The 70,449-nt window shown below is 37.2% G+C and overlaps 6 protein-coding genes and 1 long non-coding RNA gene across 14 annotated transcripts; 4 read left to right on the top strand and 3 right to left on the bottom strand.

The window, feature by feature from the left end:
- The first annotated feature begins 4,271 nt into the window (after positions 1–4,271).
- LOC109008099 lies at positions 4,272–5,249 on the top strand. Its single transcript, XM_018988076.2, has one exon. It carries the CDS (start codon positions 4,303–4,305, stop codon positions 4,867–4,869), a length of 567 nt encoding a protein of 188 aa, XP_018843621.2. The 5' UTR covers positions 4,272–4,302; the 3' UTR covers positions 4,870–5,249.
- A 10,522-nt stretch (positions 5,250–15,771) lies between these two features.
- LOC108979702 (protein EMSY-LIKE 1-like) lies at positions 15,772–24,930 on the top strand. Of its 2 annotated transcripts, none has more exons than XM_035688048.1 (10): positions 15,772–16,146; positions 17,091–17,293; positions 17,390–17,499; positions 17,604–17,724; positions 17,915–18,142; positions 22,817–22,885; positions 23,370–23,615; positions 23,694–23,762; positions 23,863–23,926; positions 24,508–24,930. In XM_035688048.1, exons 1-10 carry the CDS (start codon positions 16,119–16,121, stop codon positions 24,549–24,551), a joined length of 1,182 nt encoding a protein of 393 aa, XP_035543941.1. In that variant the 5' UTR covers positions 15,772–16,118; the 3' UTR covers positions 24,552–24,930. The 2 variants fall into 2 exon arrangements, with proteins under 2 accessions (XP_035543941.1, XP_035543942.1); XM_035688049.1 differs by having other exon boundaries at positions 15,773–16,146; positions 24,511–24,930.
- Positions 21,991–28,418, bottom strand: LOC109014790. Of its 3 annotated transcripts, none has more exons than XR_004801065.1 (4): positions 27,711–28,418; positions 25,793–25,976; positions 25,200–25,529; positions 21,991–22,339 (listed from the first exon to the last, which is right to left on the bottom strand). It is a non-coding gene; the product is annotated as an uncharacterized LOC109014790 (long non-coding RNA). The 3 variants fall into 3 exon arrangements; XR_004801063.1 differs by lacking the exon at positions 21,991–22,339 and adding an exon at positions 25,000–25,066; XR_004801064.1 differs by lacking the exon at positions 21,991–22,339 and having other exon boundaries at positions 25,121–25,529.
- Positions 28,419–28,694: 276 nt separating this feature from the next.
- LOC108979703 lies at positions 28,695–30,368 on the bottom strand. The gene has a single exon (XM_018950425.2). It carries the CDS (start codon positions 30,023–30,025, stop codon positions 29,009–29,011), a length of 1,017 nt encoding a protein of 338 aa, XP_018805970.1. The 5' UTR covers positions 30,026–30,368; the 3' UTR covers positions 28,695–29,008.
- A 6,644-nt stretch (positions 30,369–37,012) lies between these two features.
- On the top strand, positions 37,013–59,430 carry LOC108979699 (protein PHOTOPERIOD-INDEPENDENT EARLY FLOWERING 1-like). 5 transcript variants are annotated; one of them, XM_035688970.1, is made up of 21 exons: positions 37,013–37,304; positions 38,257–38,364; positions 39,652–39,732; positions 39,897–40,004; positions 40,136–40,216; positions 40,307–40,395; positions 40,538–40,668; positions 40,758–40,819; positions 41,784–41,919; positions 42,402–42,524; positions 42,606–42,679; positions 42,764–42,898; positions 43,346–43,384; positions 51,578–51,646; positions 51,820–51,882; positions 51,964–55,045; positions 55,344–55,408; positions 55,485–55,555; positions 56,406–57,192; positions 57,514–58,037; positions 58,585–59,430. In XM_035688970.1, exons 2-21 carry the CDS (start codon positions 38,305–38,307, stop codon positions 59,030–59,032), a joined length of 6,228 nt encoding a protein of 2,075 aa, XP_035544863.1. In that variant the 5' UTR covers positions 37,013–37,304; positions 38,257–38,304; the 3' UTR covers positions 59,033–59,430. The 5 variants fall into 5 exon arrangements, with proteins under 5 accessions (XP_035544863.1, XP_035544864.1, XP_018805964.2 ...); XM_035688971.1 differs by having other exon boundaries at positions 38,250–38,364; positions 40,779–40,819; XM_018950419.2 differs by having other exon boundaries at positions 38,250–38,364; positions 51,967–55,045.
- A 1,113-nt stretch (positions 59,431–60,543) lies between these two features.
- LOC108979701 (zinc finger CCCH domain-containing protein 14-like) lies at positions 60,544–64,944 on the top strand. Its single transcript, XM_018950422.2, has 4 exons — positions 60,544–60,669; positions 60,768–60,864; positions 61,955–62,009; positions 63,950–64,944. The coding sequence occupies exons 2-4, from the start codon at positions 60,792–60,794 to the stop codon at positions 64,695–64,697; spliced, it is 876 nt and encodes a 291-aa protein (XP_018805967.1). The 5' UTR covers positions 60,544–60,669; positions 60,768–60,791; the 3' UTR covers positions 64,698–64,944.
- Positions 64,945–65,860: 916 nt separating this feature from the next.
- On the bottom strand, positions 65,861–67,251 carry LOC108979697 (11 kDa late embryogenesis abundant protein). Its single transcript, XM_018950418.2, has 2 exons — positions 67,059–67,251; positions 65,861–66,495 (listed from the first exon to the last, which is right to left on the bottom strand). Exons 1-2 carry the CDS (start codon positions 67,164–67,166, stop codon positions 66,202–66,204), a joined length of 402 nt encoding a protein of 133 aa, XP_018805963.1. The 5' UTR covers positions 67,167–67,251; the 3' UTR covers positions 65,861–66,201.
- Between the last annotated feature and the right edge of the window lie 3,198 nt (positions 67,252–70,449).

Below are 70,449 nucleotides of genomic sequence, written 5' to 3'. Positions count from 1 at the left end.
CTCTTTTAAAATATGCTTGAGGCCATCCAACACAAGTCTAATATGACATATATATAGTGAGTGGCGTTGGAAATTCTGATCTAATAAAACTGCGTACTTCGCTCGAGCAGCATGTTGAACGCGCCTTGAGCGAACAGCCAAATGAACATTAACTCGAGCGGAGTGTCGAGCGATAGTCAAATGAACACTAGGGTTTGTGTATTGCTCGAGCGGAGTGTTGAGCGAGACTCGAGCGAACTCTCTCTGACTTGCCTTTGCTCGAGCGGTCTATTGAGCGATGTCAAGCGAAACTTGGCTCGAGCCAACTGTCAAGTCAACTTTCAGCAAATACTTTTTCAGTTCTAAAACCAGTCTCCACATATATCCCAACAGAAGTTTTCAATCATCTATTGTCACATCATAGGATGATGAGAAAATAGATGATTACTCATTAATAAAACCACAAGTACTTCTTTAGTCTGAGAACAGGTCTTTTGGGTAGTCTGTACGTAATATCTTCTGGGTACACATCTAATGATAATTTAATTTGTTGTTCTAAATTAATTAATGTTGTTGGTTTGCTGGCTCACGAAATATATCTCATATATGCTGATGCAACGGAAATGATCATCACTCCAACCACATATTTATATATATGCATGAGACTACGTACCAAATCCCGTAGATGAAAATGATGTCCGATTTGGATTATGTCATGCATGATTTCTCCTTAACTTTCCCATGTGATCAAATTGATATATAGTTGAAGGTGGATTCAAAAGATCGTCAGCTAGAGCTATATATATATTGATGATTATGGTGATCTTTTTCTATCTTAAGTAAAGTTTTCCCGAACACACAAAAAGGGTGAACATGAACTCATGAGTAGTACTCCATATATAATTAATATCTTGCATTGCAAAGAAGAAAAGGCTCGCATCTTCAATGTATCATGACTCACTAGCTAGCAGAAGAAAAAGTTTTGGCCTTGTTTGCAGCTGGCTGTCCGATCGAGTACATGATATTGTAACCAATTTCTTTGAGTGCACGTATGTGTTAATGCATGAGGTCGTAATTAATTCTTTACTAAAAAGGCTTAATAATTTTTTTTTTTTTTAAAGATGCATGCTTTTGGGTGAATTAATTCGGGTGGAAGAAAAAATATATATATATATATATATATAGCTCCGATCCAACATTTGATTTTCTCCTTAATTTCTATATATGAGCTCAAGAAACGGGAAGGAAAGTGGCACCTAATAAATATATATAGTACCGAGTTTCAAAAGAGAAATTGAACATGGAAAAGATAAAGAGTCTATATATGATAACTGGGCCATGCATGCAGTACCCTGTATATATATATATATATATATATATATATATATTTATATTTATATGGAGCATATCTGAATTCTGATTCAATAGAAAAGAAAAGAAAAAATGTACACCAAGGTTTTGTATATACATACATACATATTAGTAGTACTGTATGTTTAGTACTTAATACGGCCCGTTGATCTAGTACTAATTAGTTAATTAATGTCTGATCTTTCACTCCCCTAGCTAGCTAGCTAGCTTGTTTAAACTTGAAGTAATCATGCATCAAGCTGCTGTTACAATTTAAAAGTGAAACAACAATAGCATGGAAATTGTGTTGATAATTTTCAAAATAGTTTACGGGACCCCCACATGCTGCAGGTTGAACCAAGGTGATGATCTACTGATAGCTTATAGATTCAGCCTTTCTATTGACATTTTTTAAAATATTCATAGATAAATGTCTCGCCCAAAGAAAATGATCAAATTGTAAGCTGCTTAATTTCTATGGAAGCGTGTACCTAGCAACTAGCTATTTCTTATATATATCAGGAGCCTGATCAGAAAGATCAGTGTTTATATTTTATATATATATATATTGAAATCAATTAAAGAGGACTTTAGAATTGCTCAGAACATGGAAAGTCGAGGCATTGAATTACATGGTACTTTCCCTCATGACGAAAGTGACAAATGATTCCGCAGAGGGAATATATATATTAAAGGGCCGGAATTCCAATCTTCCAATGTGATTGAATGTATCTTTAATTCGGTACACAGACTAAAGTTGGCCAAGGGTTTTACCAACTGTTCCCACTGCATTCGCTTTATTTCCCCCCCCTTTTTTTTTTTAATTTTCATGATCATCAGCAGATTCTCTCCACATGAATTACTGCTAGCTAGTGTCAGGAGAGGGGAAGCACACAACTCATCCATCTTTTTCCCTTTGTACATGTAACGCTTCAGAAAAATCAGCAGGAATATTTTAATTCTCTTTTTTTTTTTTTTCAGATTTTTACTACGCGATTATTCATATATAGCTACGTCCATGCATATTAATTAGTTGAATTAATATTTTATTTTCCCGATGGACAGAATTTAGCTAAAAAAGTATATATGGCTTAAATATTAATCATGTAACTAGTACTGATCAACAGGCTGCAGGCACTTAATTTGATCAAGCATGCACTGATCATGATCTTAATGCGAATTCTGATGATGATCGATCGAGATTCGAGGAGATCATCCCTGGCCATAATAATATTGTTGCTGCATGCGGAATTAATCATTCCCTAAAATTTATTCTGCGCATCATGAATTAACTCGCATATATACTGAATAAAAAGCCTGGCCAAATTAACAATATGAAATTAACTTTAGGAAACATAATTCTCTTTTATTAGTATATTACTTACAAGTAAAGCAGCTTAAGCTCTTGATCTAAAAAGACAAAAGCAGTTTAATTAAAGCGGCCTCATTGATTAAGGAGCTAGCGCATTAATTGATCAAGTCATTTATTTCTAGTACGTCTCATTCCAGTGCCATTAATATTCTTGAATGTGAAAATCAGGCCATCTAGATCTAGATTAATGTGGACATCAACGACCATAACTCATATATAGGATCGGGAAAGCATTTGAAATTTTCTCAGAAAACGACATATCATTTAAGCTCAAGTCAGTTATCAGTTATTTATGTTTTTGTGTCATGTTTATTGACGCGTCTTCATCGATCTTTAATTTGTTTGTTTTTCATGATCCGAATAGTCAAGTAATGCATGTTTTTTAACCAAAAGTTGTCAACACCACACCCTCCATTTTAATTTCTTTTTTTCCATTTAAATATTAGGAATTTTGGAGGATAGAGTTGCAGTACTACTCATGCATATATGGCTAGCTATATATGTTTATAATTAGCTAGCAGCTCATTGTTTTCTTCTTCTTCTTCTTCTTTATCTTGGTGTATTACATACGTTTCTTCCTTATCGTCTTTGGTTTTTCATACTGTACGTATACGTATGTACCGCGTTCAAGCAGTCAATTGTGCTTTCCTAAAGTCTGAAATGCAGAAACCTGGCCTACTTTGGTATTGGGATTAATCTAGAGTTGACTGATTTATTGATTTATTTTTTTTTTCATTTTTTGTAGAGTCGTCTGAACTCGTTTCTCAAACAAAGCGCGCAGCCATTTGAGTACTTGAAAATATTGGCAGATTCATGGTCATGTATTCATTATTTTTCTTGAGATAGGTCATGTTATACGTACGTATAAGCAGCTATATAGCTAGCAAATTCTGACGAAACTTCTGGGGCTTAATTTTAATTGGATTGTTTACACAAAGTTTGGTGTCTGATCCGATCGAGTACATTTAGATATGTTTAACAAAATGCCTGGTTATAAATTAATGCCATTTGTAGGTAGTGCATGGCCGTCGAGCAGATATTAGTTATAAGCTTCTAATTACTAGGTATATATTATATATTAATGATTAGATATATATATATATATATATTTAAATGATCCTAGTTGTAGTATATATGAATATCACCAGTACGACCAATTTGAAAGTCCTTGGGCTTGTAATTTTGTCCAAAATTAAGCCTTAAATCGCCGTTCTCGGGTCGATTCATTTCAGCTAATTTAAAAGTCCCCTGGTCTTGGCGACAGACAACATCCACATATATGTCATAGTGGAATTTCCATCGTACTTTACGTCTTATTCCAAAAACAGCCTTCATTTTACACTAATAACAGGACTGCCACGAAATTCAAATAATATAAGCAGGTCAGTCTTACAATTGCAAGTCATCGAAAAAAACCAAATTCCAGAGACTCCGGGAAAAAAAAAAAAAAGGGTGGGGGGACCTCATAAATTATTGTTGGTTCGACCTCAAATAACCCAAAAGTCTAGGGGCGAATTGGTAATCGAGGCTGTTTATAAATCCATTTCAACAAAGGCCCAAAGATATCGTCCCGCACACAGACGGAGTACTCTCACACAAAGATGGGTGGCCCTCTTCCAGTTTTCTCAATCAAATCGCCATCTTCTACCTTAAGCTTCACGAAGATCAAAACCCTAATCCACACCCTCATATTTTCACACGTGTGCCGCATCATTCGAGCTCTATCCAAAGCCAAAACCATCCTCATCGAGATTGTTAAGGAAATCAGCCAGCCCAAGCAATTCACATACCCCACCAACAGGATCAAGAACAAGAAGTTATTTTTGGGGTCATTTAGGCTGCACTATAACTGGTGCTCTTCGCATGTGGTTCCTGTACCAGCGCCTGTTTTCAACGGAATTCCCGATACCCATTTGTACTATGATTCGACGTGGAATTCCGTTCTTTCAACGGAGCAAGGTGAGGTCGACGGCGGGGAGGCTCAGCTTTCCGGTTACCTCCAATGGCTTGAAGAAAAGGTTCAAGATGATTCTACCGGTGACAAGGATATCATTAACGACGTCGATAAGCTAGCCGAGATGTTCATAGCAGACTGCCACGAGAAGTTTAGGCTGGAGAAGGCGGAATCATACAGGATGTTCCAAGAAATGATGGCCCGAAGCATGTGATCATCATCCATAACATCAATGCTATATAGTAGCATCTGATTCCAAGAGTCACGCCAGCTGGCTTACCTGGAAGCATGTCAGATATGGTGTGATCTGTTGTTGTACTTTTTTCTACTTTCCCATTCTTTTATGTTAAATTTGTAGGGGTGGGAAAGTACAGTGCATGATTGGAGGGATTCAGGTTTAAAGCTAGGTTTAATTTCTTCTTTTCGTAGGTCCCGGTCCTTTCTTTTACTTGGTTTTATGTGTTTCGGGTCTGGAGAATTGTACATGAATGATGGTGTTCTGGGAATTTGTGCAATTTTCTACTGAATTTTATATGATTGTGACACGATCGACTTGCAAGGTTAGATATATATATTGGTGACGAAGTCCTTTCAACGAAATTTTCCAGGAAATTATTTCTCATGCATTTTTCGCTGTCGAGAGCAACAGTGTATGCATCCAATTAAACTGCATAATCTATTAATATCTACTTACTATACTTACAAACATATATAGTACGTACACGTCACACGGACACAATCAATTTCAATTAAGTTGGAAAGAGCCATAGGCTGAAGGGTAGCAGCATTAATTATCTTAGTTTTCGGCTTTTTACTATAATAGTTGTATATACCCATTTCAAGCTGGGAGATTGTCATAAAACTGTCGACTGGTTGGATCAAAATGTCATTTTAAGTTTGAGGATTGATAAGAGAAAACAAAGTACCATATAGATATATATGTATATCATATACGTCTTTTATTCAGATTTATGTGCATAATTAATTGGATCCCCCAATATTAATGTTCGGTCCCGTACTTATTATATTCTCTCGGCCAATATAATTGAAGTTTCTAAAGTTACGGAATCTTGGTTTCAAGATATATATACATGAGCTAGCTAGCTAGCTCATTGCTGATTGTATACATCTTTAGCACATGTCACCTTTGTGAACTTATATACATGATTTGCCAAAGCAAGCTGCTCATGATTATAAGTTTGGTGATTATAATTTGATCGGTGTCCTAAGCCTGGAAGCGACCGAGCGTCGACTGCGTCAATATATACGCAGCTCCTCTCTCTCTCTCTCTCTCTCTCTCATTGTTAGTTGGAAATCACAGCTTGGTCGATCCAAATTTGGAGTAGGTCGGTCCGGGGTCTCTCTAGCTTTTTGTTAGCTGCTGTCGTATAGTGGTAGCAGTCATGTGGAGCCCAACTTGATTTGTCATCTTTGAACTTAAAATCCGTTCATACTGGGACAAACTCGGAATTTAAGTTATTGATCATATTTTTAATAAAATAAAAAAAAGAAAAAAAATCCCTCAGTTTTTGTTTTTTTGGGTTAGCTAGGCCGGGGACTGCCATGGTCCACCCTCTTTATTGGCCTCTTTACCTGGCACCCACCTTATATATATGCCATAAAAAAGTTTAAAATAGGGAAGTGATCATGATATTTTAGAAGGCTGTAAAAACCATATTATTTAGAAGGCCAGGAAGTTCAGAAGATTTGAAGGGCGAACGCATGAAAGGCCCCCCGGCCACTACTTAAACTTCATCGCGATCGGTGTTTATAACAGCCATAATTAAATTACTCTTGTGAAATGATTTGAGGTTCATTTCAAGAACTCCATGCAATTTTTCAATCATTACCATAATCGATCATTATTTTTCAACTATAATAAGTTCACGGGATCCAACCCTTTTCAACCGAACTTAAAGCAGCTTATAGTCTTATCCTGATCATAACCCCCTTGATCATCCGTATAAGTACAGTCATGGTACGCACGTAGATCAATTATCATGTGGCGGAAAAGATAATTATAAGTAAACCAGCATCAATTGGCCTAGAGAGTCAATAGAATATTGTTCTTAGTTTGAATTCCGAGACAAGCTGAAAGTGACTTTTAAAAGCTTATTTTTCGACCGAGACACTTACCTCTACATATATATCTTTACAATATCCTAATTATTATATTGCGAAACAATATTAATTTCTCCAATCTATTTCACGAAGTCATGCAAATGAGCAGAGTGGCATATTCTTCCAAGCAAAACACGCTCCTGGTATTGCATAAAAAAGGACCAAGACGTTATAGGGTATGATCTATTATATATATATATATATGTATATATATATATATATATATATAGAGAGAGAGAGAGAGAGAGAGAGAGTAGACCAATTTATAAAAAGATCAAAAATATTGATGAACTATATATCATGCCAACTACAAGCACATGCACTTGACGGATGCGTAGATTTAAAATCAAATGATGGCAACTCTCAACGCACATAATCTCACAAAGGCATACTTTTGCCGTATCTGGACATTCATCAATTATTTACTGACCGCGCTCCCTGGTCGGCAAGCACTGGCTAGGGTGATCACTTAAGGATTTGACTTTTCTTTGTGTGTATGCTTAGCTACCTTCTTTTATTGGTTGTGGAATATATTTTCATGAACCCCACCAAATTGTATTAGATTCTGGACCTGGCAATATTACTTGCACTACTTAAAAATTCAAATTTCAATCCCTGTAATGAGCTAGCTGTAAATCATTTATTAGTTCCCTCCATTGAAATTGACAGTTGATGCTGTTTAGGGACCTTTACTTTTCCATTTCACCTTATAATATAATAAACTGAATGTGAAAGAGTTACACCTGGTCTGTATTATGTCCTTAGATCAGAAAACTCAAGCTTATCTGATGATCATCTGGTATATTGCAGCCACGTCATAATATTTTAGAAGAATTTCTAACAAGATGGCGACTGATTGATCACCTAATAAGATATTACGTACCTAACTGCTGCTCGAGTTTACCTATCAAAAAAGAAAAACTGCTGCTCGAGTAATAAGATGTCAACTCGCTAGCTAGGCCTCGGACTTAATTAGGTTGCAAATTTTGGAAGAATCTGTAGATCATGATATAGTCTTGAAAGAGTAGTAGATCAAGGGGATCATGAGGCACGTTAAAAGGTGGAGGGTACTTAAAGCATCATGCATCAATTGATGCTTCTTTTTTCTTTTTATGCGTTTCTTTATTCCAAAATTTCTTTAGCTGCCTTTTATTTCATTGAGAAAGAGACGAAGATAGCTTTAGCAGAGCAATTATATTGGTTCCTTTGGTCTCCTTGTTTCCTTATATATAGACAGAGGGCCTTTAATTTACGTACATGAATTAAAGCGGATATATATTAACATATATACCGGCAGGAACTTGATGTTGGGATTTTATTCTCGTATTGGGATAAGCAGCTTGCACGGCGGGCTACCTCTTAGCCGTACTGTTTCTACGACTAGCTGTTTGTCGTTTCAAACTCGGTCATTAATACTTGGCCGGCCTTTACACTATAACTGGTCTACATATTCAGCCCATCGGTTTTCCTTTTATGCATATGGTACTGCATAAAAGCAGAACCGTCCACGGGCTGACAGTGTCATCATATGCAATAGGCTTCTTTCACCAAAATATGGGCTTTGTCACTGCAATAATGAATCCTGTAGTCTATTTCAGCCACAGGCCCATAACATACCATTTTCTTTTCGGTTCCGTAGGTGATTATGGATTTGTCCGATTGTCCCTCTCTCTCGGGGCTCGCGAAATTTCTCACACCGAGTTATTGAGTATATGTGTGAAATAAAAATGATTCTTACGTACAAGTCACAAAGATATATTTCGAGCAGATTTTTGTTAAAAAGTAGATCATATCTTAAAAAATATAAAAAAAAATTATTCCTTTTAATGGAATCCACATTTTAAGGATTTACGGGAGACTTGAGAGACTCTATTTAGATAGTGAAATCTTCTAAAAATATTTTTTTATTATTTATTATTTTTTTATTATTTTTTACATATATTTTATTTCTTTTTATTACTATTTAATATTTTATCATTACTTTTTTATTATTATTTTATTATTATTCACAGAATATTTGAGATCACTTCACTACCAAAATACAATCTAAGTGAAATAGTGTGATTGTCTGAGACATGCCAACCCCAATATCAATTTCAGTTTTGCTGGGTACAAGCAGGACGTGCAAGCGGCAGGTAATTGACATCCAACGTGGAATAAAAAAATAAAATAAAAAGTCTAAAAAGAACTTTTTTTATGGACTACAAATCAATAATATTATATAGAACGATGTCTAGCTCTGCCCCCTCTTCTTCTCTCTTTTTTTTTTTCTTTTTCTTTCTTTTCTCCCTGCTTCTTTCTCCTCTGCCCGTAACCCCTCCTTTCTTCATTTTTTTCTCTTCTACGTCTGCCGCCTAGCATCAGGTTTCCCTCTGTGTCCGTCGAGTTTCCCTCTCGCCCAACACCGGTTTCACCCACCACACTGAAGCTCTATCCACCACCAGGTGGCCCACCCTTTCAGCGGCATAAGCATGGGCTTTACTGTCCCTTTGGCCCAGCACCAGACCCATTGCATGAGCACCTGCCCACTGAAGCTCTGTCGTCCACCACCAAGTGGCCCATCCATCCAGTCGCATGAGCATCGGTCATAGTCCATACCGGCGTGCGTGCTCCCTGGACCACTGCTCATCAAGGGTCAAAGAGAAGATCTGTGGGTTTGTGGGTTGGGTCCAGGGCCAAGGAACAACAAATGCTCCTAAAAGATGTAGAAGAAGAAACAGAAACAAATGTAATGTTGATAATGGATCATCGGAGAAACACCGCTGACTAGTAGGGATCCACGGGGAGAGACTAGAGAGGGATTGTTTCCTTAATCCAGTCTTTTAGTTACTCTGTGTGCAAATGCAAACAAAGAAACACAGAAAAAGAAAGAAAAAAAATAGTAATTGAAGTTAAGAGAGAAGGAAAAATGAAAATGCTGGCGTGGCTACGCCGATTGCAAGCCGTTTACACCGTGCACTTGCAAGTAGCATTTTTCTATCAATTTAGGCCTCAGCATTCGGCTTCATTAGCCCAAATTATAATATTACAATTATTTTATAACTCTACATGAAATGGAGGATAATTTTATAATATTAAATTTTATTTTTAATGGAATAGCATAACTGCATTAGTTGTTTGAAAAATAGTTGTAAAAAAATTATAGATATATCGTTATTCTTTAAAAATAATTATTGTTTTATAAGAGAAAAGAAAAATGATTAGCTTACAACTATTTTACAACTCTATTCCGAATAAAATGAAGGATAATTTTGTAATATTTAAATTTATTTTTTATGGAGTGGTATGATTGTATTGGTTTATTAAAAATAAATTATAAAATGGTTATATAGAAATTATAAACATGTCATTACCCGAAAAGAAAATGTGTACACTGTAATTGCTTAATTGGTAGTTTAGGAGAAATGGTAAACATTAATACAGAATTGAAAGTTTCGGAAACCATTTTTTTATATTTTCAATGGAAGATAGGATCCAAAAAAAAGGTCCCACCCAAAGTACTTCCGCCCAAATAAAACATTATATAGGGGCATCAAACTGGATCTGGCAATGGCCCTTGAACTCGTGCAGTTTCGGCAAGAACTCAGAAACAATCTCTTGCACTCAACAGGCCGGGTATTGTTAGAATATTGCTATTATATATTCATACCCAGTTATTACTTTTTTTTTGGTGTTTCAGCACTTGATCAGGGTTAGAATAATTAACTAATTTTGGGCTGGAACGATCGAGGAACTTTGTACCTAAAAGGTCCCATGACTAACAATACAACAAAGCTGCTACATGACAACCCAACGTGCAGCCAGTTTACCCCTCTCTACTTTCCATCTGTATTATTATGTCTTTAGCACCAAAAGCTATTTATCTCTTCCCTTTAATTTTCAGCATGCATCGGACAACATGCATGCATATATATATATATATATAGCTCAATAATTGCATTATTAAATTATATTAATAGCCCTACCGGCCAACTCATGGATCGTGTGTTGCTACCTGCTCGCCCACACTGTCTTACAAATCTTCGACCATCCTTGAGCTAATAATTCAAGGTTAAATATCAAGTAATTGACGCTAAATTAGTATATATAGTCTCGACTTAAATTAACCAACAACAGATCATCGACTTTATGTGCACGCAACCTTAACGTACCATGCAGTCCAGCTTCAATCCCAGCAGTACTATCGGCCCACCAAAACAATCCTCATGTTTACAGGGAAAAATATATATTTTTCACGGTTTTATGTTTCTGATCTAGCCAGCTTGGCCATATTTGAAGTGATGATCAGTAGTGACCCTTTACAGGAGTGATTGAAAAACATATAGGAGTACTACGATTCATATCCAGATTGGAATAGTTGAAAGCTTCTGGGTTTTCTTTAATTTATAGTCGGTAACAAAAGGAAGAAAATGAAGTTAATATCGAGATTGAAAAACATTCGATTGAATTGCAAATTTGCAACAAAATTGAATCTTTGGCATTTGCTTGGTCAAAATTCTGCTCTCAACTCCATCGATCCATTACACGTACGTACAAGATCAAATCTTCCAAAATCATGTCTAGTTATCTGCTAGCTGTAGTACTTATGTAGTTATGTACACTTTACCTACATTCAACTCATAAGGCCTCCTGTATTAATGGGCTGAAACTTATACAATACATAACAAGCACAATATATATATATATATATATATATATAAGAACTAGGTAGGTACGTAGTTTAAGTACTCTAGCTGAAGGGGATAATATATATAGAAACTGATCAAGACGTGGACTGAGGAAAGTACTGCTAGCTAGCTCTTGCATAGACTGTTGAGGTACTTCCCTGATCATCATACGCCTCCAACGCTAGCTACTTATTCTGTGTAGGATTTGGGACGCTTGGCGGCGCTTTCCTCAAGCTTGGCTCCACAGCTTTCTTGGGCTCTTTCATAGCGCCATTGATTTTGCTTTGACTTGTTGATATAGAAGCCGTAGAAACTATCAGTTTCCTTGATTGGATTGATATTCTTTCTGATCTTGGGAGGCTTTCATGGCATTGACACAGCGAAGAGCACATAAGGATTTCAATTAGAAGCAAAGCGAAAAGAGCAACCTGCAAAGGTCTGCAACAGATCTTCATGAGGCTGCAGGCAGCTCAAATACTCACGACAATAAGATCTTGCAACATTGATGGCTTAAAATGTACATGGAAGAGACTAAGAGAGGAAGTGGGTTAATATATATTATATTATATTATATTATATTATATTATATTAAGTGGGTTTTAAGACGTACCATGGGCCTACTCCACGTGGTCTGTGAAAATTAAACTTAGCCATGTGTATACTAAATAAAAATTTCATCGAGCGAAACGTTGGTTTTATTTTCAGGCAGATGGAGGATGCATGCAGGCTGTGTTGGGTTCTCTAGAAGTTATAAAAAGAATAATATCAAAGACGCGGCTTGAGTTATAATTTACTTGTTTGATTTACAAGTGAGCTAGTCAGAAAACTGATTGATCTTTTTGGAATAACTTACTGGCCAGCCGGGTCAATGAGAGTAGCTAATTGCTAGAGAGATCACAAAACAAAATTCTAAAAACCGATCACTTCAAGCCAAGGATCATTCTATGATTGAATGACCAAAAACAAAATCATGTCGGAAATACGAATCTACTCGAGAAGAATAGGGTACATGAGAGCCGGTCGAAAAAATGATCTCCAAGATTAGATTCCTAAGCAGCTACAGTTAATTGTGATTATTATTAATGTAGTGGTTTCATGAATATCTTTATATCCAATTGTTTACTATGACGTTGGAACTTGGAAGCCGCGGAACATGTGATGCTGATTTGACTATTACTGTTTCCGACTTGGATTATATATTGAAACTCGCAATCAGAGATTAAACTATATCTCAATTAGTCATGTGGTTAAGCACGTGAAACTGAATCGAGCATAATAATAATTACATATATTTACTTCATGCATGGCTGATCTAGTACTTCAACTAGTAATTCAGCCTGCTATATATATGAACATTATATATAGCTGGGTAAGACTGCCTTTTCACTTTTTTACAGAAAGTTTTTGGCTTTTCTGCCCTTCTTTTGGTTCCTTTTATCTTGCTTTCAGCCGAACTCAATTATGCCAAAGTTCTGATCGCTCAGCAAGTTGGTGACCATCCTGCTGCGTACTGCAGTGTGAGTCAGTGGGAACCCTAGATCGAATTGATTATTAATTAAGAAGATCATCCCACCATAGCATGCATGTGGAGTCTTTGACCCAACTAGACTTTATTAGCTGGCTCTGCAGCTGCTTATAAATTAGTTTTCAAAATCCACATATCAATGGGTTCCTTGACAATATTATATAAATCTAATGCCGTTTTCCTTGAAGATCTATACATTTGTTTCGATGGGATCATGGGTTACGGGTATGGACATGGAATTCAACCACTTCATCAAGATTAATTTGTCGTAACCCTCCTGCAGGACCAGAACCAATCAGTCGACCAGTTTATAACTTCAACGAGGAAAGTATTAGGATAATATTTCGTAAAAAAGAAAAATACTGATATATTAATTACTGCGTATATATGGTGAAACACTGAAACTATCTATCAACACCATACGATACCATAAAAGTGCATGTGAATATAATATATAGCATAACTCAACCAAAAATACCGTGATGCTTTAGAATTTTGAGTCACTTATCATGCATGGGGTTAGTACGTATGTACGTAGCTCATGTACTACAAGATCAAGAGAATGACGTACGTGAGAATGAGAGCAATAAAAAGAACATTGAAATCGAACTTTCATTGCCACGCCATTTTAAACCATGCACGCATATAAAAATATATATATGTATATATGTATATATATACACACACCTCTCTTTCTAGTTTCTATACGGCTCCCGGCCCCCAAACCTTCCTGATCAACAAATTAATCAAGTTTTCATCATGTGTCTTAGCTATTTAAGTTTGGACACTTAATTATAAAATGCATTCAAACAGCTTGATGAAATCTGTACGTGCTTGATCTAAGATGTATGGCAAAAAAAAGAGTTGATCAAATATTAGGACTGCAAAAAGAACTATAAAACAAAAAACTTAGATATATTAATGTAGTACTACTTCAAATTGTAAATATTTTTCTTGTCACGAGTAATGCTACAGACTAGGTGTGTAAATTGGTCCGGTTTTGGGGGTGATGGATCGAAATTTATAGTCCATCATTTTTCCCAGACCGGACCAAACTTCCCTAGGGACCGGTAGCTATTAGTCCGGTTTAGTTTGGTCGGTCCGTTCGGTCTTACCATTTTTTTTTCTTTTTTTTTTAAATTAATAAAGAAATTTATTGAAAAGACTAAATTAAAATTAAGTGAATTATTAATGTGGATTATGTAACTAATTCAATAAAAAATTATTTTATATGTTCAATAATAATAAATTAGATGAAAATTATATTTTTAACTTATATAATTACTATATAATTAGTTAATTGATATTGTATATTAGTTAATTGATAAAATAATATATAATATATATTTTAAATTCGGTCAGTCTTGTTCAGGGTGGGAAACCCCTGGATTAGGATCTAACCGAAAAGTCTCGGTCCTTTATTTCAGGGGTCTCGATCCTTGGTTGGCTCGGTCTGGACCGACCAACTTTCACCCCTGGCCTACTACAGACACTAAAAATACAAATTTTTTTCTACAAATGTTTTACAAGCTAATATTTTGCAAATTAAAAAAAAAAAAACAATATTTATTATATTAATGATGTTGTAATAATCACATTAACTGTGAACTTAATTTACAAGAGTACTTTTATTGTCAAACTTGTAGTTTGAAAATAGATATGACTTTTCATATCTATAAATTACCCTCCAATTTTTTTCCCCCTTCTTCTTTGGGTTCTTCCAAGTAAAGTCCTTCAAAATTTAGGCCGTTGAAGGTCCATTGGTAATAATAGATACAGGCCCGCCCATCTATGTTTCTGTCTTCCTCGAGCTAAGAGGAAACCCCATAATGTCAAAATCTCCTTGGGCCGAATCTCCATTAAAGCACTTGATGTTGATATGAATGGTGTCCATTAGTATAGGCAGCAACCCAACAATCTCTGATGTCTTGTTTTATTTCCTCGTTGACAGGTATATACAGCAGCATACAGCATTCAACGCATCTGTTTTCCCCTCGCATGCATTAATTCTCTCTTTTTTTCTCTTCTTCTTTTCTTTAAGAACTACGAAAGTGTGATGGCATTGTAATAATTATCGGACCCTTTCTCTCTCTGCTCAACAAGTAAATGGCTTGCAGAGTTGCACCCGTTGTTTAGAGTGGGGTTTCGGTATATGAACTTGGTACACGAAATTAAGCAAACGGATGAAATATGTTTAATCTTGCATGTGATAAAGTTGTAGTTAGGTCAAAGCATCCCATTCTTCCAAGTTCCAACCTCCATTTTATTGTCAAGGTGACTCCCACGAGGAATTGATGAAGTATGTTATTTTACGTTGACACTTAATTAGTTACATTAAATGATAAATATTACAAGAAAGTCTTACACCACACACTTCCTCTTAATCAATATGTAATTTGTCATATTTGTCCTTATATTTTAATGTTTAAATAAAATAATAAAAATGATAAATTATTTACTAGTTAAATGGAAGTTATATTTCTCTACTAAATCACTCTATCTAGTATCTATTGCGAGGTGCTAATGAAGTAATACGTAATTATTTAAAAAAATGAATTTTTAATTAAGTAACGTTATTCTTATTTGATGTGATACATTTAAATATATTGTTTATAAAGTTTAACGCTTATTTTATAAATTTGCTTGCTGTTTGAAGAACACGGTGGCAACTGGCAGGTGGTGGACGTGTGCGTGGTCCCAGCTTCCCATGTAATGTGTGTTGAATAAGACGCTGTTTTTCCAAATTTCCAATTAGAGCGGAACTGGATGATCAGACTCTATATATATGTGTATGTAAGTATATATTATCTATATCTTGATTCTTGAAAGATTTATATATTGGAAGCATTGCATTCGAGTCCCTTCTTCCCTCTCTCTCTCTCTCTCCGTAGCTCCGTTCGAGCCCTATTTCCTCCCTATCCCTCTAGCTAACTGATTTTTCTCTTCGACCCCTCCCTACAAACTCACCCTTACGCCTTACGGCATCTCTCTCTCTCTCTCTCTCTCTCTCTCTCGTAACCAAGCGCCTGTAAATCTCATCGACCTTCGCTCTCCGCATCGGCGTCATTAATCTTCCTCAAGAACCCCGCCACACGCTACTTTGATTTCTAGCCCTTTTTTCCGACCCCTATTTAAAGTCCCCTTCGTGTCATGGACTACGATATTTCCGATAGCAGCGGTGAGTGAGTTCATCTTTACCTTGTTATAGAAATCGGGGGAATTTCTGGTGATTCGCTTTGTAGTTTATGCCTTTATGGTCCAATTTTCGGTGATTTGGTTTGTAGTGAGGTCTTGTTTATGGAAAAGCGAAGGAATTAGGGTTTAGGGCTTTAATTTGTGATTTATCCCTTTTTTGTGATGTGCTCGAGTTTGGGTACTTGGTCAGGGCTATAGTTTATTCCTGCTTTTTATTTATTGAGAGGAGATATTGAGCATAGCGTGGAAGTAGATATTGTTTCCAGTTGCTTTGCTTGGACTTTTTCAGTTGTATATGCATGCTAGTGCTTCTTTATGGCGTAGAACTAGGGTGGAAAACTTGGAATTTTTTTTCTCATTGGGAGTTTTTTGTATATGGGTTTAGACGGCAAAATATTGTTCAGGGTGTTCTCCATATTACTACATGTACCATATATTTTTTTCGTATTCATGTTTGCCGACCATGTCTAGCCAATTACGGAAGAAGTCTCAAGTCACGAATCTTTCAAGATTTAAACTTTATATATGTTTTTTTTTGCTTGCCTCTGTGTTCTCTCCTGTAATATAGCTAACCAAATGATTGAGAAATTTATGCAGAGTATGTGCGCAAGAGTCTCATGCGATGTAAAACTAGGAAAAATAACACTTAATAGAAATTTGAAAATATTCAAATCGATGAAATTTAACGGGATTATACATTGTATGAGGAAATTTGGGACAGAACTTACAAGCCATAGACCTGTCACTATACTTTGTACGTAGAAAGAAGTTTCTTTGGTGCTCTATACCATGCATGAAGGCAACCAGTGTGTGTGTGTGTACGCTTCAATGCGCATGTGTCAGTGTGTGCAAGCAGGTGTGAGATTAATTTTCCAGGAATATTTTATTCTTTTGAAATATCGTATGTTCCCAATGCAAAACATTCAGATACAGATGATGATCTTCCTCCATCTCACCAAAAGAGAGTTCCAAGGGGGAGTCATGTCACAGGAAATGGAAGGTCTGCTGTAGGTCCTGTCCCATACCTTAGGATACATAGTGACATGGAGGCTGAAATTCATCACCTTGAGCAAGATGCATATTATTCAGTCCTGCGTGCTTTTAAAGCTCAGTCAAATGCCATTACTTGGGTATTACTTTTTTCTTCCTTCAGATGTCTTTATTAGTTTTGATGTCGACATTTTCTGCCAAAATTTTGATTGCTCCATTATATGTTTATCCATCAGGAGAAAGAAGAAATGATAACTGAACTTAGGAAAGAGTTGAGAGTATCAGATGACGAACACAGGGAGCTTCTGAGCAAGGTTAATGCTGATGACATCATTTGTAAGATAAGGTTTGGCTGTTTGATGAAATCATTGCAATTGGGAATAATGTTGTAAAAGTGCAAGGATTCTATCGCTTTTGCAATTTAATGTTTTCTGTTGAACATGATATCAGGGAGTGGAGACAGTCAGGTGGGAAGCAACCTCCCAGGCTCAACACTTCTCAGCTTGTTCATGATCTTGTACCCAGTCCAACTGTTTCAGCATCCCGCAAAAAACAGAAGACAACCCAATCGGTACCTTCTCTATCATTTGCTGCCATTCCTGGCTTTGATTGATCCATCTTTGGCTGCAAAGCAAGGAGCTGCTTTGGATCCAGTGCTAAAAAGCCTAATCATAGGCGTTTTATGCTGTATAAGTGCAAATGAATATTTTAGCTTGACCTGAACTTTGTTTTGTTCTTAATATTCCATTTTTCTTTGGCAGGTTCAGTCAATGCCTGGTTTGCCCTCAATGAAGTCAATGCAGTACCCTTCATCAGCTCCTGCTGGAAGTAGACATTTCACAAATCGCAGTTCTTCCGGAGCCCTGGTCGCAAATGAATCTACTGAAGCTGCAATGCCTGATGCATTAGTTGGAAGAAAAGTGTGGACAAGATGGCCTGATGACAACAACTTCTATGAGGCTGTCATAACAGATTACAATGCTGCTGAGGTTTGCTGAAAGTTTTGAAATTTATCTCATAGCGAAGCAATTATAAGAAGTTATAATGGTTGATAAAAAATTATAAGAAGTTATAATGGTTACATTGTAATTGAAGATATAATATGAGCAAATTTGTTTTGACACATGGAAGGATTGCTCAGTCAATTGGTCAGAACTCTATCTTTAGGCTATTTCCATGACTTGTTTAAAACTTGTTAAGCTTATTCCCCGGTTGTTTTGGGACTTGTGTTCTTGAAGGAGGAGGTACACTATAAGAAATTGGATAGAAGAGAGAAGGGGGAGACAACCTTAGGATGAAAGCAGGCTAAGAGCAATAATTTTTTTACTAGCAATAGGTCCTCATGGAATCATCTATCCCATGAGGGTTTTTGATTTTGAGTGAATTTATGGTCCACGACAATACCCAGTTTGCATCTTTTGTAGATTTTACTAATTTGTGCTACCCAACCCATAAGATAGGTGTTCTTACCCACCCATGGGTAGCCCAAGTGGTAAGGGTTAGGGCTGCAACCCGACCAACCGGTTCATGTTTGGGGCCAACACAATCCAACACGGCTCAATAACGGATCAACCCAATATGGGCCGACTTGACCCGAGATTGGAAGGAGGTAATGGGAACCCCAAATCGGAAACAACCATTGTTACAGAGTACAACTTACAGAGTAGTTCGATCAAATCCAAAAAAACCTTACAAATGTCACTATCCCTATACAATCTAATCATATCAATACAAACGGAACTAATCGATTCCACTTCTAGACCTGACCCAAACATCCATGAAAACACAAGGCAAAGAAAAGCATCGAGCTTTAGAATCTTCCGAGAAAAGAATAAATAGCACCAAAAAGAGAACCTCAATTAAAGTCAATGGCAGTTCTCTCAGACGTTTGACGTAAAAACTCTCTCAAACGTAAAAACCCTAAGGACGCCGCCGCTACCCTTGCCGGCGAGTGACCTCTCACTGTCGTCATAGAAAAAGACGACGGGCCCGGGCGACTTACCTGAGGGCCGTCCGGCGTTGGTCCAGAGGAGAGAGAAAACACTACAAAGCGCGAAAATCCTAAGGAACCAGATCTGCCGCCACCCACCCTTTGCCGGCGAGACCCACTGCACCGTAGGCACAGATAAAGCCGACGGACCTCGGCGACTTCGCTGAGGGCTGTCCGGCGTCGGTTCAACCTCCGGCGTCTTAGATATCGCTGTTTTGCCTCTCAGAGTACTCCGGCGATCCTCCCGAAGGCTCCGTTGGGTGTGTCGTCGACCCTGAAGGCTCCGGCGTCTTCTGTGAGCACGATTTGCAGCAACTCTGCAGTGCTTGCAGTGAGCACGACTTGGAGTCCACAACTTCACAGTGCTTGCAGTTCCCATAGATTCCTCTCTGAGATGATGAATGGTTGTTGAAGAAGGGGAGTGGGTCAGTATGGGTTCTTCTATGAAGTTGGCCATAGAATCTGAATCATTTACATTGGTAAAGGAGGGAAGCATGTTGGCCATTACTGAAAGGAGTCGAAGGGTGATATCTAAGTTGGTTCTGGGTTCGACAACAGTGCAGTGGTTGACCAAGGCCATAGAAGCGTGTACTAAGGATAAGAAACAAGATTTTTTCTCCACTGTCCGGGAAGGTCGACGTAATTTCACAGCACATCGCTGCTCGAATGCTCATGGACGTTATATGGTGGTGGAGGAGTATGGTGGTGGGGGGAGGAGGAATTTTATTTTCATTCCTGAAGAGGGGGGCAGTGGTTGGAGAAGGATAGGGGAGGTGCTGCGTCATTTTTCCTTCGGTAAGAGAGGGAGTGACGGCTTGGAAGGACAAGGTGGTGTGGTAGGAAGGGAGAACTTGGAGAAAGACCCAAGTACATCCTCGGTGGCGAGGCAATCCTGTGCGGCAACTCTAAAGACGGGACATGCTTCAGGGGTTCAGAGTGTGGAGGGTCTGCCAATCACACCTCAAGACCAGCTTCTCGAGATGCACAAGTCTCTAAAGGAGATGGAAACCGAACTTGTCGAGTTGAAGACAGCGATAACTTTCATGTCTACGAAAATAGATCGGCTTTCAGCTGGAGGCAACAAGGTGGTAAGAAACATGATAGGCCCGAATCCTTTAAACTTAGAAAAAGGAAAACGGAAGATCGGATTCGGCCCTATCCCTATAACCAAATCCAGGAGAGTATGGCGGATTAAAAGGAAATATGGGTTATTTGAAGTGGGGTCTACATCGGGTATTGGCGTAGAGACATCAGTAATGGAACGTCATTCGCCTCGTGTACTGCCGGTAGTCGGTATTACACCCTTGGTCCCGGAAGAAACCATGGCTCCTTCGTTAGAGTTGAAGGAAAAAGGTGTACTACCGAGGTCTGAAGGAGATGTAGGATCCGCTATCATCCCAGAGGTGAAGGGACTTGTTGTCACCCCAGAATCTCCAATGGGGACCCCGATACCATTGGAGAGAACCAATGGAGTTACTGGAGAACCAATGGGCTTGGCGTTGGTGCCTTGTGTAGAGGATTGTCTAGAGTCGGGAGTGCAGGTTGATGGGGACATTGTGGCTCCCCTGGTCTCTCTTCCTCCAATAGCGGATTGGATTCTGCCTAAAGTTAACGAGATTCAGTAGTTCGTGGGAATTTCACATGGAGGATGTGAAGACAAATTTAACGAACTAATTAATTACTACGATCGAGGCAAGCCGCACACTTGAAACCAAATCAAGCTTCAAGAAAAGCAGAGAGTTACAGCGTCTCTTTTCGACAATCAATTACGATGCTAAGGGTGGTAGTTCAATTAGAGGGAAGTCTAAAGGGAGGGTATTGTGAAGATAGGTATCAAGGTGTTAGGGTTGGTGTTCGGGGAGAGTGTTAGTTCTACGGGAAATTAGGATTGGGGTCGGGTCTGATGTACTTTGGGTTGATTTTTTATGGGCTTTTTGGGTCATTAGGGGCTTGTTGGGTCATTTTGGGCAAGGTGTTTTTCTTGTATACATTCAGTGTACTTGGTTTCTCCTTTTGATATATACAATATTTTTACTTATAAAAAAAAAAAAAAAGAACCCCAATGGTAAAAAACACGAAAGTAGGGAAAAAAAACTAAACAAATCCACAGAGAAAAACAAAAAGCACACCTCTTTCTCGTTGTACATTGGTAAAAAACACAGGGACCCCCTAAAATGTTTCCGACAACAGAACCTTCTACGAAATCTCAGCCATCTTTCACTGTCTCGTTTTCGACCACAAACCCATCTGAAGAAGAAGAAGACGAATCTTCAAGGGGAGCGTGATCCTTGGTGGAGGAGCCGACACCACCCATGTACAATTTCTCGAGCAAGGACTCGACGTCGATGTTGTTCTTGATGGCGACGTAGAGTAAGGTGATAGAAGCTGCAAAGACCGCATATGTTGTTCTTGATGGAGGCTAGGGTTTTTGAGCTTTTGGCTTCAGTGTCATTGAACTTTTTCTTATACGACTTAAAAGGATATCGGTTTCAGCTAGTTTGACCCGCAAGTTACTTCAACTCTCTCTCTCTCTCTCTGGTTCGGGTCGGGTCACACGGATCGGATCCTAACGTTTTCTACACAGGCTTAGTAAGGGTGAACTTGTGTGCATGAGCCCCATGTCACAAGTTCGATTCCCCCTGGGATCAAACATCGATTTAAGTGGGAGGCCATGGCAGTGGCTTGTTGTGCTAGTCTTCCCGGGAGTTTAGATTCCATGGGTGAGTCCTAAGGGCTCTGCCGTGGGGTGGTTTCCCATCATCCAAAAAAAAAGATAGGTGTTCTTTGTATATGTGCTTGAGTTGCGCCCCAAGGATTTTTAATAAATGTGGTACCTTTACTTTTTTATTTTTTATTTAAAAAAAAAAAGTAAACTAAGAGAATGAATGAGATGAAGAGTGATAATAGGTACATGAACACGTGTAGGTTGTCAACCTTGCCAATAAGGATTCACCATATCATCATTCGAAAAAAGAAAAAAGAATTTTTCCCTTAGCAAGATATGTACATCCAGTGAAATAAGTTTGGCCTCCTCAAGAAGCTTAGAGAGCAGGCACACTCACATTGGGTTGTTGGAAACTATTGCACCCTCCTTCAGCATAATTTGTCTCCATATACCAATCAAAACTTAGAAACCATCCTCAATGCGGTGCTTGGCTAGAGACTCCTTCCCAAAGGGATAATGAGAATCTAGCAGCTGACCTTCATAAAAAAGAAGCTTAGTGGTATGACTGCCATAAAGCATTCTTAAACATTGATGATTCTTCTTTTTCTGGAGTAACACATTTATGTTCAGGTTTTGCATTTGATTGTTTTATCTATTTTTGCCTACTCTATCTACACTATTTTCACATGTTGGTTGTGGTGAAATGTGAACTTTTATCTTCTTACTTCCCTGTGGTTACCTGCTTGTTAAATACCAACAAGTATTGTAAATAATGTTAAGCTTATGTCCTGTCCAAAACTAATGTGAAGGGTATTTCAGCCCTTCCCCATCGCTCTATTTTTTAACATTTTAGATATGACCATGGAACAATTAATTTGACAGCCTAATACTTTAAGGCTAGAACCCAGTTCGTGGGAATGGCTAGCATGTTAAAATTGATTTTTCATTTTAAATGTTTCTTATTTGGCAAATCTTGAGCCATGCTGACTAGATTTTTATAAATAACAGGGTCGGCATGCTTTGGTATATGATATGAATACGGCCAATGAGACCTGGGAATGGGTTGATCTCAAAGAAGTAAGTCCAATGCCCCTCATCTCTAACCCACCCCCCCTCTCCCAGTTCAACAACAGTACAGTAAGTTGTGCCATCTCTGGTTGACAATTTTAGGTCTTAACAAGACCTGGTTACGCAGTTCACAGATGAGACAAAATGTTTTGTTGAAAGTTAAATAAAATATTGTTAGAATATAATTTTTAATATTATTTTTATTTTGAGATTTGAAAAAATTGAATTGTTTATTATATTTTGTCTGGGAGTTTGAAAAAATTGTAATGATGAGATGAGATAAGATGAGATGGTTTTGTATATCCAAACCGGGCCTTAATTCCCACTTTGCTGGCTGTCTTCTCATTCTTTATGAGGCGTATATTTTCCTTCCTTTGTTTTGGCCGGTGAAGCCACTGCTCTGTCAGTCTGCACCTTAAATTTCATCCTTTAATTGTTATCTTTATTTGAATGCATTTCGTTCTCTAAATTACTGATAGCCTACTAATTACAGATCTCTCCTGAGGATATCCGATGGGAAGGTGAGGATCCAGGCATCCTGCATCGAGGGGGTCACAGTGGGCAACCCCGTGGGGTTAAGAAACCCTTTAGCCGTGCTGGCATTATTCCAGGTGCTGGAAGGGGAAGGGGATCAATAAAGGGCCAATCTAGAAAAGAATTTCCCCCATCACAAAATGGCATTGGAAAGAAAGTTTCTGATGATTTAGAATTGCTTAACACTGATACATTGGTAAAGGAGGTATGTATGATGGAACTTAGCCAATTAATTTAATACTTTGTTCTTCTATCAACGTCCTTTTCATTTTATATCCAACAGGTGGAGAGAGTTTTCAGTGCTAGTCATCCAGATCCTTCTGAACTTGAGAAGGCAAAGAAAATGCTTAAAGTAAGATAAGTGATGCATCTAGCTACCTTTCCTCACTTTTCTAGTTTTCTATTCCCTTGTCATTTGCAACATTTGATTGTTAAATTCATCATGTGTACAGGAGCACGAACAGGCACTTGTTGATGCAATTGCTAGGCTCGCGTATGCATCTGATGGTGAAAGTGGTAATAAATGCATGTGTACATAATAGTAGGCATTGCATTTTTCCATTTCTCTAGCGGAATATAGCCCGATCTTGTACCTGTATAAATTATGTTTGAGGGGCGATCTCTATTAGCATAATTGATAATTCTTTTTAAAAAAATAAAAAAAAAAGCCTACATGAAAATTTTGAGGTGCTATTAGGCCCCCTGAAAGAGGGCTATACGTCTGAGGATCCAAATTTTTTTCATCATTAAAATGGTGTAAGCTGATCACGTGTTTTGCCATCAAACTTTTGTATTTACTGGATGGCATATGAATGGAGAAAAGATTACCCAAATCTTTTGTATCTATCATTGAGTCGGAAAACCTTGTTTGACTGTCAAGAACTGACGCCAATTTTTTGTAATATTTGTATCCCCATCCGGCAATCCCTCTCAACTGAAGTGCATTATTGCCTATCTTTCTTTCTCTTTATGCCTAATTTTAAATGATAGACCTTGTTCACCGTGATGAAGAAATTTGTTAAATGTCATCATGAATTTAAATATGGGAGTTAGAACTCGATATAATTTTTTTTTTTTTGGGTATCTTTGGTTCGTAGCAGATGGAGAGCAGCCACACTTGAATGGGCAATCTGTAGGATGAGGAGAAATCAGCATTATGCTGGAACTTATCAGGATACCAACTCCACAACTGGGGGTTTGAAGATTGGTCTTCTTCAAGGTAAATGATCCGATGTGGTGGGGATTCGGTTGCGGCAGACGATGAGCAAGTTGGTGATTTCGGCAGTGTCCGATTCATTTTATTTTATGGATTTGGACCCACTTAGAAAAACAGTTACTTGCTTCGGTCTTTTGGATATGTTAACTACTTCAAAAGAAGCGGTATCTTTGCATTGATGTGCTAAAATTCCCACCTGCCTGGAATCCGTGTAACATTATATTATGGCGGTGAACATGTAAGTAAAAAAGACTCGAAAAGATTTTGTTGGTATAATGGGTGCCTTTTGATGGTGTTGGTTGCACTTTCTTTGCCTTCTTTTTCAAATATCCTGAAAAAGGATATATATATATATATATATATCTATATATGTATCTATGTGTGTGTGTGTGTGGCCTTTATGGGTTCTAGCTATGTACTTTTGAACCACAACTCCAGCCCTGCCAACCAAAGCAAATATAAAGAAAATCATAAATCAACATTGCGCACAGGCGAGCAACCCAAAGATCACTTTGCGGTTTTAGATTTCAGTTGAAATTCGAAATTTAAGAAATAATCGTCAAGGATTAATACCTTAGTCCCCATCGCTGTTATCCATGGAGCCCACACCATCTGTGCATCATATACAAGGAGGAGATATCCTCCATTCCAAAATGGCTTACTCCGGCAATCAGACAGGTTCCCTTGCGGCCTGCTGTAAACTGGTTGCTTGTTCTCCAATCGTTTGACACGTGATCACATCCCAGGTGTCCATAACGAACGCTTTGGTCTTTGAGCATTCGTAAGGTTGAATTTTGGTATCTCCCAAGCAGAGTTGAGGTGACAGGGTTCCCCAATCCTAAATATAATAACTAGCTCTCTTTTTGACATGCTAGCTGCTCCTAACTTTGGATATCGCAGCACCTGCGCCAAGAAAACGAATTAATATAGACATTATTTTTGGTTTGGGGAAATGAAGTTTTAAGATAGTTGTCAAACGGTAAATAGAATGAGGGGTGGATGATGGAGATCGAGAACTTGAGGAAAATTACTCACATCTTGCTCTCGATCGGTTTCAATACTGTCACGTCTTCAGAGTACATATAAAGGGCGTTCTTTATTCAGAAAAACAAACTCACGGCGACACACAATTTCACATCAAAGCAAGTAAGCATTGAGTTAAGTACCTCACTAACCTAAAGCACAGGTCAACTTTCCTCTCCCATAACCACGATCACATCCACATCACCGCCATACCCATCCGTCCAAACTGTCCAACGCTGCACCACAATCCATGCCACCCAAACCCACAATCCTGTACACCATTATCAACCTAAACAAATTACCATCAATCAACAAGCACCTGCACCACTGTAAAACGCAACAAAACATCAAACCCAACCAGAAGGAAGGCCTATCGGCACAAAAAATATAATTTGAAGAAATGAAAAAGGGAGGAGATTTTGGAGTGTGGAGTTCCATGAACGAGACAAAGGGAGAGAGCTGAAGGAAGAAATGAAAAATGATATATTCCTAAATGCCTCACTTCTGCAAAACTGCCATTGATGAGCCAAATTGTTCTCCGTGTTTCAAAGTGTTCTGAGAACATTGGCTACATGTGTCACAATGGTATTCAGGGGGGAAAAAAATACATAAGCATTTTCAGAAAACGAAATTAGGATGTTTTCAGAATGAATTTTGTGGTACCCCCTCCCCCTCTCCGTTTGTCTCTATACATTAAACAAGTGAAATGTTAATGGAGTAGATGTTATGAACTAAATTATAGTTGTATGCAAAGATCATTACAAACTGTCAACCATATCTAAATGAGGGCATGCGTTCGTGCAAGAAGGATAGATAATACCACTTTCTCACAAGCAACAAAACACAGGATTTCTAGCTTTACAAGAGCAAAACCTTTGCAATTCCCTTATTTAGAAGGATAGATAAACTCTTTTGATGTGGCCCCTAGCAGTGTTACTTCCATTAAGTATTCCTTGATTACGTTTCCCTAAAATGCACCTAGAAAAAGGCCAAACAATAGTCTTCAACTAGTTAAACAAAGATAGATAACCTCTATTCTAACTCCTAACAAATCATGCCGACTATTCTAAGGATCTCACTCTTCTTTGAACCAATTTTGTTTTGCTAGCTGGTAATTTGAAGTTTTCAACCAAGTGCAAGTACCACATAGTAAATTAAGCATCCTTCACAATATGATGAAAATAGAATGACTTCCTAATGCCAACATTAAATACTAGAGATTTCCCATCGCTGTGAATGAAAAAAAAAATCAAGAAAAGGAAAAGGGATGGACGATTTCCAAATTTGCTCTCCCTTAAGCCTATAAAATGCCAAGAAAGACTATGAAGTATAACGAAGGCATAATGGAAAACAATGATAATCTTCTACTTTCATCAATATCAAACGCCCAACCAGAATATCATTCATCAATGCAAAAAGTTCTCGTGATCATAAAGACCCACGATCTATTCTCAATAAATTATCTAGGAAGTAATATAGATGCGATCCAGTTCTCTTGCGGACTTGGCCAAAGAATTTGACGGTCAAATTGAAAACGGAAGGATATGAAGCCAACAATTAAGATAGCAAACGGTTTGAAAACGGAAGGATATGAAGCCAACAATTAAGGATATGAAATATTGCTGCAAACCCAATATTTCATACATCTCATTATTGATGTGCACTTCATCCATCTTCCCATCGAATTAAATAGAACACTACAATTGAGCACACAATCAACGATTACAAATATAATGGGTAAACAACATCTTAAAAGCATCACCACCGAATCAAGTTAGAGAAATAAAAGGCTTCAGTAACTGCGGCGAAGCCGACGAATCAACGATCCTTAATCAAGATTTTAAACCAAAAAAAAAAAGATCACAAACCAACTCGAAAGCATCTACAGTGCGCAACCCAATTATAGATCATATAAATGAAAGACAACCAATCAGAAACAATATTAAAAAGGAGAGAGAGAGAGAGAGGGGGGGGGAGAGGGAGAGAGAGAGAGAGAACAAAAATCCAACTATCAAAGCACAGAAATGCCAAATAGACACGATGAAAAAACACAGGACCCACCAACAAAATTCGATCAGCCGACAGATAAAGAGAGACCCAGTTGAAGACAGTGGCCAAGTCGAGGATTCAGAGAAACCGGTGAGAGAAGGGCACCCAACCCATGGAGCTGGCCATACCTCTCATGTCGAGGGCACCGCTCCAAAGCGTCTGCGTGGTGGTTCAAGCGCTAGCCCTCCCCCAAAGGGCCAAGGCCATGACAACCTCCCAGTACCGTGTACGAGAGGGCCAGCAATATCACGATATCGCTTTGGAATGGTGCATTGGGTGCTCGAAGATCTGTGGGCGGAGGATGACGCCATCGTGGCCTGTAACCGTGAGTGATTCAATTGAATTCTTCCTGGTCACGCACAGAGAGAGAGAGAGGAGAGGTGCGCGAAAGGAGCTAAATGTTCAGCAAAGGCCGAGGCAGGGCGATAAAAGGGTCATAGGTATGACGATGAGAATGACTCAGAATTTAGGTCCGATCAGTTCTACATTTCAACCAAGAATTGGAATCAAGTCTTTGCCTGTGTCATCAAGTTAATCCAAAGATATTCTTCTCTTCTTTTTTTATCTTTATCTTTTTTACATTTTGTGGGTGTTAGCGTAAAAAGCAAATTAATGAGATTCCTTAAAATGGGAGTTTCAATGATGTATTGTATGGTCTGAATAGAGGCGTTTTCCTCATAATCTACTAAATTTGTTTCCTTTACATTGTTATGAAAAATAAACCTTTGAAGTTGTGGTTTTTTTAAATTGTCGGAGCAAGGTATATTTACGTGCATTGGATTTATGGATTGGGCAATTTTTTAACACCAAGTGAAGTGGGTAGGCGTGAAAGAAAAGTCTCAAATCCAATAATGCCTCCAAAAATGAAAAGTCTTTTAAGTCCAATAATGCAAGAGGAAAAACAGACAGTCAAGTCCTTGTCTAAATTTAAAGCCTTTCCCTTAAAACTCGCACCTTGAAATGGTTGGCATTTGATATGCTGGACCAGCATAGGCATAGGTCGAAGCCTAACCATATTCCCACTCTCCATGCATGTTTCTTTTATTTATGTATTTTTTTTTTTAACTACATGGCCAAACAAAACAAAATTTACATATACATATGCAAAAGTTTGTCACATGTGACATTGACTCTAACCAAAACAATAAACACTACCAAATTAACAATATTCGAAATTCCCTCCCAACCAAAAGTCCACAAAATTGATAATACTATGTAGTTTACCAGCATCTTTAGGGCCATACCTACTAAATTACTTAACTAACCCCACACGTCGACGATCTTTCCATCCGTTTCGGACGGACTTTTATTCAAGCCCCGGTGGCTCCCATCATCGCCTTCTTCAGCTCCTCCTTCTCATTGTTTCGCCTATCGGATTTAATTCCATTTCTTTCCATGTCTCGGTTTTTCCCCGAGTACGACTCTCCAACAGTTGATACCGATTTCGTACCGGCGGCGAATTCTCGCCGGAGTTCCTCCACGGCTTTTTTCAACGACCCATTCTCGGCTTGCAACACCTCCAGTTGCCGCTTCACTATAAAGCAGGCCTCCGCCACGTCAGCATTCGCAGGAAGGGTCAAATCCGGGCTGGACTTGGCAGTTGTCTTCTTCGAATCCCCGCCGTCCACGTGTTCCATCCCGATCTTGTTCATCACCAGGAAGGGGATCTTCTGGAACGTAATCCCTGCCGTTGGATTACTACCCACACTCTTCAGCTCCGCAGGAACCCTAACTCCCCACCGGAAATTCACGATAGCGCGCCCTCTCACAGGCAAGGTAGTCTTCGCTGCCACCTCCATGCCAGATAACACGTTGACGATCGTTCCGGAAGGCGAATCGGAAGTCAGAGCCGTTATTTTCTTGCCGTAGAATGCCCCGTTCATTGCCGGGCCCTCCACTACCTCGATCGACGCATCGTCCTCTGAAACGAGGCCGTTAGGAGACGTAATCGTCCTGTCGAACATCGAGGACTGCGACTTCTTAATTGAGAAATCCCCAAACTGAGGCTTAAAGTGGAGCATAAAGCTAGGGTTCCCGCGCCCAAGCAAATTGAACTCGGCGCTCATTAGCATCGGGCTGGAGATCGGTGAGCCGTACGACCCGATTCCGGTCTTAACAACGAGGGAGAACGGGTTCCACGTCTCGTTGGGGCGGTACGAGATCTTAAGCGAGGGTCCGGATTCGAAGAAAGTACCGAGATTGAGAGTGAGTTCCTTCGACTCGCCGGCGACGATTCCTGACTGAAACGGCAATCCCAAGATGCTGAGTGGGACTTTGGCCCTAAAAAGTGGCTTCTGGTCGTCCCGGAACTTGAGGGAAGCTTTCATTTTGCTCAAAACCCTAACCCTAACCCTGACTGCTTTGATTTGTTCAGTGAGAAGGGTGAGTGAAGTGGGTAAGATTTATAGGATATTTTTTTAATTGCTCCGGATGAATGGAGCTGTATTTGATTTTTGAATTGGCAGATAACTGCGAAAGACAGCGGGGATTCCGCCAAAATTTGGCTGGATTTGGGGTTTGCGTGGCGGTGTCGGTGTCGGTCCGTCGGGAGAGGACTATACGTTGGGCACTTTCCTTCTTAGGTGTGTCTGTCAGAGTTTACCCCTAGGTTTCTCCAAAATAACGACACCATTATGGCCTCTGAGGTCGTTCCGTTTCGTGTAATTTCGTGGAATATGGGGGCTTGGGTTTTCTCCGGATGGGGATTACAATTTTCAAAACCCTTCTCTCTCTTTTATTACCGATTAACTATTTAGTATTTTTTTTTCATTTTACTATTTAAATTTGTAATAAAAATTCAATAACATTACAGTTTTGCATAACTTTAAAGAAAATAAATATAATTTAATTAAAAATAAATTTAATCTTATAAAAACTAATTTTCTTTTACTCTTTCAATTAATTTTTATAAAATTAAATTTATTTTTAATTAAATTACATGATTAAATTGATTGATTGAAATTATTTTTTTTAAATTATATAATAAGATCATGTTTTAGGATTTTTAATCCAGATTTAAATAGTAAAAATAAAAAAAATAACTAAATAGTAAATGAGATGCAGGATATCATTATCTTTTTTTAATCCGGATGGCAAATCGAAAACATGAATTTTTTAGAATTTTAATTAAATATGAAAAAAGGGAAATGATTACTTAGTCCTGTTCAGTATTTTAAAGAAAAAATAATTTTTTTATTACAAATTTATAATTTTATTACAAATATTGTATGAAACTTGCACAATTATATACGTCATTACTCCTTAAATGTAGTCAAAAATTAAAAATAATAATATTTTTTACAAAAAACTTGCACCAACTAAATTATATATATATATATGAAAAATAATAGACATACAATATCTTTTACAATCTTTTATATGATTTTATTTTAAATAAGGGGTATTTTTATAAAATATTTTATAAAAATAACATCAATTTATATAAACCCCCTCATTTTAAAACATAATTATATAAAGTTGAAAAAAGTGTCATCAATGTATCATATATATATTAGCAGTGAAAATAATAACCTTACAATTATTTTATAACCATTTAACAACTCTAAATGAAATTTATGGAAGTTTTGTAATATTCAAAATTATTTTTAATGAAGTGGCATGATTTCATTTATTATTTGAAAATGAGTTGTAAAATAGTGATAGATGTATCCTTACTCGTATGGTAGATGGAACCCAGTTTTTTTTAATATACATATATATGTATATAAATACATTTGGATACATGATATTTCATAATTCTATAAATAGTAATTAAATAGTCTGAATTATGATATTTTATTAAATTTTGAGAGATGAAAGAGAAAATAGTGAATAAAAATATTATGAAGTTAAAAAATTATCTGAATATAATTTTTGTTTTAGAATTTAAAAATATTATATTATTTTTTGTGTTTTGTTTAAAAGTTTAAAAAAAGAGAATTGATACTTGCAGTCGTGAGTGTGCAAGTGCCGTGCAATCACTTTGAAAAAAATGAATAAATATGAGACCCACATAAAAAGAAATTAATTTTTTAATAGTAGACTCTATTATTTTTCAAAACGACTATACAGAATTTGTACATTCTACGACTGTATGTAATATTACTTTTAAAAAAATTATAGTGTTTTGTGCTTAGATAATGATTGGATAAAAAAAGTTAAAAATTCAAAATTTAAAAGTATTTTATATTTTAATAATATTTGTAAAACAATTATAATATATTTTAAGAATATATGAGAATATCTTATTTACCAAAATAAGACCTAAGATATTTCACAACACACGATTATATTATACGTATTTTTCCTGTGTTCCCAACGAAAGTACGAGGGTGCGATAATAATTATTAGCAATTATTTTACGTATTGATGCGGCATTATGTAGCATAGCAAAATCGTTTGACAATACGACATGTTAGAACATTTTCATTAGAATAGTTAAAAGGTAAATCAAATCCTTCAAATAGCTATTACAGATGAAAAATTGGCTTCATTGAATTAGACAAGGTGATCTGAACAGAGTTTTTGCTATAGTATATCTAAAAATAAAGTCAGATTTGCTTGTAAGGGCAGGTTTGGATCTCAAACAAAACATAAAATTCTCATTTCATTATTATACATTTTTTAAATTTTCATACAAAATATAATAAATAATTCAATTTTTTTAAATCTCAATACATATTTTTTAAATCTTAAAATAATAATAATATTAAAACTTAATATTTTAAATATTAAAATAAAATACAAAATTCTTATCTCACCTCCAAAAACTACCCTAACTGGAGCAAATCTTTAATTTATTATTTTTCTAGAACACTCTCTCTCTTCTCTCGATATTTTCTCACAAAACTACCGTAAGTTGATTTCCCTCTAATTTTTTTTCCCACTTTCACATCTCTGCTTCACTTCCTTATTTCGCCCTTCATGAAATCGTAGGAGTGGAGAACATCACAAATTCGAACTGCAGCACTAGGGATGCCACTGCACCACCCTCTCCTCTCTCTATCTCTAATCCAGCGTGGTCTCTTCCTCTCCTAGTTCCACTGGGTATTTCATATTCCTCACATACGTAGTTCTCTCCCCATATGATTCGCTCTCTCCTAAAATTTGTGTTCTATAACCCTCATCTTGTTGATTAATTTATCATTTTTTGTATGGAAAGAAGTTTGGGACTGAGGATTTTGAGGTTTACCATCTATGAAGATATTTTTTAGGTCTATTGGGGGTTTCTAGGTTCTGTGTTTGCATTTGTGTTCCTTGTTCGGTGTTACAAAATTTAGGGCTTACGAATTGGTTGGAATTAGTTGAGTTCAATCGGATTTAGTTTGGAAATTGTTCCTAGTTTTTGTTTGGATTTAGGGCTTTTTTGTTTGTAGGAATTGCAGTTACGTACTTGGTCGACCTTACCAACTGCTTATACCTTTCTCTTCGTTGAAGCAATCCACAAGCGCTTGACACTACCTTTGATAGTGTCAATTGCTGGCTTGAAGAACTCAACAGTAAGTTCTTCTATTTGTGTATTTCTTTTTGTTCTGTTTGGTTGTTCATGAAACGTGTAACGACGACAAGATGTCAATAGTTTTATGTCTACAATTCTTTAGTGTTTGATACTCTGTCATCAACTAATTGTGGGTATGCTTGCTTTTGTTTTTAAGTTGATGATTTTGTCAATAATTTTGGTTGGTTTCTGAGAAATTGTGGGATAAAAAGGAAATCAAAGTTATAGGGCCTTTTGTATCATATTTATGGAAATTAAAACCATTAGTAACCTTGTTCTTATTTAACCATAGAGGAAATCGTAATATGTCAATTGTGTATTTTTTTGTACCATTCACGATAAAATGTCTTTACTTCATTGATGATGTTGATTATTACCACTTGTTTATTTTGCTTTCTTACTTTTTTCTATAACAACAACAGATAACTTTTTGGCCATTGGCCTCATTTCTTTAAAGAAATTTATGTTAACTAAATTGTTATTTGTTGACCAATTGGGAAGAGATTGTTATCGAAATGAGAAATTGGTTGTCTTGTTTTTCCAGAGCATCCAAGAAATTGTTCTGTTTTTGTTCCAACAACAGTTTATAAAATACCACCCTTCTATGAAGGGAAGAATACAATCACGGATCATATCAGTAACAAGAGTATTTTCTAACAAGCCTAGAGCACTCTTTGCTAAAACATGGGCTACTTGATTCATCTCCCTGGGCACATGTTGGATCGACCATTGCTCTATATTAGCAAGTATTTGTTTTGTATCCATAGTTAACAATCCTGCACTACTTGAATGTTCTGTTTCGCCTGAAAATGCATTAATCACTTTCACAGCATTTCCTTCCATTATAATACGTTTATAACCCAGATCAGCACAGAGTTTTGCAACCATGATTTAATGATTTTTGCAGCCCAGATCAACAACTCCAATCCCTACTTTGCAATGGTTTTTGTCCACAGCTGCATTCCAATTAATTTTGAGGATATATTTTGGGGGAGCTAGCCACAAGTAATGCTACGTGCAGTGACATGGTCGTTTTGAAAAAGAGTGAAGTCTATTATTAAAAAATTAATTTTTTTATATGTGGATCATATATATATTCATTTTTTTCAAAATGATTGCGTGAAATTTGTGCACTTATTACTGCAACTATCATTTCTCTTATTGATATACTGAATATATCATTGATATTGAATCATGCCACAATAGTTATATAAAAAATTGCTGTATTTTGATTTTCTTAATAACTATAATGAACTTTCATGGTAAGCAATGTGTTAACGCGGTATACAATGAATTGGACGATTACATTTTACGAACCAATTTACAAATCAATTCTTATTCTTACCAGCTTCGGAACATTTGTCACAGAGACCGTATGGCTTTGGTTTAACCATTTTGAGTTAATACCTTAATCTAATATGGTTGGGACTTTGAGTTGAACTTGTTTCATCCGTAGTTTTAAATTATATTTCGTTGTTCTTGTTGTAATTTTTTGTTTCCTTATAATACTCAACATACTATACCTTATTGTTCTATTTTGCTTTGGATTTCTGCCCGACCTATTTGGACCGCTAAAATTTGTATTATGTACCATATTCATTTTCGGATTGTTTTAGGTATTGTTTGGATTTAGAAAGTGTTTCATCTCATTTCATAATTACAATTTTTTCAAATCTCCACACAAAATATAATAAACAATTCAATTTTTTTCAAATCTAAAAACAATAATAATATTCTAATAATATTTTTTTTCAACTTTCATCTAAAATTATCTCATCTCATACTTGAATCCAAACCAGCCCTTAATGTTAATTTTCTATTTTCATGAGTTTTTATGATATTTGCATAAATTTTAAATTTATATGCCATTTATGTAATTTTAAAATTTTAAAAATATTTATATAAATTTAATTTTCTTGTAATTTTAAATACGTCTCCTCTCTCTATTTTGTTTTATAGATCTAGTTATTTTAAATAGTTTCTCAGTTATTTATTTATTTTATCTTTTTATTTTCTTTATATGTCTCAACCCGTGTTTGTGATTTTTATATTTTAACGTGAATATCTCTACTTTTTCTTTTATATGTTTTCTACCTATATTCATTTTATAAGTTTCTACATGTATATACATATATTATATGTACTTGCATATGCATGTATTTATTATATTAATTATTAGTTTGTATATACGATTAATCTTAAAATGAAACACCAGAACATACCAATATCAACATATTTCATTGCTTAAATCGAAATGAAATTTTAAACATTGATTTCGTTTGCATTTTATTTCTCTACGTAGGCAGGAGTAAGGGGTGAACGAATCACAATCATAACAAGTATAAAAGCCCAAGACATCTTAAATATTATATGCCATATGGATACACAAGTGATCAGACCTTAAAGCAAATGCCCACGAAATACGATGATCTACTTGTTAAAAAACATTAAGCCACTAAAATTAACTAGCGCAGTAACATGGAAAATCTAAGGGGAATTGAGTAGAGATTGAAAACTAAATTTAAAAAATGGGATAGTATTTATTTTACAATATCAATTTTTTTTTTACACAAATTAGGCTATGCATTTTTTTATAGATTGTGAGGTGATTGATGTAGAGAAGTTGCCATTGACTCGCGCGAGGGGATTATGAAAGGGTTGCAATGTCTAGGAACGATATTTCAAAATTCGCATTTTTTGGGTATTTGACTATTTTTTTTTTAGAGTATTGCTACACATAAATTGTTGTATTAATACGCGACTTATAGCTAGAATTATTATATTTCAAAAATATTAAAACTTGAAATTATTTTTTAATATAGCTATATCATCAATGTGTTGGGTGTGTAAAATATAAGGCTTATAAATAGATTTTTTTTTTTTTTACTTAAAAGATACCTATAAAAAATGACCACTAAATATTTCCGTAAAAAATGTCTTGAACTAGTAATAAAAAAATAGAATAAGATATAAAAAAAATTGCAGCATATTATTACTGTACATTTTGTTCTCATCTCTATGGATTGGTTTTGATTTAGAGATAAAATGAGATAATTTCAGATGAAAGTTAAAAAAAATATTATTAGAATATTATTATTATTTTAAAATTTAAAAAAATTAAATTATTTATTAAATTTTGTGTGAAAATTTATAAAATTTATAATAATAAAATAAAATGAGATAAAACACTTTTTGAATCTAAATAGGACTTAAATATACTATTGCTTTTGAATCTTTTAACTATGTACATGGAATATGTTATCACAGCAACGATAAATGGGTCTCTTTTTTAACTCTTTCATCAAATTAGATGATCCATACAGGGCGAGGAGGGATATAATTTCCAATGAAAACTTTGAACAACATAAATTATACTTAAAAGAAAAATATTTTTTAAAATTAAATTTGTAAACTGAATTTTAAAATATTTTAATATAATATGTTAAATTGTAAAATTATTTTATAAATTTAATATATTGTATAAAATTATTTTAATTGATGATGAAATATCTTTTATAATAAAATATTTAATATTAAATTAAATATAATTGTATTTAAAACAATCCTCCAGAAAATGGTTGATAATCCAATTCGAACACGTAACTCGTAAATTGTAATGTTTGCATGTTGCTTTCGGAAACGGAATCTCAAATACGAGCAGACAGGGGAAAGAAACTACAGCCGTGCGATCAGCATCATTAAACACCGACCTTAGATAGGTTTTTATCTAGAATTCCCCAGCAAACAAAGAAAAGAAGTGGAAGAGGGAGGAAAAAAAAAAAAAAAAAAATCTCTTCGGAGCAAAGAAAGGGACAAAGAGGGACTTTAGTTATTTTGCTCAATTATTATTATTATTTTTAATTTATTCGGATCCCGGCGGGTTGCTTGTCGGAACTTGCCCACGCTTAAACCCGCCTGAAAACCCTAACACGACGGCGACCGCCAAAGTGGCCCTCTCTATCTGTATTGTTTGATTGTTTCGTTTTTTCATTTTATTTTTTGGGAAACTTGTGGTTGGTGCGCCATGTGTTTATCTTGAAAGATTGATGATAACTGGGACGAGGTGAAAAGCGAAAAGCGAAAAGCATACCCACCACAAATTCCACCAGGTCAGTTTTCAGTTTTCCTTCTGTCTGGTTTCCGGGAAAGTAGCGAGAAATACAGAGGACTAGAGAAACAGATTTGTGGAATCTGTTCCTTTATTCAATTTTTTTGGGGCTCAGTAATACCCAAATTTCGACTTGCTGAGCTCAATAAAGCTGTTTGGTTCAGTGGTCTTCCCCTCTCTTTCGGTTTTTAGTATGAAGAAGCAAAATACCTATCGCGTTTTCATTTGTATTGTCAAGGTCTGTTAGTTTTTTTGGTGGAACCATGTCTGATACTTTTGGTAATGAAGCGTTCAGTGCATTTTATTAGCATCTTGAAATTGTTTTTTAGATATCTTTTGAGCGTCTTAAGCAGATTTTGAAAAGTGCTACCGATTTCTCAAATATTCATTCGGACTTCATCTCATTGCTTTCAGACCGTGGGTTTGCATGAGATAGAGCCTGACACATGCCGCAAATTGTGTGACAACCTCAATTTGGGCATTGGAAGTGCGTGCTAATTTGCCAGATACTCTTAAAAATGGATCTTTAGTTTGAGATAGCTCAACAAAGCATCAACAACTTTAGACTGACGTAATTCGTGTCTCCAGTAGTGTTGCTAAAGAAATTACGGAATTCACCAGACTAAGTGTTTTCGGTTTTTTTCTCAAAATTGTTACCAGTAAAGTCTCTACTGATAATAATTTTGAGAAAAAAACCTATAATAAAAATATTTGATAATCATAATTAATAGGCTTTGAACAAATAATGTTTTGAATCTGGTTGGAAAAGGAGTAAATTTCCCTGGAATACAATAAGTCGCATAATACCCGTCAAATTGAATGCTATTAGTCAGAAGCATCCTTTTTGGACGCAAATATATTGTTTTCTACTTTTCCTGCACTTGTATATTTCATGAGACTTGTCATTTTGGCAAGTGCTTGAACTAATATTTGCAATGGATGTTAGGTTCTAGGTCATACACAGATCTTCAGCCATTCTATGATCTTATTTGAATAAAATCATGGCATCCAAAGGTCCCAGGTGTAAACTTGATCACGAGACGAGAGCTAAGCGTCAAAAGGTTAGTTTGTGAATATTTATTTGTAGATTTAGTCACTTGTACTTCTTTTTAGGGCACAAATCAATTCATATACATAATTTTTTTTGGCTGTGTTTTTGCAAGCCTTCCACGATCTTTCTGAAGCTCTTATCAATCTAGGGATGGATTTGTTTTGCTGTACTAATTTTAATTAGCTGTGCAATTTTATTTTAGGTTCACCATTTTTTTACTTTTTGTTTTTGTGCCCTTGCAAAGTTCCTGAACCCCACATGAATACATTGTTTGACCACACTTTCATACGTCAGTATTAAATTTTATTGAGTTAATTTTACATAATGTGTAAACAAAGTTTCTAGAAAATTTGAACTTTATACTGTTATTTGATTTTGATCCAAAACTATATATACAGTTGAACGCTTCCAAAAGAAAAATGTTATTTGGGCAACAGAACAGTTAGAAAAAGGAGTAAATCCTAAAAGATGGCTCAGTCATTGTGCTGAAAGACAAATAAAAAAATGATGGAACGTGTTCCTCGAATAGAAATATATGGATATGTAGGCTTGTAAAGTTCAGTTGAAAGTCTCACCACATATTCTATTATTCATTTTCATCGTATTTTGCAATTTTGATACTTTTAAGGAGCAAGATTACATTGAAGAGGAAGGGTGTTTGACCACAAATACACGACATCATTTTTACTACCGGAAATATATGTGTGAATCTGTAAGAATTTATGCAAATTTACCGATAAAAAAAGAATTTATGCAAATAAAACATCTCAATTTCTCCTCCTTTCACTTCTTCTAGTTTGAATCAAGTCTATTGAAATCTCTGTTGTTACCTTCCTACTTTGATTCTTGAAATTGGAAGGTTTTTTATAAGCTAGACTTGCAATTCTTGCATCCAAATATAATGTGGGATCATGGGAAACAAGGCATGAACGAGACTTTTTGAGATGTCAAATGTTGGGATCAAAGAGGAAATGAGGGCAATATATGTGGGATAGAAAGAATATGAAACCTGAACACATATGTTCTTTTATACTGGCCTTATATTCCTACTTCTCTTCACTTACGTATTTGACATTAAAATGAAAGATTCTTGTGAACAAGTTACATGTGTTAAAATTAGCGAGTATTTATTTTTAGTTGAATTTAAAACCTGAAAATTGGATAAGTATTTTGTAGGCTGCTGCTTCTTTGTGATAAAACTCTGGGTACTGAGAACTGCCGGTAATTTGAATGTTCTGCTGTAATTTTTGCTTTTATTTTCAATTATTTTCCATTTGATTATACCTTTTTATCTCAGGCACTTGAAGCTCCGAAAGAACCTCGTCGCCCAAAAACTCATTGGGATCACGTCTTAGAAGAGATGGTTTGGTTGTCAAAGGTAACATACTAGAGCCTCAAAGATTTCACCTTTTATGGTGTTGGAAACCTTTTGGCTATACTCATTTGCTTCATATTATATTGCTATACTCGCTTTCTTTTGATCTCGTTCAAGTGAATCTGGTCTTTTGCTTGCTCCCTGCTCATTAAATTAGTTGTTGGCAGGACTTTGAGTCGGAGAGAAAATGGAAATTGACGCAAGCAAAGAGGGTTGCTTTAAGAGCGAGCAAGGGCATGTTAGATCAGGCTACTAGGGGAGAAAAGAAAATGAAGGTTTGGTTTTTTGCTTGCTCATGTTGATGTATCTTTTATTGCATGACCATTGGTAGACAGAATTATTTCATTTTGCTCAAGATACGGTGATAGATGATGGGTATATCACAACAAACAAAAATTTTTAACAGGAAGAGGAGCAGCGGTTGAGAAAAGTTGCCCTTAATATTTCAAAGGACGTGAGGAAATTCTGGATTAAAATAGAAAAGCTGGTAAATTTATCTGATATTTATTCTTCAAGGCTTATTGTAATTCCTTCTGGGCCTCTTTGTCCATATTTACAAATGATCTTACAATTCCAGGTGCTTTACAAGCATCAGATGGAGCTTGATGAGAAAAAGAAAAAGGCACTTGATAAGCAACTTGAGTTTCTTTTGGGGCAAACTGAGAGGTAGAACTTTTTCTTGTTTTGTTGTTCAATGAGTTCGTCTCAAAATCTTTGTTATACATTGGATACCACTTGTGAAAAATTTCTTGTTATATACATCCACAGGTGAGGTGAAATGACATATTCTTGTGGTGGATATTTTCAGGTACTCAACAATGTTAGCAGAAAATCTTGTAGATACTTATAAACCAGTGCAACAATGTACGACACAAGATCAAGTGATTATTAACAAAGTGGATGCAAATGATGCTAATGAATCTCCGGAATTTGATTTTGGTGAGTAGGAAATTATGGTTTCATTTTTTTTACCTAATCCTCAAAAGAATAGTTTTTAAATCAACAATATACTTAACACGTTTCGATAGGATCTCAATCACATACTGCAGGTATGGATGAAGATTACGATATACAATCCGAAGATGAGTCGGTATGCTTTTGTTGTCTCTTCATTATCACTTGTTGATTGGTTTTAATATCTTGAGTTTATTGTCATTTTTTTTTATAGGTAAAAGAAAAGTTTATTGTCATTTTTATGGTAGCTTATGACTGATATGCAAATTTTTGTTGGGAAGTCTTATGCCTTTGCCACTTACTCCACTTGTTGATTTCATCAAACTGAAATGTAATTGGGCCAACATACATCATGTATGATGTTGTTCTCAAGCAGAATAGTAGAGTGTTTAGTGCCATTTGGTACCTATCTCAGCAGGCAGTAGCTGTTTTCATTTTTTGTCTTCTTGGTGGAGTAAAATTGTGAGATAATTTTCCTTCTGTTAGATAAAATTGCTTGATGCTCTTAAGCCTGTATCGGAAGATGGTGTCAAAAAATATATACTTTTTATATGTATGGCGTGTAAATATAGGATAGGAAAGTACTGCAGACAAATGAAATTCGGCTTTGATTCTCATGGTCCTGTGTCTGCCTGTTTAATGAAGCTGCTGAAGGAACAGTTTAGGAGTCATGGATATTTGCATAGTATCATATAAAACCTCAATGGAAAAGGGGAAAAACTAGATAGACGTTGACCAAAACAAGGAGCCAAAATTTAATTCAAAAAAAAAAAACAAGGAGCCAAAATGACATTTAGCTTTTTCTTGGCTGAAAATTATAATTTATAGTCACATCAGATTTCATTTGTGTGGTTAATACTTCAATTTATAATTTTTTGAGACGTCTTGCATTTGTAAAATCGTAAATATAGAGCTTTAATTGCACACAAGTCTGCATTGTACTTTATGTTTAATTATAGTCTTGAAGACTGGATACAGTTGCAGTTTTGCACCTTTTGTGGTTTCCATGGTTGTATCCTTGATACCCTTTGACCTGTGTATTTTGGTCTTCTAGTTTTCACATTCTTAGAATTGTTTTCTACACAATGTTTCTGTTTTAGGAAGATGATGAGCACACAATTGAGGAAGATGAGGCCCTTATAACCGAAGAAGAAAGAAAAGAAGAATTGGCAGCTTTACACAACGAAATGGATCTTCCACTTGAGGAGCTACTCAAACATTATGCTTTGAGGAAAGGTGAATTATCATAATAACCACAATTTTCATTTCGCTTAATAGTCTACTTTGGTTTGCTGATAGAGAGACTGCCAGTTTTAAGCAGACCTAACTAATGGTATCTGACTTGCCTTCCCCCCCACCTTCCCAAGCCCTAGATAAGACATGATCTTGTGTGTAAAGATGGACCACCGTACATGCTTTAGGCACCCTGGAGTGCTAGAGTTTTCAGACATTTGAGCCTTGGTGTTGGGTGGCTGGCTTTTAGGTTTTGTCACCAAAATTCATGGACTCGGTGCTGGCATTGCACTAGTGTTTTGCTCTATCCTCCATTTTATATATGTTTCACACCATGCAAATCATTGAGATATACTGTGTAAGAGCGGTTATGTGCAAAACATAAGTTGTGGTAGGATATCTATCTCTATCTTGTGTTGGTTAAGTGGACATATTTCATTTTGGATATAGCTTGCAATTAATTTAATCAATATGAGCATGCTCAGTGAGCAGAGAAAGTAGTCCAGAAAATGGTGAAGATGGGGCTGAACCACTTAGCAGAGAAAATACTCCAGAAATGAATGGGGATGGTGGTAAACTAACATTCATGGGGGAAGACCATGAAAAGGGTAAGGAGTTAATTTTCCCAACTGTCTTTCTGAAATATGTGTTTGTCTCTAATGTGGTCATGGGGTTTGAATATGCTGCAGGCAAAGGAAATGATCTTTCTGTTGTCGATGATGTTGACACAAGCAACTCAATCATAGCCACTGGTCGTCGTTGTGTAAGTTGTATGTGTTTTTTGTTGTGATTAGTGAATTGTGGAGCAAGATAAGACCTTAATATAACTCTTCTTTTCTGATTACAGGCTGAAAGTAATGGTGACTTATCTGTTACAGAATACTCTCTGTTGGAAATTGAGAAACTTCAAGCTAGTGATCTATCATTAGTTTCTAGGGAGTCTGCCAAAACTCATGTGCTATATGATTTTAGTGATGAGCAGGTACGAGTACAATTTTTTCTATCTCAGTTTTTCCCTTTTCTTTTTAAATTGTTTTGCAGCTTTTTTTTTTTTTTTTCCTTCTGAGAATTATGTTTTGCAAATAGAATTCATTAGATTTTGCTGACCTTGAAGTTTGTGCATGATTCACTTGAATTCACAATTCTAGCTCTGATTATCATTACCTTGAAGGAGCTTGCTAATTGAATATATATGTTTAATGCAATATGGAAGATCTTTTTTCTAAGTCGGGTGTGTTTGTGTCAATGTGTATTTTGCGTTTGCACTTGCATTTATTCATGGTGATAGACAGTACTTGTTTCTGCACCCTTACTTTTTATTTCCTATGTATTTTGTTTGTTGTTTTGTTATTTCAATATGAATCTTTCATAAATCAGTAAGGCCTATTTATGCAAGCCATTTTACTGACCTGTGTCTCAAATTATGTAGGAAGATGGTGACTTTGTCCTTGCTGCTGGGGAAGAAAAGGTATCTTATAAGTAAACCGTTTTTCTGTTCTTTCCTATTTTTGGTTTCTGTTTCTGTTGTCTTATATTATACAGGAGGTATGCTCTTTTAATTACTTGGATTTCAATAAAGGTATCAAATAAAGTCAAGCATGAAGATGTCAGGAATGCTTTTAAGAAAACTTTATTCACTGTAGACTTAAGGTCTTTTTCTTCTATTCATGTTGGGATGATAGAATCTGTAAACTTGAGCTGGTGCTCTAGTATATTATTTGATCAGAGGCACATTTTCAAGCGTAAATAACATGAAATCAAGCAACTTAAAGGGTTTTCATCGTTTAGAAAAAGTTGAATGGTTTGGTTTGGAAATAGGTTCCATTGATATGGGACGTTTTTTATGCTGCAAATAACAGATGAGGTTAGGAGAATATTCTGACCACTTATCCCTAGATTTTGCTTTATAATAGAGGTTTCAATTATATATGCACTGTAAAAATCTCCATTTGTGTTATCCTAAGTCTTTTAATTGATACTTTCTTGATGTCTCTTTTCATTGGAGTGTGCAAGTTCACATGTATGATTAACCATTTCAGTGAAGTGCTTTAATGTTCGGGAGTGTTCCTTGGATGAGCTTTTTTTCAGTGCATTATTATCTTGGGCTTCTGTCATTGTTTTTGGATTGAAGCTAAGCTTTTTGAAGTCAGCTGAAAGGGTGGCACTTTTTTCTGTATCTCTCAGAAGAGTAGCAAGATTTCGAAGTCTCTTTCTCTCAGTGGAGATATGATTCTCTGGATGGCTAAAGGGGTGGAGGACTGTTTGAGACAAGCGGGAAGTATGGAACCTTACCAGACTAGAAGGGAAGGTAATAGTCTTCTTGGTCCAAACGAGACAAAACTCGTATGGTAGTTTTGTGAAGTTGGTAGGGTTTGGCACTGGTAAAGGGCAGGGTATACTGGTGATCCTTGAAGGTAGGAAAGGGAGTGGGTGGGCAGTATTTGTGAGGAAAATGAGAGAGCTGGTGGGCTCGAATTCCTCTGGTGCAATCAAGGTGGGAAGAAAGGTGTTGAATAATAATGGTAAAGAGAGGAATGCAGATTCTTCTTCTAGAGTAGACATTTCTTCTCAGGAAGTTTCGTATCTTGCAGCAATTCTGAGCTCTGAGAGGAAATCAGTTTCTTGACAGTCTAAAGAAGATAATATCGTTAGAAATGAAAATCATGGGCTGGTGAAAAGGAAAAGGGAGGATGGTATGCAAGAAGAAACCCGACGGAATACTTTGGCTGGAAGATATGACTGTTGGCCTTCCATGGTATTGTTGAGCTTTGGAGAAGTCGAAGGGTCACTCTGGCATGTTTGGGCAGAGCTTTTAGGATGGCAACAAAAGGTCGAGTCTTTGTTGGAGACTGTAGATGGGGGCTGAAACCTATTGATGGGCTTGGGCCTGGAATTATTGGGCACTAATGACTTGAAGGAAGGAAGTGGGAAATTAATTGGACTCATGGGAAATAACAGAAATGGTTTGGGTCGAGGCCCAATAGGTGAATATGGGGTAAGTACTGAGATTCTGCTGAGAAAGACTCGACCTTAATTGGAGGTGGGGTAAGTACTGAGAACAGGGAATATGGGGAGTTGATTGTGTCAGAAGAGGAAATGGTTCCTAAACGTTTGCGTTCTATCCCACTAGGAATTGAATGGGAAAATAGATCTTCTGATTGGGTGCTAAGAAAGGTGGAAGAAATTAAGGAGTGCGTAGGAATTTCATGTGATGGCTATTATGGGTGAAAACCGACCATATCGGTGCGGTTTCGGTCCAAAACCGGTTTCGGTCCAAAACCGAAACTGCACCGACATGTTTTTCAGGGGTGATGTCCACGTCGGTGCGGTTTCACTTCATAAACCCATCAAAAAAATTTCACAAATCTCACAACAAATATCAGTGTGAGATTTTCACTTCATAAATCCATCAAAAAAATTTCACAAATCTCACAACAAATATCAGTGTGCAAATCTCACAATAAATAATCAAATATCACAACTAAAACTAGAAAAATGAATCGGAGATGAGAGAATCGTTGAGAGCTGAAAGGGAGAAGTGACAGAGCTAAGAGGGAGATGAGAGGGAGAGGGAGATGAGAGGGAGATGAGAGGGAAACAATGCAGAGTGAAAATGATAGAGGGGAAGGGGGGTCGGGGGTTAGGACTTGCCCTAACCCAAAACGGCACCGTTTGGTATATTAAATCAAATGACATCGTTTCATATATTTTTTTTCAAAATCGTGGGTTTAAAACGAAGTGAAATGGTGTCGTTTTATACACGTATAATATAAACAAATATATATATATATAATCAGCTAGTTCGACGGTTTGAATTAGGTTCAAACCGGAACCGAACTGGCTGACGTCGGTTGCAACCTATTTCTACCGCCGGCCGACCGGTTCTTTGCAAGTTTTGGTCGGTTCCGTACTCTAGCGGCCGGTCCGCGTTGGTCCCGGCCGGTTTATCGGTTTTTGTACACCCCTAATGGCTATGAGGAACAATTTGGAGCTCTTCTCATAGCTATTGAGGCTGGACAGCCCTCATTGGCTAAACTGGCTTTAAAAAAGGAGAGGGAATTAAAGCATTTGTCTTGCTCGATTAATTATGATGTAAGGGGAGAAGTGCCTCTAGAGATAAAGGCAAGGGAAGGGTTGCAAACAGTTATTTATGAAACCGAAGATAATCTCTTGGAATGTACGGGGACTTAACGATTACAGAAAACGTCTCTATGTGAAAAACTTGATCTGCAAGTGGAGGGGTGATGTGATTTGTTTTCAAGAAACCAAGTTAATATTGGTTAATCAATCTATTGTCAATGGTTTGTGGAATTGTCATTGTTTGGGGTGGGTGGAATTAGTAGCAGATGGGGCGTCGGGTGGAATCATAATTATGTGGGATAGGAGGGGAGTGGAGTTGATTGATCATTATGTGGGAGAATACTTGGTGGCATGTCATTTTAAGAATGCTGATGATGGAGTGGAATTGACTTTTGCAGGTGTTTATGGCCCTAATTTGGAGATTAACAGGAGGTTTTTATGGGAAGAAATGGCGGGTATTCGCTGCTGTTGGGATCTTCCTTGGCGTTTTGGAGGAGATTTCAACGTTACAAGGTTTCCTAGTGAAAGATCAAGGGACTCTCATTTCACTAATGCGATGCATGATTTCTCTGATCTGATTTTTGAGTTAGAATTGATTGATTTACCAATGGCAGGTGGGGATTTTACGTGGTCCAACGGAAGGACATGGTCGCGATTGGATAGATTTCTGGTTACAGCTTCATGGGAGATTTGTTTTCCTGATTTGAATCAGAAAAGGCTTTCAAGACTATGCTCTGACCACTATCCTATTATGTTGGAGTGGGGGTATTAGTGGAGGCCATAGATACTTTATATTTGAAAACATGTGGCTAGAGGATGAGAGTTTTGTGAATAGGGTGAGGCAACGGTGGTCTTTTTACTCATTCTATGGAACTCTGAGTTTTGTATTGGCTGGTAAACTCAAAGCACTTAAACAAGATCTGAAAAAATGGAATGCTGAGGAGTTTTGGGAACATTGAAAAGAAAAGAAAGTTTCTGTTACAACAGCTGCAATGTTTGGAGGAAAAGGAGATGTCGGGCACTGCAACAGGTGAGGATTTGGAGAGGAAAAAAGGGGTGGTAGCTGAACTGGAAAGGATCACATAATGGAGGAGATCTCATGGAGGCAAAAATCTAGGGTTCTTTGGTTGAAAGAAGGTGATAAGTGTACAAAATTTTTTCATCAAATGACAAACTCCCATAGAAAGAACAATAGAAGTTATTCAAGATGGTGAAAACATTCTTTCGGATCAAGAGGACATTAAGGAACATGCTGTCAATTTTTATGAGTAGTTGTTCAAGGAAGAATATTTGTGGAGACCAAAGCTAGATGGTTTGTCTTTTGATGCAATTGACCAAGAAAGTGCAGCATGGATGGAGAGAGTTTTTGAAGAAGAAGAAGTGCTTGATGTTGTTAAAGGAATGGCTAAAGATAAGGCTCTGGGTCCGGACAGGTTTTCTATGGCTTTTTTCCAAGATTGTTGGGACATTGTGAAGGAAGACATTATGAAGGTTTTTTTGGAATTTCACACTTTTATGAAATTCGAGAAAAGTTTCAATGCAACTTTTATAGCTTTGATTCCTAAAAGGGTGGGGGCAGCAACTATGCGGGATTTCAGATCAATCAGTTTGGTTAATGGGGTTTACAAGATAATTTCTAAGGTGCTGGCATTCAGATGAGTGTGGTAATGGGAAGGATTATATTGAAGTCACAAAATGCTTTTGTGAGAGGAAGACAAATTCTAGATTCAGTTTTAACGGCTAATGAATGTTTGGATTACACAATTAAAATGGGTGAATCTGGAGTTTTGGTTAAATTGGATATGGAAAAGGCTTTTGATCATGTTTGCTGGGAGTTTATATTGTACTTACTTGGCAGATATGGTTTTGGTGAGAAGTGGTGTATGTGGATAATGCATTGTATTTCTACGCCGAGATTCTCCATTTTGGTGAATGGCAAACCGGTTGGTTTCTTTGAGTAGAATGATTGAAGCGCCGGTAGAGGTAGTTTTTTGTCAGGTTTTGGGATGGGCTGTGATTCTTGGAGTAGTGTGATCAAAGTTTTAAATTTCGTACCGTACCGGCCGGTACGGCCGAAATTTTTCGTTTTGGCCGTCCGGCCGGTACAGGTACTATATGTGTTCTGTACCGGCCAAAATACCGGCCGTACCGGACTGTACCGGCCGTTTCGGCCTGTACCGGCCTATATTTCGGCCTGTGTATTTTTATTTTTTTTTCGTTTTTTCAAATTACAAATTTATTTTTTAACCCCTAATTCAGACTAGACTATTTATAATTTATATATATATGTATTTATATATAATTTATTTATATATAAACTATTATTTTGAAATATAATTTTTATATATATTTATATATATAATTTATTTATATATTGACTATCCCGAAACGCTATCCCGAAACGGTACCGATACCGAAATATTTCGTTCCAGTGCCTTGACTGGTACGTCGTCCGGTACGGTATTCAAAACATTGAGTGTGATAGTTTCTCATCTACTTTTCATTGACGACACACTAATTTTCAGTGAAGCCAATCATGAACATCTTCGGTCCTTAAGAGCTCTTTTGCTATGTTTTGAAGCTGTGTCAGGATTGAGAATTAATTTAACCAAGTCTGAAATTGCTCTGGTGGGCTCAATGTCAAATATTTCAGATCTGGCTACTATTTTGGGGTGTAAAATATCGTCGCTGCCAATATTTTGGGAAGGGGTGGTGATTGAGAAGATTGAGAGGAGGTTAGCCAGCTGGAAAAAATTATATTTGTCTAAAGGGGGTAGAATCACTTTAATCAAGAGTACGTTGTCCAATCTGCCAACTTATTTTCTCTCTCTCTTTCCTTTATCGGCTGGGGTTTCTAGGAAAATTGAAAAGATCTATAGGAATTTCTTGTGGGGAGGTCAAGGGGAGGAAAGGAAATACCATTTGATGAGTTGAGATAAGGTATGTCAACCAATATCAAGTGGTGGTTTGGGTGTGCGAAACTTAAGGCTTTTTAATAAAGTTCTTTGTGGGAAATGGTTATGGAGATATCATTTAGAAAGAGATGTATTATGGAAAAATGTGATAGATGTTAAATATGGGGGTATGTGGGGTAGTTGGTGCTCAAATGAGGTAAAAGGAGCTTATGGGATGGGATTATGGAAGTCAATTCGAATGGGTTGGGGGGAGTTTGTTAAACAAGTCAATTTTAAGGTGGTGGATGGATCAAGAATACATTTTAAACATGATAATTGGTGTGGAGAGTCAGGTCTCAAGCATGAATGTCCTTCACTTTTTCAGATAGCAAGGGAGCAAGATGCAAGTGTGGTTGATTCAATCTCTTTTTTGAATAGTAGTATTCAATGGGCTGTTGACTTCGTGAGAAATGTGAAAGACTGGGAAGTTAATGTTATTTCAGATTTTCTCAGCAGATTATATGAGTTGAAGATTGATTGTCCAAGGAAGTGCTGACAGATTGTGTGGATTCATGAAAGAAATTCCAGGTTCTCAGTTCACTCCTATTATAATGCTTTAATCTGTCAAGGTATATGTGATTACCCCTGGGAAAGTATTTGGAAAGTTAAAGTGTGAGTAAGGTGGCTTTCTTCTGTTGGCTGGTGTCTCATGATAAAATTCTGACTACAGAAAATCTAAGGAAGCATGGATTTTGTTTTGTTGATTGGTGTTCCATGTGCAAGAAAGATGGTGAATCAGTTAATCACTTGTTTCTCCATTGTGAGGTGGCTAAAAGTTTGTGGAATGAGATTTTTGGAAGGATGCGTATTTCTTGGGTGATGCCAAAGCATGTGGTGAATTTACTAGCTTGTTGGAGGTGTGCTGGGCGGAGTCAACCTTTTGCTGCCATTTGGAAAATGATTTCTTTGTGCTTGATGTGGTGTCTATGGCTTGAGAGGAATGGGAGATGTTTTGAAGACAGAACGATCGATGGAAGAAATTAGGGAATTTTTCTTTAAAACTCTATGTCTATGGGCTAAGGCTAATTTAATGAATGGTGATGATGTGTTGGAGTTATTCTAGTTTTTTCTGTCTTTTTAGCTTCTGTATGTAGGTATTTCCTCATGTATACTTCCTGTGTACTTGGGCTATACCCATTCACGGTAATAAAACTCTTATTAATTATAAAAAAAGAGGTGTTTTCTTAGTTCTACTTATGTTGTCTTTGCTTTGATCTACCCAGAATAAAAAATTTAACAGGTTCTTAAACTATTTAAATGTCTATAGGGGCCAAAGGAAACACTTAGGTTTTTCAAATTTGGCCCAAAGAGAGCAACTTCAGGTTGCTTAAGTGAATCCGATTTGTTTTATAAGATCATTTTTTGTCTAAGTATATATAAGAGCATTTTTATTGATGACAAAAACAAAAAGAGTGAAGCATAATCAAATTATGCTGACAAATACACCTAATGAGAGCGGGAGGAGACCAAGGAAATCATGGAAAGTAAAGTTAGAGTGACATAGGTGGGCTGTTATCCACCGGAAGAGTACATTCAATAAGAAAGTCTTAAGATTCTCGTTTACCTTGAAATGTTGTTGAATCTTCTGTCATTTCTTTCTCTCCGTATGCACTACATCAAACAAGTTGATATTATTATCCACAAGATATGACTATTCTGGCTATCAAACCTTTCCTTCCAACATGCTATATCACCAGTCTAGACATAACCCAACTTAACCCAAAGAGACTAACAACAGCTTCCCCGTTCCTCTTGCACATATAACACTACTCTACCACCATAACATGCATCTTTCTCTTGGTTATCCAAGTGAAGGATCTCTCCAAGTGTCGCTGTACAAACAAAGAATGGCTTATCAGATTTTCGGAGTTATTTGCTTAGAAGGGGGAAATTGTGGACCATTTATTGTTGTTGCATTATGAAGTGGCCAGGTTTTGTGGGATGATATTTTCAATTGGACTGGAGTGGCATGGGTTATGCCTAGAAGTGTAGTGGAGCTGTTTGGGTGTTGGAAGGGTCTTCGCTGTAATATACATATTGCTGCTGTCTGGAAAATGATTTCTCATTGTATTATGTGGTGTCTCTCGATGGAGAGGAATGGTAGGTGTTTTGAAGACTGAGAGCGTTCCTTGGATGAGCTGAAAAGATTCTTCTTCAACACTCTTTTTTCTTGGGCTTTGGTCATTGATTGTAATGGGGCTAGTTTTCACAATTTGCTTGCATCCATTTCTAGTCCATATATAATGCTAGGTGTAATCCATTGTACTTCCTGTGTACTTGGGCTATGTCTCATTCCAATCAATAAAAAATTATTCTTACATATAAAAAAAAGGAGTTATTTGCTTCCTCAAAATAACAAAAGAGTATCAGTTTGAGTTGAGTAGCCATTTACTATTTGCCTTTAAGGATTGCAATTTATACAGATGCAAGTTGTAGGAATTTGGTCTTTAGCCAAATAACGTAGGAGTTTTTTTCCCCTCTTATTTTCAAGTTACTGATCTTGTAATTTGTGCTTGTGCTTGCCTGACAGAAATATGTAAGTGGATGAATGATTTGAGTGTCTCGTGAAGATAATTTCATTATTTCTAATGGTCATTCCAATCCTCTAATTTGACTTCAATGTACAGGATGATGAGACAACCTTGGCTGAGGAGGAGGAACTGGCAAAAGCTGATTCAAGCTATCCCATGGATGAGGTAAAGCGCAGCAAGTCAAGATATTCTTTGTCTGAAAACTTTCAATATCAAAGTTCAAAATTGCAGGGTTCTTTACTTGTTAACCCCTAGCATGTTTGACTAGCTTGCTGATTTTACTGGTTTTGACTTTTTCTTGTAATTTATCCCTATTGAATGAAGCTGATGTTTTGCAGATTGCATTACTACAAAAAGAGAGTGAAATACCTGTAGAAGAATTGCTTGCTAGGTATAAAAAGGTAGGTTAAATGTTTGCTTCTTATTGCTTGACTTGTTCGCATCATGTTTTGATTTTTGTTTCATTTTCAACATCTGTTTAGCAGGGCTTCGATGACAACGCAGTTACGGACAACGAATCTGACTATGCATCTGCTTTATCAGACAATCTCATGGATTCTCCGGCTCATGAAGATGTTGAACTTAAACAGCATGCTATTTCTATGGATGAAGATGTTGAAAGTGGTGATTGTCGGCCGCATTCTCCTTCAAAAGAGCAGCAAGCGGGAGCCCTTGAAAAAATAGAAGAGAGAGATAGTGAGGATATAATTGCTGATGCAGCTGCAGCTGCAAGATCAGCACAACCAACAGGGAATACTTTTTCCACGACCAAAGTGCGCACCAAGTTCCCATTTCTCCTGAAGCATCCTCTTCGTGAGTATCAACATATTGGCTTGGATTGGCTTGTTACAATGTATGAGAAAAGACTGAATGGGATTCTAGCTGACGAAATGGGGCTTGGAAAAACGATTATGACAATCTCCTTGCTTGCACACGTTGCTTGTGAAAAGGGTATATGGGGCCCTCATCTCATTGTTGTCCCCACAAGTGTCATGCTCAATTGGGAGACTGAGTTTCTGAAATGGTGTCCTGCTTTTAAAATTTTAACTTATTTTGGAAGTGCAAAAGAGCGAAAATATAAGAGGCAAGGCTGGTTGAAACCAAACTCATTTCATGTATGCATAACCACTTACAGACTGGTCATTCAAGATTCAAAAGTTTTCAAGCGGAAGAAATGGAAATACTTGATCTTAGATGAAGCACATCTGATTAAAAATTGGAAGTCACAAAGATGGCAAACTCTTTTGAACTTCAATTCAAAACGGCGTATTTTATTAACTGGGACACCATTGCAGAATGATCTCATGGAACTCTGGTCTCTAATGCATTTTTTGATGCCACACATCTTTCAATCTCATCAGGAATTCAAGGATTGGTTCAGCAATCCTATATCAGGAATGGTTGAGGGACAAGAGAAAGTAAATAAAGAAGTTGTTGACCGTCTTCATAATGTCCTCCGTCCTTTTATACTCCGTCGGTTGAAACGAGATGTGGAGAAGCAGCTGCCTATGAAGCATGAACATGTCATTTTCTGTAGACTGTCAAAGAGGCAGCGTAACTTGTATGAAGATTTTATTGCTAGCTCAGAAACACAAGCTACTCTTGCCAATGCCAACTTTTTTGGGATGATTAGTGTTATTATGCAACTTCGCAAAGTATGCAATCATCCGGACTTATTTGAGGGTCGTCCAATTGTCAGTTCTTTTGATATGGGTGGTATTGACTTCCAATTGAGTTCTTCTATTTGTTCAATGCTTCCAGCAGGGCCATTTTCTAATGTGGACCTTACAGGTTTGGGATTTTTATTTACTCATCTTGATTTTAGCATGACTTCTTGGGAGAGTGATGAAGTGAAAGTCATTGCTACCCCCTCAAGTTTAATCAAGGAGCGCTCTGACTTGTATAACATAGAAGAAATTGGGTCTGGATTTAAACATCGGAAAAAGTTACATGGAACCAATATTTTTGAAGAGATCTATAAAGCAATCATGGAGGAGAGACTAAGAGAAGTGAAGGAACGGGCTGCTGCTATTGCATGGTGGAATTCCTTGAGGTGCGAGAAGAAACCCATTTACTCAACAACATTAAGGAAAATTGTAACAATAGAGCATCCTGTTTATGATATTCATCGTCTGAAGGCCAACCCTTTGTCCTACTTGTACTCCTCAAAGCTTGCGGACATTGTCCTCTCACCAGTGGAACGCTTCCAGAGAATGTTGGACCTTGTTGAAAGTTTCATGTTTGCAATACCAGCTGCACGAGCCCCGCCACCTGTGTTTTGGTGCAGTAAATCTGGGACTTCTGTGTTTCTGCACCCAACTTATAAGCAGAAATGTTCTGAAATGTTATCACCACTTCTATCACCTATCAGACCTGCAATCGTCCGGAGGCAAGTATATTTCCCAGACAGGCGACTTATACAGTTTGACTGTGGTAAATTGCAGGAGCTTGCAGTTTTGCTCAGAAAATTAAAATCAGAAGGTCATCGAGCATTAATCTTCACCCAAATGACGAAGATGCTTGATATCTTGGAGGCTTTCATTAATTTGTATGGTTACACTTACATGCGTTTAGATGGATCCACTCAGCCAGAGGAGAGACAGACCCTAATGCAACGCTTTAATACAAATCCAAAAATATTTATTTTCATCTTGTCAACTCGTAGTGGGGGTGTTGGTATCAACCTAGTTGGGGCAGATACAGTTATCTTTTATGATAGCGACTGGAATCCTGCAATGGATCAGCAGGCTCAGGATCGATGCCACCGGATAGGACAGACACGTGAAGTTCATATTTATCGATTAATCAGTGAGAGCACAATTGAAGAGAATATTTTAAAGAAAGCAAATCAAAAACGTGCGCTTGATGATCTAGTTATTCAAAGTGGAAGCTACAACACTGAATTCTTCAAAAAGCTTGATCCTTTGGAACTGTTCTCTGGTCATAGATCACTTCCAGTCAAGAATTTGCATAAGGAAAAGAATAACAACAATGGAAATGAGGTTTCTGTATCTAATGCTGATGTTGAAGCTGCTTTGAAATATGCAGAGGATGAAGCAGATTACATGGCATTGAAGAAAGTTGAACAAGAGGAAGCTGTGGATAACCAGGAGTTTACAGAAGAAGCCATTGGGAGGTTGGAAGATGATGATTTTGTAAATGAAGATGATCTGAAGGTGGATGATCCTATAGATCAGGGTGGCTGGATCACAACATCAAATAAAGAAACTGTGGTGATGTTAAATGGGAGTAATCCAAGTGAAGACAGAGCTCCTGCTGTTGCTAGCAAAGAAGAAGATGTTGACATGCTGGCTGATGTCAAACAAATGGCTGCAGCAGCTGCAGCTGCTGGACAAGCAATCTCCTCCTTTGAGAATCAGCTACGCCCAATAGATCGATATGCAATTCGTTTTCTGGAAATCTGGGACCCCATTATAAACAAGGCTGCAGTGGAATCTCAAGTTAGGTTTGAGGAGACAGAATGGGAACTGGACCGTCTTGAGAGGTATAAGGAAGAAATGGAAGCTGAGATTGATGAAGATGAGGAACCCCTCGTATATGAGAGTAAGTGCCTTTTTCTATTGGCCTCACAGTGTCTTTTATTTTGCCCTCACTCTTGCAGGGGTTATTTTTTATTTTAATTTCAAATAATGCCACTTCATGAGTTATTCAATCCAACCGTAATAAATCTAAAAAGCATGTAATGGTGTAAAATAATCTGAACAGTGTCCAAAGAATTTCGTATCTATGTTGAACCTGATTCTCTACGATGGCATGCCATATTTGTCAACTCAGTTATTGCTTCCAAATTTGCATGGCTTGTATGATGAGACTAAACTCAGGGATTCTCTACTTGTGATAGGATGGGATGCTGACTTTGCAACTGAGGCTTACCGACAGCAAGTTGAGGCCTTGGCTCAACACCAGGTTCTTATTACAGACTTTATGTTGCCTTCTGTTCTGTGGACATATAATCTCTTTGCTAATATGTATTTTTTGGTAGCTAATGGAAGAACTGGAATGCGAAGCTAAGGAGAAGGAAGACGCAGAGGATGATAATTGCGATTCTATGAAGTAAGAAAACACTATATTCTGACCTACAACAATTTCATGATTACTTATTTTTGGGTGATTGGGGGATAAATTGCTTCTTTTTTTGGTTAAAAATTTCTTTTTGGCTCTATAGATATCGGCAAAATAATGATGGGAAGATAATTTTTTGTTATATATATTTTAGGACAGTTTGTTGTGATGAAAATATATTGGGAATTTGGAGCTTGACTGTAGTGTTGCTTGTACTTAACCAGACATTTGGGACTAATTAGGGGTCTCACAAGCCAGCTTAGCATTAAAATGTCATTTTGGTATCAGATAGTTCATACCCATGGATTGTTTCATGGCAATTGACAGTTATCTTTATGTTACGGATGTGGACAAAGGTCTCAGTGTTGGACACTATGGCAAGTCATATGACATAATGACCTTAAGTTAAAACACATTCCGTGAGCATAAACTAATCCATGACTCAAACACGATAAAAATTGCTGAAATGAAGTATTTTTCTTAAGTCACTAAGTTGTTGAAAATAATTGGAAATTTACGTTTTTAATCCATGTCTCTAGAAAATGTGAGTGCCAATGAGCGCTGGCTCAAATACCTATAAAAAAATGAGCCAGAGTTCAACACCCATTGGGTGTGTGTAACTAATCAAAGCGGGGAAAAAAAGATGCCACTAGGAGACTGGTGTGTAGCTCGGCATTTTCCGTGATAAATGATACTGCTTGATAGAAGTATATCTCAGACATGGATGACCATATTAGAATAAAGCAGGAAAGTTGAATCTTTTTTATATCTTGCAGTATCGTGAATCTGGGAATGAAAGTTGGGATTCAATATTCAGTGACTAATCTAGTTCTGTTGTCAGGAATGGAATGCCAAGTGATCCTAAACCCAAGTCTAAAAAGAAGGCTAAGAAAGCCAAGTTCAAATCTCTGAAGAAAAGATCCTTAGCATCTGAACTGAAGCCTGTTAAAGAAGAGCCATCAGTGGAACCTATGTCAATAGATGATGAGATTATTAGTCATGAGGTGGTCACCTCTTCAGAAATTGTTTCACCAATTTCAAGTGTGCTGAAAAAACGTAAGAAGGCTGAATCTGCACTGGATGTTGAAGAAGGAAGGTCTTTGAAAAAGAAGTTAAAGAAACTGAAGAAGCCTCCCACTGAACAATGTCCTTTAGATTTAGATTCCAACCTGTCAGGTATGCAGCATGATGAACCTGTATATTCAAGACCATGCGATAGTGTGGTTGATATTGAACAAAAAACAGCAAGCAGGAGCAGAATGGGAGGTAAAGTATCCATTACTACCATGCCAGTAAAGCGGGTTTTAATGATAAAACCGGAGAAGCTAAAGAAGGCAAATATTTGGTCGAGAGAGTGTGTTCCATCTCCTGATTTTTGGTTGCCGCAAGAGGACGCAATATTATGTGCTGTGGTTCATGAATATGGCCCTCATTGGAGCTTGGTTAGTGATACTCTTTATGGGATGACTTCTGGTGGGCATTATAGGGGAAGATATCGCCATCCTGTTCATTGCTGTGAGAGGTTTAGAGAACTCATCCAGAGATATGTTTTGTCTGCACCTGACAATCTTAATACTGAAAAGGTTGGCAATACAGGCTCGGGAAAGGCTCTTCTTAAAGTAACGGAGGTAAGAGTAGTAATTTCAAACATCTTGCTAACTAAACTGATTTGCACATCTGCATGTTGTAGTGTTTTCTATTGTTCATACACTATGTACTTGGGTAGCACCCGATGTGCATTTTAATAAAAGTTGACTGACTTGTCAAAAACTAAAAATAAAAACACTAAACTGCTTTGCACATATGCGTGTTGCAGTGTTGTCTATTGTTTACAGGTGGGTCCCATATGTAAATTAAAAGTAGAAGAAATTTTACTAATTCTAATTATAAATTTAGCCTGATAAAGATTGAACAAGGAAACCTTGCTCATTAACTTTCTTTTGTGGCAGGATAACATTCGAATGCTTTTAGACTTTGCTGCGGAGCAGCCAGATAGAGAGTTACTCCTCCAAAAGCACTTCACCGCTCTTCTTTCTTCTGTCTGGAAGGTGACATCACGTGTTGATTGCAGACCAAGTCTCCCATCATCCCGAAATGGTCTCTATTTTGGTGGAAGGTTTCTTACTTCGGTCAGGCAGATTTCTAAGAATTCGCAAGAACCTTTAGAAAGAATGAAATTCACTAATTTAGGCCAGAGTAGAAATATGTTAGCAGCTGCTCTCCATGATGCCTACTATAGACAGCCGGATGACAGAGTCTCCCTTCGCAACCGTGGGGATGACACGTCAGGAGCTACTGAACAACTGGAGGTAACAATAGAATTCCAGAAGGAAATGGGGGACTTTGCAGTTGATTTTCCATCTGTTATAAGTTTGTCAATATCTGGGGAAGATGCTCCACCATCTGTAAGCGAGATTACTGGGGATGATCAACATCTTAAAGCTTTCCGAAATATGGCCGAGAACCGTTTCAGGTAATGGTCTGATGCAAACATGCAGTTTTCTTGTTTCATGACTTGGATTTATCAACTACCAGTTATGGTCAATTTCTTCATTTTGTCGCATGGTTTCACCAGAGTTTATTTCTTGGCAACAAAATTTGTTCTTTAAAATGAAATGGTTACCTTTCTTTTATCAATCAATATATAAACTTTTTGAAGTAGCTAACATGGTAAAAGTTTGTTTGGTTCTTTTGGAGAATTAATTGTTGATATTTGGCATTTGCTGATCTGACCTTAGATCATGGTAGTGTCTGCATGACCACCTCATTTTGTGCGTATTAGTGGTTTTTGTCTTCTTCAGGAGGGTATCTGGGTCACGACTCACACTAATATTTTTGTTGTGATTTTTGGCTGTGCCATTTGGAGATATAAATCCATTGTTGAGAGGCTGGTTTAAGTCATCAAGACAGAAGATGATTGATTATCAACTGTTACATGCATGCATGACACAAATTAGTTTATGTCAAGGTCATTGGAAAATATATTGCAGATTGCTTACAGTGTAATGCCACCTTCTCAGGGTTTCTGCGAAAGCTTGTGTTGAAGATAGTCTGGGATGGGCATCATCTGTATTCCCGACAAATGATGTCAGGGCTAGATCAGCTTCAAAGTTACCGCCACTGGGAAAGCACAAGTTGTCTCTCTCTGACTCAATGAAGCATTCTAAATCAAAGTTCAAAAGAACTTCAATGGACCATTGTGAGATGCCCCTCCTTGTTGCCAAGCCACCATTGGAACCATTGCCGGCATGTGCATTGATTGATCCTAATATGGGGTTTGACCCGTCTCAACCTTTCATCCTCGCTGTTGGGAATGACAATGTGGGAAGTTATTTACTTTCTGGCAGGGATACGGAGCTCTCAATGGAAATGGAGAGTTTGGAAGCAGTCCCACATCACTATGTTCCTGGCTTAATCTCTGGACTCGATGATTGTCCATTATTGCCTGAATATACTGACATTGGTTAATACTGAAATTGAGGGTTGAATCTCACTATTTTTGGAGACCAGTGATCTCTTAGGGAAGAAGTCCCTGTTGGCAAATCACCATACTTCAAATCCGAGCATTTGCTGTGCTCTCGGGGGAACGGGGCACACCGGAGGCATCTCTCTCGCTGACTTGGTCGAGATTTGGGATGTGTGCCCGTTTACAGGCTGAGAAGTCATCTTTTTGCAAGATGGGTCTAAGCGGCAGTCCGGAGGATCTTGGATAAGGAATACATAATGTGACAGTTTTGTTGCCTAGTTTTAATTCATGTTGAGGAACTTGTGCAGATTGTATTGGGGCTGCAAGCCTGCAATTTATTCGTCTGGGTGCTCATTTTCCCCAGAAAATAGACAATTAATGAGAATGGAAAGGTAACACAGCTCGGGCTCTCTCTCTCTCTCTCCAAGGTTCATGCATGGCCAGTTCGGACAGGCTCATCAAAATAATGGCTGTACGATTTTTGTGATTGATGATAGAATGATTAATATGCCTTGTCTTTTAGGAGTGGTGTAACAGTGAATGATCGGCTGAGCCGATAATCCACTTGGGATGAGAGCTACAAGTAGTTGGAACGGAATGGCCTTTGCAATGCACGATTGTTACCCAAAGCCATATCACCGCCTTCGCAGTCCCGTCCTGCTCCAACCCAAAAAGATGATATGATAAGAAGTTTTCTCGAATGATTCTGTTTTGACGTGAACTGTTTCCAAGAAAAATAATTAAACAAAGAAAACTCAATAATTTGATAATTAAATGTTACAAAAAGTAAATCTTGTCCAAACCATATAAACATGTCGGAGTGAAAACGAAAGCATCGGGTTCAGTAAGTGGTGAGGCCTTGAGCTTTGGCTTATGCTCATTCTAGGTTTAAGAGTAATTAATTTCTATGAGCTATTCAATTAGGAAATTTTTTACTTGAATTATTTGAGATATACTTGCGGAAAATTTCTTGTGTGCATCCATGAAATTTATTGTAATGTGGTCCCCATCCATAAAAAACTAAAATGATATTAAGGCCCCAATAAAAAATAGAAAAATGGTATCCATAATTACAATTTTACTTACATAGTTATACATGTTAATGTGTTAGCGGTTGAAAATTGTGGAAATTTTAAAAATTTGAAGTTTGGAATTCAAATAAAAAAAAACACTAATAAAATTAAGTTGTTACTCAATAAATATAATAATGCGAGTATTACTCTAAAAAATAATAAGTCATCTACTTGACTACAGTAATTATTTCAAACCTAATTATTTCATTTGAAGACAGGAGGCCTTAAATTACAGTAAGTGCACGTGATAAGTCATCTATTTCACGCCTATATTTTTGCTGACATCAGCGCACGTGACGTTGGTGGCTCTTTTCACCCAAAAAACCAGTCTCTGGAATCCATCCATTTTTTAAATTAGTCGTGAATCCATCCTAAATTTGTGAATGTACAAAGTTTTTTTGTAATAAGTGATTAAAAAAACATAATTATAAATAGTCTGTGTATTAGTTAAAAGGAAATTCCCTCTCTCGATCTTTCTCACTCTCCACTTTCGAAGCCCACCCTTCACCCCCAAAGCTGCCTCTCCGCCACAAAAACCCTCGTCTGGGGTTAGGGTTTTTGCGCAGGTAGTTAATCATTTTTTCCGGGGTTTCCTTTGCTACTTGATTCTTGAGGCATATTCTCGAGGCTTTTCAGTGCCATACGCGTGTGTTTTTGTATCTAGATCTGGATCTGTGAGGTGAACCATATGGATATTCGCAAGAGAGGGAGGCCTGAAGCTGGGTTGAACGCTAATGGCGGCGCCAAGAAGTTCAAACAAGGTTTTTAGAGCCCTTTCTCTTCTTTTTTCTTATATATATTTATGTACTGGGTCTGCTTCCTATTTCTTTTGTACGTCATGCTCTGTTTGGTTGCTAAGAAAGTGTGGGAAAATTGATATATTGGGCAATGAAAATTTAGGTTTTTCTTGTCTTTGTTCGTCAACATCTTTTTACTTGCCTCTGATCCTGTCTGTTTGCTTTTAATTTCGGTTTTTAATTCCAGTTACTTAGCTACGTGTACATGTAGTGGCATTTAAGATGTTGTCAACTAGATTGTGTGTGGTTTTATTTCATGGGGGATAGTTATGCAAAACAAGGCGTAATTTAATCTTGCCCCGGCGGGTTTTTTAATATATGGTGAATTCCTGCAAAAAAAAAAAAAAAATTCTGGTGAAAACTCCTTTGGTTTTGTGTTTTTTTAATATAAGGGGAAAAGTAGAATAGTAACCATAGGAACTGTAGTTCTTTATCAGCAGTTTTCTCAATTGTTGGAAAGATTGTAAACAGAATCTTACTCTTTGAATTATAAGAATTGCGTAGTAACTTATAAAAAAAAAGTTTGCAGTATGTGCTGCTCATGCTATTTTGAGTTCACGTTTATATGAGAGTTTTTGTAAAAGTTTAAAGTTGGAAAAGTTAGGTATGTCTTCTTGGTTTTAGATAACTCCTCAACTGTTTTGCTGCAAAGATAAAAGCCTTTTCTGGGCTAATTTATGCTACATCTCCATTGATATGTGTTAATTGTGTGGTTGTTAGGAATGGGGCGAAGAATTGATAATTTCGTTTAGGCAACGCTAAACTTGCATTCTCACCCTCTTTACTGAGCGTTTGGGAAGTCTAAAGTACTCTCTTACTTTGAAAAATAGTAAATAAGCTCATTAAATTCACTTATTGATTACACGTATTTAACTGTAAGAAAGGAACTGTCCTTCTTATAGATTATTTGGACGTATCTTATAGAAAGGAACTGTCTTTTGTGGATGTAATATTACGGAATTAAGATTTTAATGAGTTCAAAATATTTGGCATAAGTGCATTAAGAATCCAGAGGAATATTAACTGAGAAAAAGTAACTAATGTGTTGCAACAGAAATGGACTCAACTGGTGTAGGAAGCAAATCGAAGCCATGCACCAAGTTTTTCAGGTTCAAATCTTTTCTTATCTAAATAAACTTTTTGACTTGGTCTTACCTTTTCTAATGTTTATAAATTGTTATAAGAATTTAATTTACAATTGTAGAAGATAATAATTGTGAAATTGCACTAATGAACTGGATATTCAAAGCTTCTATACAGGTACAAACCGCGCGGTCTAAAGAAAATGCCGTGTAATGGAATAGTGCTGATATTAATGAAGCACAAATGATAACCATTTGCAAGAATAAAGTTGGCACTAAGGATGTTACATTGAGATACCTTTTCTTCTAATTGATTTATACTGTTACCAATAAAATATTGATTTATACTCTACCTTATAGTTAAATTGAAGCCCAAGCACTTCCTCACTAATCTAACAAGATATAACAGATGGTCTTTCTCGTTTTTAAGTGGATTCTACAGAAATTGAACCCACCATTCCTTCAGTAAGATAACGTAATATGTTGGAGTTTGATAAATCGCATTCAGGTATGTCAAAATAATGTCATTCCCTGCTTGTCAGCTATACAAAAATGCCCAATGGTGTCGCATTTTTATTGATTAAAGTGACCTTCAAAGTATACAACTTGTATTTCTTTTTTTTCGTTGCTTATATGAGGAGAAAAGGCCAGAGAGAAGGGGTGGGTGGGTTGTCTAAGGTCTTCTAGTGTGTCATTGCTGGCAGCCTTGTATGCTACTTTTGTTTGCTTTTCTTTCTTTTCAGTCTGTCTTATGCCCCCTTTCTTATTGTTACAAGTTTCTTATAAGTTGTAGTCAACCCTTCCCCCCAACCCCCCCCCCCCCCAAAACAACAAAAAAAAAAAAACCATGGTTGATTAGTATAACTATTGAGCATATCATGTCTGAAAAAAATTAGTCTAATATAATATATTGAGTGTGTGCTTTAAATTAGAAGCTATTTTCTTATATTAATTGCTGAATATGTCGTGTAAGTTCACTCTATTGCATTATGTGGGCCTTTTTCATGCATATTCATTTATCGTCACTAGATTTGAATAATTAGTAGAACCAATACATTTCATGTTATTAGTTTCTTTTTGCGTGCCGGTTCTTTGAAATATGCATAAAACAGACTGATAAGGAATGGATTCCTTAGAAGAAGAAGGCAGAGAATTTCTTGTTTTGCACCTTTTTGAGATGGGAAAATCTTGTCAAAGGAAAGACAGAATTGCCAGTTAGAAGGGGAGTAGAGAATAAAAGATTAGAATGGGAGAACTAAGACAGAATTCCCTGTGGTCAAGCCCTTTTGGCTTCTGAGAAAGTGTGCGGTTGCTCTCTAAGCTTGGTCAATATTTCCTTGTATGATGGATCTCCTTGAAGTCGATGCTATCAGTGTAAAGCCCTCCTCATCGACTCCAGATCCATGGAAGATCCAGACAAATGCTGACAACCTACTCACCATGTCAAGGGCTACGAAGAGTGGATCTTGGAATTGAGGATGTGAGTGTGAGGCATGTATTAGGGGAATGGCTGTGTGCTTAGGAGCACAGTCACAGAGGAGTGGCAGTAGCGTGTTGCAGAGAGAGAGCTTTAGGGTTGTTAGGGTTCAGACCAGCTATGGGAAAAGAGATATGTAAAGTGTTAGAGATTGTGAGAAATAAGAGGTATTTCTAAGGGGAGGAGGGGTTAGCAACTTAGCATGGGTCAGATTTTTTACTCGCACTACTAATCTTGTGAGAAATAAGAGGTATTCTGTAGTTCCACCGACTCATTCCATGTTGACTGTCATCTCATGTGGGTTCTTTTTTCTTTTTTTTTTTTGTGATGTTCCAAGTGTGTAATTGTTGGCCTCATTTGTTTCATTATCCATAATTTCAATTATATATGCACATTGTAGCGGTGATCTTTTATTGTTATATTGCTTCAGATGCATCATCTTGTTATCAGTTGTTTAGTATGGTCTGACATGTCATATTTTGGATTGCAGCACTGCTGGCTGTCCCTTTGGTGAGAGCTGCCACTTCCTGCACTATGTTCCTGGTGGATATAATGCTGTGGCACAGATGATGAATCTAGCACCTGCTGTTCCTGCAGCATCTAGAAACATGGCGGGGCCACCAACCATCCAAAATGGTTCAACACCTGCAGTTAAAACCCGCATGTGCAACAAGTATAATACTGCTGAAGGCTGCAAATTTGGTGACAAATGCCATTTCGCTCATAATGACTGGGAACTTGGTAAGCCTATTGCTCCATCTCATGAAGATCCACGTGCAATGGGACCTATCCCTGGCCGAATGGGTTCTCGGATGGAGCTTGCCCCACCAGGCCCTGCTGCTAGTTTTGGTGCTTCGGCCACTGCAAAAATCAGTGTCGATGCTTCCCTTGCTGGAGCCATCATTGGGAAGGGTGGTGTGAATTCCAAGCAGATATGTCGCCAGACAGGAGCCAAGCTTTCAATTCGAGATCACGAGTCTGATCCCAATCTCAGAAACATTGAACTTGAGGGGACTTTTGAACAGATTAAGGAAGCAAGTGCTATGGTGAGGCAGCTAATTGTGACTGTCTCGGTGTCCGGCCCACCAAAAACCCATGGAATGCCTGGGGCTGCAGCTCCGCCCGGAAGCAACTATAAGACTAAGCTGTGTGAGAACTTTACCAAGGGATCGTGCACCTTTGGAGAAAGATGTCACTTTGCTCATGGTGCTGCTGAATTGCGCAAATCAGGGGTGTGAAATGTAGTGGATTGTCGCTATGCAGTGGTCTTGTATTAGGGAGGGGGTCTGTTTTGGGTTGTCGCTATGCAATGAAAACGTAGTGGATTGATGAGATTGATATCTTGAGTTTTCGGGATTCTTGTTTGTTTCAAAATCATTCACTGTTAACCATAATTAGCTTCTAAAAGTAGATGACGTGTATTTGTACTGCTGCTATTGCTTCACAATCTACAGTTCTCCTGTGCATAGAAGTTTTGGCAGAAAACCCATATGAGAAAGTTTCCCATTTAAACAAAGGTTATATCCCCAACCCCAATTAGGCTAATCTGAAGGAAGAATACGAGGGTTCTAAAAGAGAAGGAAAGCTTATTCATTTCTGCCGATGGATGTAAGAAGCTCAGTTTGGGCTTTTAGCTTTGATAAACCATCCCAACATCTGTCATCCAGCTAGCATTATTTTAGCCTTTTAGCAGGTGTTGTTTATATAGTACCACCGCTTGTATTGATTTTAGATCAGAGTTGCAATTTATATACAATTTGTTTATATATACATATATATAATATGCCCATTTGTTTAAAAGAAAGGAAATAATATTTTAATAATATAGAGAAAAGTAAAACTATAACTAATCCAATATGGAGGTCTTTTTAATTCAATGCAATGTTCTCGGCCTCCTTTATGAAAACATTATTCAAAGCGCACAAATTGCGGGCCCCGCGTCATCACTCATGAGACACTGCCATCGCTGTGCAGGTCCCGTGGAATGCTTGTGGGTTTCTTTACCATCCCAAAATCCACGTAGAAAAGCTATATATATATATATATATATTATGAGAACAATTTTTTATCAGAGAAATGCTGGATTTACTTTCGTGAATCTCTTTATTCCCATCAACTTATCTTTCTTAAAAAGCAATGGTCTTTCCTAATTAACATCGCTTTTGGCCCTATACTTAACGCAACTTACGAGACACCAGATTGTCTCTTTAATATGGAACATGACAGAATCTTTTGCAAAGTGAATCCAAAAATCTCTTGCTATCAAGACAACTTCATCAAAATCTACGTAAACGAACGGAAGTAGGGTCGATACAATAAAGGATCCAACCACAGTTTTGACTCCCTTCAGCAACAACCACATACATACACGTACAGGGCAAAAGAAAGGAAATACTTTTCCGGCTAATTGTGGAAAAACATTCATTCCTTCGTGATCATAAGTAAAATTATTAACATAAAAAATAAAAAAATAAACCGGTACGCAGCTCAACTTACATAATCTGCATGATGTTTTTATTCAAATGCAAACCGCAAGCTGCTAACCACACAAGGATCGATGACATGTGAGAAACCAAACTGGCCTACACGCCGCGAAACAAACAGATACCGCAAACGTCAAACTAAGGCTAGCTAGTAGACTAAACTATCACATCTATACGTAATACGACAGTAGTACTTGATCACTATGCCCACACCACCACAAAACGAACCCCTCTAAAAAGACGTACAAATGCCCACATTTCAGCGGTAGGTACCACCAGTTCCATAAGTAGGGCCGGTCCCTTCCACACGGGGATTTTGGGCTGTGGTCCTCCCGGTACCCTTATCTATCCCAGCTGGGTGCGACTCCACCACACCCTCAGTCCCTGTCGTAGCATATCCTCCGCCAAGCGCTCCGCCCCTCTCCGCCTGTTTGTTTGCAGCGTTGTGCATACGTGCCTCCTGCTTCTCCAGTTCAGCCTGTTGTTTTATCGCCTCTTCCTTTTCGGTGGCCATTTCTTTCTCCACTGGATCATGAGCTGTCATCTTTTCTGCCTGTTACACCCAGTACATTAGTTTGTAAACTCCATTAATCAGATCAACAGTTCGCTTGCAACTGATCATAAAAGCAATAATTTTCTTCAATCAATTTCTCTTTTTTTTAGCATTATTATCCTATATTATTCTACAAAGTACATTCAAGTAGCAACAAAATTGACAATGCTATTCAGCCAAGAAAATGGCGGTACGCATGGGTGCGTAGAAAGCTACGAGGGACCATCTATTTTTCGACCTTTTAGTTCAGCATGCACATGGCTAGGTCACCCATGACGATCGAAAAGGTAGGTGATTTTGGCCACCCATCTCGCTACAGATCGCTAGAAATTGACACTGCAAGAGCACTTAATACACAACCAAGTTGATGGGTGAATTAATGCATGCAAGTTGCTTCAGAAGTACATCGTGCTAATGACAGGGACACAAAGCTAATTAATCTTTCACAAGATCCTCATAGACAATATTGTTCATGCAGTCTACCACATATAGTACGTGTGGGGAATTTTGCTTGCATGGAAACCAAAAGGGTAAGGGAAAAACAAAGCAAACGACAAAGTAACCTTCTCCTGAGCGCTGGCCTTGGCCTTCTCCATGCCAGATTTGGCGGAGGCCGCAACGTTGGCCGCCGTTTCCTTCGCGGAAGCAGCTGCGTTCTTCCCTGTCTGCATTTTTCACTCTTTCTACTCTCTCGTAATTTGATTGTTTTTTCCTTTTAAACTCGAAATGATTTGTGCTTCTCAAAGTAGTAATGGAAAATCAGCTTAGTAGAGTCAACTTATATTGGCGTAAAAGGCGGTCTGGCATAGATAGACGTGGCAATTCCCCGGGATTTTTTTGTTCTTATTTCGACACGTCCCTGCCAAGTGTTCTCTATTACTGATTCTGTGCAAGGCCTGACAGTTGTGGAAGTTCTTCGCGTACGTGGCGACTTGATGAGAACGACACGAAGCAACAGGTTGCTACTTGTGACGTGTCCGACGTTGTATGCTCGTTGTTCTCAGCTTTTATCTTGTTTGAACTTTGAAGTTGGAACCTCGGCATTTTTCGGCTATTTTGGATTTTATAATAATAATAATAACAAGAATCACCAAAAATAGTTGTAAAGCACGGTATCATGATCTTAATATCTTTTTTTTTTTTATTATTATTATTATTATTATTATTATTATTTTGAAGCATCACCACCTGATGATTTCATTCTATTAAGACATAACTGAACATGCTCATTACATGGTTTCTCCTTTTCTACTGCATATGATAACTCATTAGGAATTTCTTCCAACTAACAAGACTCCTCATCTCTTTGCTTACCTCTCTTTGCCAACATATAAGCTACATTATTACCTTCTCTAAAGATGGACTCTACAGACCAACTAGGCCTATGTGATATATAGTACTTCTTTAATATCCACTACTTGTTGATCTATCCACCCACCATAATCATCATTATTATTCACTACTTTTTGTTACTTTCTGTGCATCTCCTTCAAATATAACTCATTGCAAATTAAGTTCGGTAGCAATCTCCATGGTATTATAGCAACTTCAAATTCCCCCACAAATTTTCTTACAACGCAGCAGATAAACATAATTTCTTCTTTATGGATTCTTGTTGCCACCCCAATTCCCATCTTCTTTGCTTCTCTATCCACTAAGGCATCATAATTACTTTTCATAAAAAGTTCATTGGGTGGCAACCACTTTGTATGTATCTTGCTTATTCCCATTCATCTTCTCTGTTCATGTTGTTTTTCGTCTGCTTCATGGAACACTTCCATCATCAATTCAGCTTGTTTCATTATCAAACTTGGACCATCAAACCTATCATTAAAAAAAATTCATTTCTTCTGAATCAAATGCCTGCAAGTATAATTGTTACTCTTTTCAACTTCTCTTGATCCAGTGTCTTCATTAGCTTCTGTCAGAGTTGAACAAATTCTACTTCTTCATAGCACCATTTATTCAAGGCACTAGACCTCTCAGCCCATACATCCTGGCAGCTGGGCAGGTCCATAACACATAGGACATGTTGCTTCTTCCACCACATTGATCATTTTAAGTATATTCAGTTTTGTAGGCAAGATCGAGTGTAAAGCTTTTCACAGGAATTGTTTTACCTTCCTTGTCACATTCAAGTTCCACACAAGCTTCCACATTTGTTTTTTATCCTGCCAGTTCGAGAACTCCCCCACATCTGCCTTTTCTTTACTCTTTTCTGCATAATATGCACTTCTCACTGTGTACCTCCCATCTTTTGTATAGCCTCAAACAGCTTTATCTGCCCCTTCTCTCTTGCTCAATGGGATATAGCATATCTGAGTAGCTTCTTCCATGTTAAAGATTTCTTCTATTAATCCCTCTTTACAGCTATGAATTTTCTCGTTTATTAGTACTTCCTTTGCATTTTCTGCTAACAGTTTTACAAGTGATCTGATTCGATGTATATCAGATTGAGGTAGCTATTTATCATACCAAATTGACACTTTTTTTTTTCCATTCACAACCCTCTATGTAAAACCATCATTCACAATAGACTATGTTGCCATTAAACTTCTATGCATATATGATGGTTTGAATCTAAGTTTTGCATCTATAAATTGGGTTCTTCTGTAATATCTCTCTTTAAACACCTTTGCTACCAAAGAGTCTTAATCCAATTGCAATTTCCAATCTTGCTTGGCCAATAAAGTTCTATTAAACACCTCAATATCTCTAAAACTCATCTCACCATCCACTTTGTTATCTCCCAACTTAGACCACTTCTTCCAATAAATAGCCTTTCTTTCATCATTGTTCTTCCACCAGAATCTTGATATCAATGCATTAATCTCAGTACATAACCTCTTAGGTAACAAGAAGACATTCATTGTGCAAGTTGGTATCGATTGCAGTACTGTTTTTATCATGATTTCTCTCCCAGCTGTAGACATGAAAGAATTCTTCCAACTATGTACTTTCCTCCATATCCTCTCCTTTATCATCTTAAAAGTGTGAAATTTAGCTCTGCCTATCATCATTGGTAGCCCCAGGTACTTGCCATAGTCCCTACACAATATAATACCTGCAGTTTGCATGATCTCTCTCTTAGTCTCCCTATCAGTATTAGCACTAAATAGGATGGAGATCTTTTGTTTGTTAAGTGCTTGACCTGAAGTACTTTCATATTTCTCCAATTCTTCTTGAATAGCCTTCCAATTCCCCTTATTTGCTTTACTGAATATAACATAGTCATCTGCAAACAATAGATGACTTATTTTGGTACCCTTTTTTATTACAGCCAACCCACTCATTCTTCCATGTTCCTCAGCTTTGCATAACATAGCACTTGAGCCTTCTGCACAAAGGATAAAAATATAAGGTGATAGTAGATCACCTTGCCTTAAACCTCTACTTGGTTTAAAACTGTCAACAAGTCTACCATTCACTAAAACCAAAAATGACACTGATCTCGCATACTTCATTACCATTTTTATCCAACCTTCCACAAAACCCAACTTTCTCATAATATTTTTAAAAAAATTACACTCTATCCTATCATATGCTTTTGACATGTCTAATTTAAGTGCTAAACTCCCCACCCTTCCTTTATTTCTTTTCAACATCGAGTGCAAAATCTCAAAAGCTACCATTACATTGTCTATTATAGACCTTATTGGCACAAAAGCACTTTGCTAGCTTGAAATAATGTAAGGAAGCACCCTTTTGAGTCGATTTGCTAAAACTTTTGCAATAAATTTGTACAAAACATTGCATAAAGAGATGGGCCTAAACTCAGTTACAGATAGTGGGTTAGTTACCTTAGGAACTAGTGCAATATTTGTATGATTTATAGCACTAGGCAACTAACTTCCACTTAAGACATCAAGGATGTCCATACTAACCTTAGGTCCCACTGCTTCCCAATGATCTTGATAAAATCTTGTTCCAAATCCATCTGGTCCTGGTTCCATG

Source organism: Juglans regia, chromosome 3, assembly GCF_001411555.2.
Source record: "Juglans regia cultivar Chandler chromosome 3, Walnut 2.0, whole genome shotgun sequence".
Classification (NCBI taxonomy): domain Eukaryota; kingdom Viridiplantae; phylum Streptophyta; class Magnoliopsida; order Fagales; family Juglandaceae; genus Juglans; species Juglans regia.
This window is presented reverse-complemented; position numbering and strand designations above follow the sequence as displayed.

Excerpts from the sequence above, each read along its gene's own strand:
- LOC108979701 (XM_018950422.2), top strand. The coding sequence starts at position 60,792 with ATGGATATTCGCAAGAGAGGGAGGCCTGAAGCTGGGTTGAACGCTAAT. Across the intron at positions 60,865-61,954 it reads CGCCAAGAAGTTCAAACAAG|AAATGGACTCAACTGGTGTA; the intron begins GTTTTTAGAGCC and ends GTGTTGCAACAG. Across the intron at positions 62,010-63,949 it reads CCATGCACCAAGTTTTTCAG|CACTGCTGGCTGTCCCTTTG; the intron begins GTTCAAATCTTT and ends TTTGGATTGCAG.
- LOC108979702 (XM_035688048.1), top strand. The coding sequence starts at position 16,119 with ATGGACTACGATATTTCCGATAGCAGCG. Across the intron at positions 17,500-17,603 it reads GACATCATTTGTAAGATAAG|GGAGTGGAGACAGTCAGGTG; the intron begins GTTTGGCTGTTT and ends ACATGATATCAG. Across the intron at positions 22,886-23,369 it reads AATGGGTTGATCTCAAAGAA|ATCTCTCCTGAGGATATCCG; the intron begins GTAAGTCCAATG and ends TACTAATTACAG.
- LOC108979699 (XM_035688970.1), top strand. The coding sequence starts at position 38,305 with ATGGCATCCAAAGGTCCCAGGTGTAAACTTGATCACGAGACGAGAGCT. Across the intron at positions 43,385-51,577 it reads TTGCTGCTGGGGAAGAAAAG|GATGATGAGACAACCTTGGC; the intron begins GTATCTTATAAG and ends TTCAATGTACAG. Across the intron at positions 55,556-56,405 it reads GATAATTGCGATTCTATGAA|GAATGGAATGCCAAGTGATC; the intron begins GTAAGAAAACAC and ends TTCTGTTGTCAG.
- LOC108979703 (XM_018950425.2), bottom strand. The coding sequence starts at position 30,025 with ATGAAAGCTTCCCTCAAGTTCCGGGACGACCAGAAGCCACTTTTTAGG.
- LOC108979697 (XM_018950418.2), bottom strand. The coding sequence starts at position 67,166 with ATGCAGACAGGGAAGAACGCAGCTGCTTCCGCGAAGGAAACGGCGGCC. Across the intron at positions 66,496-67,058 it reads AGGCCAGCGCTCAGGAGAAG|GCAGAAAAGATGACAGCTCA; the intron begins GTTACTTTGTCG and ends TGGGTGTAACAG.
- LOC109008099 (XM_018988076.2), top strand. The coding sequence starts at position 4,303 with ATGGGTGGCCCTCTTCCAGTTTTCTCAATCAAATCGCCATCTTCTACC.